The 72,089-nt window shown below is 43.5% G+C and overlaps 1 protein-coding gene across 1 annotated transcript; it reads left to right on the plus strand.

Annotated features, from left to right (window-relative positions):
- Nucleotides 1-16,943: 16,943 nt before the first annotated feature.
- MKI67 (marker of proliferation Ki-67) lies at nt 16,944-39,485 on the plus strand. The gene is made up of 16 exons (XM_036736144.1): nt 16,944-17,009; nt 18,432-18,544; nt 20,528-20,612; nt 20,697-20,812; nt 21,585-21,654; nt 22,188-22,230; nt 22,956-24,017; nt 24,879-25,069; nt 26,344-26,659; nt 27,378-27,496; nt 27,698-27,869; nt 28,597-28,734; nt 29,740-32,441; nt 33,513-33,567; nt 34,162-37,262; nt 39,173-39,485. Exons 2-16 carry the CDS (start codon nt 18,444-18,446, stop codon nt 39,212-39,214), a joined length of 8,313 nt encoding a protein of 2,770 aa, XP_036592039.1. The 5' UTR covers nt 16,944-17,009; nt 18,432-18,443; the 3' UTR covers nt 39,215-39,485.
- Nucleotides 39,486-72,089: the final 32,604 nt, after the last annotated feature.

Consider the following 72,089-nt stretch of genomic DNA (forward strand, 5'->3'; position numbering starts at 1 on the left):
TACCCACACTTCCTCTGCCAGATCCTGAAGCTTCTACTTTCTCAGCATCTCCCGTGTGTGTCTCCTCTCCATCAAGCAGTTCTCCCCACGTGCTGGCCCAGACCCTTGCAATAGCAACTAACTGGGCTTCCTGATGCAGGTCTCTTCCCTGGGCTGCCAAGGTCCTTGCCCTAAGGCGGAGTTTTGACCACACCCCACACAAACTCCAGTCCCCTTTTGGGCAATAACCTGCGCCTTTCTACCTCTCCAGCTTTCTCGCCTGTCCACCTTCCCCATATCCTGGGCTCTGCCCATACCGACTGTTCCTCAGTTGGCCATGCATGGCTGTGCCTTTGGGCATCGGCTGTCCCCAGGTCCGGAATGCCCTCCCTCCCCCTCTTAACTTCCCCATCTTCCTTCTGCCCTTCAGGCTGCCGCCTTCTCCTTGGAGCTCCCTTCCATCTGCTCCTTGCATGTACCTGGGCATTGTCATATTTTCTCCCCCATTAGAATGTGGACTTCTTGAGGGCAGGGACTGTGTTGGCCTTTGCTTAGCCCAGTGCCTGGCATCGGTAAAAGCTCGTTGACTGACTGACAGAATAGCCCAATAGTACTAGTGATAACAGAAATCCTAGCGAGAGTTTACACAGCCTTTGGGGTTTGCGCGGTGCTTCACTCACCTTAACTTCTTTGATATCCATAAGAACTCCAGGATAAAGACGCTCTTATTGCTGGTCGTTATTAGTTATACAATTGATATCATAAAACATGAACTATTATAAGTTCAACCTGCCTCCTATTTTGTTATTGGGGAAACTGAGGCCCAGAGTGAGAAAGTGCCTTGGTGATAAGTGGAAGAGCCAAGATTTGAAGCCAGGTCCCTGAGGTGTCAAACCGGGTTCATTCCAGTAGCCTGGTCTGCCTTCCATGATTCCTGGGGAGCTCAGCAAGAGAAGTCCCACAGGGCGATATCAGCAGAGAGAAGTACCTTCTCATCAAGGAGAGTCCAGGGTGGTAACTGATATAGCCAGGGCTCTCCAACCCTGCTACTGTCACTGGTTTTCAGGAGAGCAGAATGGGCCACCCACTGAGGCAAGCCCAGAAAGCCCTCAGGTGACAGCTGCCAGGATACAGGGCATCGAGAGAAGGAGAGCAGCATCTTGACCTCCCACGCTCAGATCTGGTGGATATTGAGTGTAAAGCCTTCCCTGGGGGACTGAGGTTGGAGCATGTTAGCCATTTGAAGACTTGATCCAGAAGCTGTGCTTGGGCTGTTTCAGTATTTATCATGTAGGAGGCTCATCTAAGGAGTAACTGAATCAACTCCATGAGTTTAGAGGGTCTGGAGCCTTTGGAGGGGGACTCTGATGGCATCTCCCTATGGAGGGAATGAGTGGCCTCTTGGAAGACAGGCTTCACTGGTGACAACTGCACCCATGAGAATGAGTTGGTAGGTTTGGACAGTTGTCATCGAGGCCATTGAGGGAAGAGCCACCCCCTTTGTACAGGCCAATAAAAGCAAGCCCATGGACCTTTCTGCCTTTCAATGGAGCTAGGATCAGGCAGGATCCTCTAGGGAAGGAATCCCACCCACTGAAACCAAAGTGGAAAGCCACATGCCCTCAACTACAGAGAGTGAAACCATGTGACCAAGCATCCCAGAGAGGGTAGCAGTCAGGGCAGTGGCCAAGTCTGGGGAGGGACGATGACAGGCCGGTATAGTGGATAGGGCACTGGCATCAGGAAGTCCTGGGTTCAGATCTCACCTCCTTTTGTTGGCCAATGCAAAGGACCTGTGTGATCATGAGCAAATCACTTAATTTCTCTATGCCTCAGTTTCCTCATCTCTAAAATGAGACAGTTGGACTCAATGGCCTATAGGGTCCCTTCCAGATTTAAATTGATAAACCTATGAATCATGTAGCAGACATGGAGAAAGGAAGCATGTAGTCCAAGAATGAGACTACCTGAAACCCGACTTCTGAAGATGAGTCAAGGGAGTTCCATCCAGATAATTATCTGCCTAGCAACTCTGAGCTTACAGTCCAGTCTTCTATAACATAAGCAGAAATTCCTGAGAGCTTCTGGATAACATCTGATCCCAGAATCTAGCTTTTATCAAGAGAAGAGGATTTCCTAGGCAGGACTCACCTTGGCATTGCCTCTCTTAGCAATACCAAGTTCAATAGGCCCAGAATCCTTCAACTGTGATAAAGGGAGCTTCTAAGTGGAACTAGCCTCTTAGAGGAAAAAGGGGTTCAGGGGAGTACCTTGTGTTACTTAGACTGTGTGGGTCCTATGGAAAGGAGTATCTAGCAGCCCAAGTATGCTTCCCTTCTGGCAAAGTCCAGGAAGGCTAGAGTTCTGTATGACAGGACCCTACCTACCTAACAAACCCCACTTAGTTTCCCTATGTTGAGAAGACCAGACCCCAGGGTGGCACTATGAGCTGTCTTGTTATTTTTTTTAATGAGACTCACCAGAGTGTTAAGTGGTTTCCATTCCAACGATACCCACTTGGCCTTTTTTCCCTAAGGGACTTCAAACTACAGGGTAGTTCCGTGAGTTTGGGCCAATAAATAAAGTCATGGAGGAAACAGGACTTATCAGAGGGGGAAGAGACTGTGCCAGTGATTTACAGGCTCTTCTGAGCCCTTTGTGTGTTTTGGCAGTTTCTAGGGTAGAATGAAGGTTGTTCTACAGCAAATAAGCGATTACTTTCTGTGCTTGTACATGGTCTTAGACCCTTTGAACTGAATATTTAAGAGACCTGGATTTTAGGTATGTTCAAGTTATATTCTAAATTTTCCCAGAGAAAACTCTAGGTGGGGGTATATCAAGACAAGGGGACATGATTATTTGGGGAAGCCCCCAAGACTGAGCTCCTTTCATCCCAGAGCTAGGGGTATAGGGCTGTGGATTGCATTAATAAAGGAATACTTGTACTAAATTCATTTATATTAAGAAAGCAGCCTTTACCATCATTTGGTGCTTAATTCACCTGCTGGTTTGTTTGTTGTTTTTTTGCAGGAGGAGTGGGGTGGGGGGATTTCTGTCAGGTTTTTTTTTTCCTATATATTTATGTCTTCTCTATCCAATTAGACTGGTAGCTTCTTGAGAGGAAGGACAGCATACCCTTTGTAACCCCCATGGCAAGTATTACTACATCGTGCACATAGTAGGGACTAAATAAATCCATTTTCCCCACATTGTTCAGTCCCTGGAGTGTCGTGCCCCCTCCCCAGGCCCTGCAGTGGGAAATCTCAGACAGTCCAGGGGCAGCTTGCTGCTCTCAGATCCATCACAGAACAAACAGGTAAAGCATCAGAAGACAGCAGAGCACAAATCCTGCGTGAATTCTCTTCCTGCCTTTGCTGCAAGTGCCCCCCACCATACCTTCCTAATCCCATCTCTAACACCGGCTTCCTCTGAGCTACAGTCAATGGGACAGCCACTCCTACTGATTCCACATCAAGTTAGGAGAGACCACGGGGTCTCCTCAGGAAAAGAAACTGCCAGAGGATGAGCATAATTACCACCAGGTCCACCAAACAAATCCTCCCCAGGTTCACCCAATTCTGATTGGAACTTACCCAGCACCCAGCACTCCATCTGGAGAGAGCCAAACACTGTGGCCAGAGCTCTTGTTTCTCAAATTACTATTAAACTATTTATAGAGTCATTATGATCTGTAGAATTCAGCCAATATTTATGAAGCATCTAGGATGTGGGAGGCACTTGGAGCTAAGAGCTAAAAAGACTTATTCACTTTGAAGAAGGTGTGATTTCAGGGGCACAGGGGTGGGCAATTCTCCTACCTCCTGGGCACTTCCTGTCCATGTTCTCTCATTAGCCCATTACTGAGGGCAGGAGCTCCCAGCACCCCCAGAGTTCTCATCTTCCTCTGTTGGTTTCTTTGGGGTGTGGCTATATCACAACCTCCTTCTGCCATTCCCTTTCATTCTGACTACATGCCACCCTTTTGAGGGGTCACACATACCCTCAATAACATCTTTTATCTGACTTACTGCACCTGAGCAGGTGATGGTAATGTGCTCACCACATGCCTTCTTTTTCCCATAGCCCTTTGGGTCATTAGTCATTTAAATTGTCAAGTTTGTGGGCACATGGTATCAGTCTTGACGAAGGTTAGGAAGGGCAAAGGTCTAATTAATTTACTTCCTATAAGAAGCCTCCCCGGAGACAAATTCTCATTGGCTTCAGCATGAGTGATGATCCTTTATAGATTGGCCTATGGAGCCCCTTTGGTGGCACTCAGAAGGAACAGAAATGTGGCAGGAGCATCATCACAGCCTGCAGAAGCGTCCCCTTCAGTGCATGGGACATGTAGAGAAACACCCAACCTCCCAAATCCACACAGCACTAGGCCGGGTCTGCTTCCTGCCTCTTACCTGTTACAGAACATCCATCCTGACAGGTGCATTTTAGAGTCCATAGAGTTGTGGGACTTTAGATCTTGAAGAAACCTTAGTGACCATACAGTTCAACCTCCTCATTTTACTGAAGAGTAAAACTGAGACCCAAATTGGTTCAGGAACCCACCCAGAACTGAAGACATCTCTTCTATCTGTGGTCACACAACTAAGACATTACTGACCTGGAGTTTGGGCTTAAGCTGTCTGACATCCAATTCAGTGTGTGTGTGCGTGTGCGTGTGCGTGTGCATATGTGTGTGTGTGTGTGTGTGTGTGATGGTTAACAAAAGGAAGTTTACTTAGACACAGCAGGGGCAGCCCATTCAGAGCAGGTAAAGGCTATTCAGGGTGTGGCCCTGAGTCAGCTGACCATGGCTTCTCCAGGTTGCCCTTGTTCAGGAATGTCTGCCAGGCAGAAGCCTGAAGGCTGAAACAAGTGATTTCTTCTCCAAGGCTTTTCTGCCTGGGCCGCCAGGAAGCTCAATCAAGGGCCCAGTCTTTTAATCCCCTGAGCCTGTTGAGTTTCCAGGGTGGTTTTAATCATGTTAAGGAATAACTAGACTCACCTATGTTGGGGTAGGACTTGGGCAATTGTTCCTTTGTCGCCCACCCCTAGGTGGTGTAAAGGCAATCAGTAAATGAGAAGATCTTTCCCACTCATTTGAATAGGCTTCAGGGGGCCTCTCAGGGTCCTAAGGGGAGTGGCTAAGACTGGAGCCAATGGTAGGCACCTGAGTTCTGCTCACTCAGATGACGTTCTAGTCAATGGGGTGATGACTGGCAACTATATAAAAGGAGAGAACACAGCTTGGAGATTGAGACATAGTGGAGGCAGGAGAAGGAGAAGAGGTGGCAGCAGCAGGCGCTACTGAAACAGGACTGACCCTCGTGCAGACTGAAGAGTGCTGAAAAAGTACTTGAGGCCAGTGGGTAATCTTCTTACTGGAGGGTCCTAGCATTGGGGGGAAGCACCAGTATGGCTTGGCTTGCTGCCATAATATTTTTCTGTAACCTCCTAGTCACTATTGTGAGGTGGGCATATTGGTTTTGGAAAGTTCTTGCCAGGATATCGAATTGGGGACACTGGTCCATGGATCTACTACTGTGGAGTTTGAATAAATGCTTTAACTCCTCTGCCTTCTACTTAGAGAATTCCTTATATCCTGTGATTCTGGACCATTCAGGCACGTTCACGATTTTCTTTGAAATCATGAATTCTGCCTTAATGATGTATCTGGCAATGAGGATGGGATCGCTTCGTATAGGATTTCTATTTAGAAGCCAAAGAACTTCAGAGGAAGAGATGAATATCCCAGGGTGGGAGGATCCATTTTATTCCTCCCTAGCAAAGGAATGGGCTAAAAGAGCTGGACTCTGTGAAAACTGGGAACAAAGGCTACAGAGAGGAGATTCCAGGGATTTGGAAAGATGTTTACAAGAGGTTAGGATTCAGTCAGGGGCATCACTACCTAGGCAAAGCTGGATAGTATTATCAGCCTACTGGCTAGTATGTGAAAGATTGAGATTAAGTGAAAGAAATGGGAGCACTCCTATGCCACGGCAAGATGGGGAATCTCAGGCAGCAGGAGAACAAATTGTTGCTCGAGAGTCTACTGACTCAAATGAGAATTTTTCTGTTAATGTGGGTAGGAGCAACAGGAGGCCAAATAGGCCAAGAGTGCATTTCAACTCAGCCCAGGTTGAGCCTGACTGCCTGCTTTGTCCTTGCCATGGTGGCAGGGGAAGGAAGTGGAGAGAAAATGAGACAATGTCAGGGGCTGAGACACAAAACACTACTAGAGTTCAGGATGTCCCTTGCATAGAGAATGAGAGATGTTCAAATACTCAGACAGACGTTCGTCCCATACAAAGGAGGAGGACAGAAACCCAAGGTGACAATTCAGTTACGAGAGAAATTCAGAAGATTTTTCACAGCAAGAGATCACAGACATTTTGAGTAGATTCACCCAAAGAATGGGAGAACTGTTAATATCTTGGATGGTAAGACTCAGTGATCAAGGGGCCAGTGGAATATCAGTAGATAGGGTGGATTGTATGAGATTCGTAGGTATCAGCCACGATCCTCTAGTTCAGCAAGCATTTAGGGAACATCATTAGCAAAGATATGGTGACACCAAGACTAATCTGTTGGTGTTAGCCGCTGAGGGACATAATAAGAGATATGCTACTGATTCTATGTGGCCCACTGAGAATAAACCTTGGTTTTCACTTAGAGATTGTATCATAAAACTAAAGGAGGAGGTAATGAAGACTGCTATGAGGAGGAGGAACTGCAGACAGATATTATGATGATCCCTTGGGAGTCCCTCATAGGAATTTAATAGTCAGGACAGCTCCTCCTGCTTATAAACACCTAATTTTGACTCTGTTACTTGGGGAAATAGGGAGCCATCTTTCAGTGGTGATAGATAAGATTTCTTAGTTAAGTGACTTAGGAGACTAGGGAAGGGATAGATCTCCCTGAGAGAGGAGAGTGAATAGCCAGCAAATTTGGCGCCAAAATAGAGTAACCAGAAAAGAAATGTTCACTGCTCTATTGAGAGCAGGGGTAGACTTTGAAATGATAGATGGCATTCCAACCAACGAATTGTACAGAATGTACTGAGATAAAGGACTCAATAACAGATGAAATAGGGAAATAAGAACTGCTCCTGTAGATGCTACAGACCCTGAACCCTTACACCCAAGTGAGTCACACGTTTGGGGATACTAGGAAACAGACCAAGCCCCAGTCCAAATTAAGGAAATACACAGGATGGATTGCAGTCCCCACATTAACTTGACCACATATTGGAAAAATGGGTCAAGTACGGTAACTAGGGCATTAATAGATACTGGGGCAGAGGCTACCCTTATCTATGGGAATCCAGACAAGTTCAGGCATGGAACTCCTATTACCATCACAGGATTAGGAGGGGCTGAAATATCAGCCACACATGTTAAATTGATGATGAAAACTGAACAGTTCCCCAAGAGAGAATATACTGTGGTTATTGTGCCGATTCCTGAATACATCATTGAAATAGACATATTGAAGGGTATGACCTTGAATTTACCTGAAGGGAAATACCAATTTGCTGTCAGAAAAACAGGCGTTAATGCAGCTTTAGTGGGGAAAATAAAGATAGATCCAATCACTTTGCCTGAATCTTCTGAAGTAATTACTTTGGGGCAATATCGTGTGCCGGGTGGGCAAGATGAAATTGCCAGTACTATAAAAGAATATGTTGAAGCGGGAGTATTAGTCCCTACAACCACTCAATGGAACAATCCTGTCTAGCCAGTTTGAAAGTCAGATGGAAGGAAGGTGGAGGATGACAGTAGATTATAGACAGCTGAACAAAGGGACTCCTCCCCTGTATGCTGCTGTTCCGGACACTGTTACCTTAATAGAGATAATACAGAAACATGAAGAGACTCGGTACACAGTTATTGATTTGGCCAATGCCTTCTTTACAATCCCAATAGATCCCCAGCAATGGGACCAGTTTGCTTTTACTTGGCAAGGCCGACAGTATACATTTACATGCCTGCCACAAGGATATCTTCATAGTCCAACTATTTGCCACAGGAGTGTAGCTGAGCATTTAGATGAATTAAAGTTACCTGGTGTACAGCTTACCCACTACATAGATGACATCATGATACAGGGAGAAAATATAAAAGAAGTGGAGAAGAGTTTGACACTATTAATTGAATATGTGAAAAGCAAAGGATGGGAAATTAATCCTGCAAAGGTTCAAGGGCCAGCTCAAACTGTAAAATTTTGGAGGATACAGTGGAACAAAGGACTGCGAGAAATTTTTCCACAAGCTCGACAAAAAATCCAGGATTTTCCCACCCCCTACTAATAAGAAAGAGGCCCAAAAGTTCATAGGGCTATTTGGTTATTGGAGACACCACATCCCACACTTGGGACAGATTTTGAAACCCTTGTATAAAGTCACCAGGAAGAAATAAAAATTTGATTGGAGACTTGAACAAAGTAGAGCTTTTGAGGAAGCAAAGGCTGCTATATAATTAGCCCTGGATTTATGGCCTATGAAAAATGTGGAATTACAAGTGACTATGCAAGATGACTATGGGAATTGGAGTTTATGGCAAAAACAACGAAGTCAAAGTGTACCTTTAGGATTTCGGTCAAGAAAACCACCTTCATCTAGAATGCAATATACACCTTTTTAGAAGCAGCTGTTGGCTGCATATTGGGCTTTGGTAGAAACTGAGCAACTGACTCTGGGTCATGAAGTGTTATTAAGGCCTGGAATTCCGATTATGACTTGGGTAATGAGTACCCCAGCTTCCCACAGAATTGGACATGCACAAGAGGCAAGCATAATCAAATGGAAGTGGTATATTTAGAATAGGTCAAGAGCAGGCAAAAGTGGAGTTTCTGTTCTACATGAATCTGTGGTGAACATTGACAATGAGGGTAATGAAAAACCCCTTGAACCTAAGCAACAGTTGGTACCATCCTTAGTGAAATGGAATAATGGATATGATGGACTAACCAAGGAACAGAAGACACATGCTTGGTTTACTGATGGGACAGCAAAATATTTGTGACACAAGAGACATTGGAAAGCAGTAGCCTATAACCCCTGTACTAGGCGAACTCTGGAAAGTTCTGGGATAGGTGGAAGTAGCCAATATGCTGAACTGATGGCAGTATATCAAGACATCAAGACCAAGAAAGGAGGACAGTGTCATATATTTACTGACTCATGGGTGGTAACTAATGGGTTAGCTACATGGATGCCTATATGGAGGAATCAGAATTGGGAGATTCATGGCAAACAAGTTTGGGGTAAAGAGTTATGGGAAGATATATGGGACATGTCTTTGGTTACAGATTTGTCAGTTTTTCATGTTGATGCTCATGCGACCCTGACCACACCAGAACGTGAGTACAATGCGCACGTGGATCGACTAGCAAAGATTGCTACTGAATGTATTGTCCCTACTCCAACTCCAACTGATGACCCAGCCTTAGCAAGATGGGTCCACCAGACCACCAGCCATTTAGGGGTCCAGGCCACCCACCGATGGGCACAGGATCGAGGTATCAGTATCTCTCATGCGTTGTTAAATAACAGAGGGGTGTTGTATATGTCAATTAGAAAAAGAACGAACTCTTCCTAGGACAGTAACTGGAGAAATAGCAAGGGGAAAAGTTCCAGCCCAAATTTGGCAGATAGATTATATTGGCCCACTACCCCAGGATAAAGGCTGTAAATATGTATGTACGTGTGTTGACACCTATACAGGTGTACTAGTGGCTTGTCCTTATAAGGACACAACTCAGAAAAACACCTGTAAAACCCTAGATATTGTAAGTTTATATTATGGAACCCCAATGCAGATTCAAAGTGACAATGGGTCACATTTCAAGGGCAATGAAATGAAAAGATATTGTGTATTGAATAATATAGAGTGGATATATCATATTCCATATTACCTGCAAGCATCTGGGCTAATTGAAAGAATGAATGGATTGTTGAAAGAACAGCTAAGAAAATTAAGCTCTACTAATTCGTATCAACATTGGAAGGATAATTTGTCTATTGCCTTACGTAATTTGAATAACAGGCCCTTAGGAGGGAGTACACCTCTAGCTAGAATGATACCCCAGATCTGCAGATTAGAAAACAGCAAACATGTGAGATCCAAAACATTGAATTTTTGACTGTGAGGGAAGATGTCCCACCACCGTGCCCAGGAACACCTGGTTCAGCAAGATATGATTTACACTGTATAGAGAATTTTAGGTTGAATAGGAAAGAGATAAGAAAAACCTCTACTGGGGTATGCAAGAGAATCCTCAGGAATCATTTTGGATGGATATTACCTAAACCAGGATTAGCAGCTCAAGGAGTACATGTATTGGCTGGAATGATAGATTCTAGTAATCAAAGAGAAATTGTTGTGACAGTCCAAAATTTGGGTAAAAAAACCTGTACAATTTTGTAGAAATGATAGGATAGTTCAAGTGATTATTATCCCCTGTGAAAAAATACCCTTTGTGAAAACTGACCCTCCTCCCAAAATAACTCTCAGAGGAAAGGAAGACTTTGGTTCTACTGATGGAATAAAATTGGGAGCTAAAGTATGGGTAAAATGGAAGCCAGATGATGTTCCAAAGGCTACAGAAGTCATAGCCCATGGGAAGGACAATACTGTAACAGTTGTCTATTCAGGGGAAGATAATTACTGGCATTTAATCACTTAACATCAATTCGGTTTACAAAGGAATATTTTCTACAAAGATATATCAAGAACAGAAGTCACAAGGCATTTCCTCCCTCTAGCAAATTGGTCTCCAACTTAAAACACCGTGAAGACTAGAAGCATCAATCAAAAAGTCCATGAGATCCCAACTCCTGCTTCCCTTGGGCCTGTGATTCAGTTGCTACCTTCAGAGATCAAATCCTTTTCTTTTCCTGAAGTTGCTTTTCCTCTACTTCTAATCTCTTTGATGTGCACAGTGATTGTTACATGTTTTTCCCAATAGAATAGGAACTCCTTGAAGACACAGTGTGTAACACATAGTGCCTGTTGACTGGCTGAGTGCTATTTCTTCTGCCCTTCTCTATTGATCCAAGACATACCTCTCCTCAATCCATTGTCCTCTGAAACGCCTGTTCCCTTGTTCACAAAGTCCTCTTCATCCTAAGTGTCTCCATCACCCATGACTGTTCTGCTTCCATGATCTTGAATTTTAATATTTCTCTCTCTCACCATAACCTATCCTTCCACATCTCTCTCTGCCTCCTTTCCACTAAACTTAATATGTCCTCTCAGTATCACCTCAAGTCCTAGTGGCTTCCTCCAAGACCATCACTTCTAATCTGAACTTTCTTCCATTGTCTTGACCTCATGGCTGACCATTTGAGCTGTACACTGTTGTCTTCCTTTGAATTCTTCATTCCTTCATTCTATCACCTCTCATACTTTGCCAAATTCCAACCCAAGATTATCCCACCACCCACTTTCCATGTGTTGGATAGTGATAAATTAAGTCCCACAATTGTTCTGATTGGCTCTACCACAGAGCTCTTTCCCCATTATCCTCAATAGGACTATGCCCCTCCCTCCTTCTCCAGGAGCTACATCCTTTGACTGTCCCCTCATTCTCTCATTTTTAACCTCATCTACTAACTCTGATCCTGTTTCCTACAAACCTGCCGAGATCTCCCCTACATCAGTGCCTTCATTAGTCCTTGCCTTCTCCTCAAGCTATCAACCTATATCACCCCTCCCTTTTTAAGCTAAAATCCTGGTGCATTTTATTCAGATGCCACCATTCTCTCAGCTCCCACTTGATTCTTCAATCCTGCCTCTCATCTATTACATAACATACATCCTGAGAGGCAGACTTTGGAGTCCATAGAATTGTGGGACTTAAGGTCTTGAAGAAACCTTAGCGAACATACAGCTCAAACTCAGCCTCAGTTACCAGCTGTCACTTCATTTCTGTCTGCCTCCATTTCCTCAAACTTAAACTGGCGAGAACAATAGCACCATGCTGCCACTTCATCATTCAAGTGAAACTGCTCTTTGCAGAGTCACCAATGATCTAACTGTTAAATCAGATGGCCTTTTCTCAGTCTTCATCTTCCACAACCCTTCAGTAGATTCTGGCACTGTTAGACACCCCATCCCATATACTCTCTTCCTTGACCTCTGTGATGCTGACTGCCTCCTACCTGTGGGATTAATCCTTCACTGGCTCATCATCCCTTTGCCAACCACTAGATAACGCCATCTCCCAAGATTCTGTCTCAGGCTGGCCCTTGTCTCTTCCCTCTCTTGGTAACTTCATCAACTCCCATGGTTTTAATCTTAGTTGCTTCGATTGAGTGAATGAATGAGAAAACATTTATGCAGTGCTTAGCATGAGCCCAAATGTATGCTGTCTGTCTCGCCCTAATCTGACTCCTCAACCCCAGCAAATATCTCCAACTTTGTGCTGACTCTCTCGACGGAGGTGTCTCAAGAGCGTCTCAAACTCAACATGTCCAGACCAGAATTCATCTTTCCCACTAAGCCCGCCTCTCTTCTAAAGTATCACGTTGCTTTTTTGGCACACCACCATGAATGTAAAGCCCTCTGCAGATCTTGAACTGAGATCTCTATCATTATCATGACTGTGATTATCATAATTATGTTATTATCCTACCCGTTCCCCAAGTTCAAAACCTTCGAGTCACTCCCCACCTCCAAGCAGCTGCCACATCTGGACAATCTTTCCTGCACAACACCCATCCCATCTATCTTTTTCTCTCGCTTCACATGGCAGTCCCCAAATTCAGGCGCTCCTCCCTCCTTACCTGCATCACACCCACCTAATTGTTTTCCCTCTTTCTAGTCTTTACCCTGGTCAGTCCATTGTGCACATAACTGTGAAATTCCTAAAGCACAGCTTCGACCATGCCAGTTGTTTGATCAAAATCCTTAAGCCTGATATCTCCGTGAAAGTGGATCAGCCTCCATCCACAAAAGCTGCTGTCCCCCACTTTGGTCGCCAGAGGGTACTGCACAGCTAGCTGTCTGCTTTTCTCCTTTGCACATTTGAGAAAAGTGAGGTCTTTTCCATTTCCCAGCCAGAAGGAGACCTTGCTTTGGCTCCTCTCAGCCTCCTTCAGGGAGGTGGGATGCATTCGGGCACCCTCTCTTTGCAGTCATAAGGGCAAGGGAGACCTGTTAGCCCTGTGATAAGGGGTAGGGATGTTACAAAGAAAGCAGACATTACCTCACCATCAGAAGTCACTGTGTCTTACAGACATCTGCCTCATCATCACTCCTTAATATGATTATATTTTTATTAAAGTTCCATTTAAACACACTTGTCTTGATTCTGTCCATTAATATCCACCTAAGGGTCTTTGTCCTATGGTCCATATGAGCCCAGGTTATCCCAGGCTGAGCTGGAGACTCACCAAGCTGATATTTTCGGGACAGGCTAGGTCTGAATTTATTGGGAGGCTTTTAGGGGTAGGGCTAGTCTGTGCCTCTGCCTTTTCCCAGATGTTTTTAGAATAGCTTAGCTAAGCTCAGGGAGGTTAACCTTGAGGTTAGGCACAGTCTACATGGATGTCCAGGCCACTTCAGACACCACCTAATGAAAGGCAGTTTGTTGTGTACTGAGAGGCATGATGAACTTGTGGTGGGAAGAGACAGAATTTTGAATCTCCCTTATGACACTTGCTGGCTGGCTGACCCTGTGCAAATCCCATCCCCTCTCTGGGGCTATCTCCTCATCTCTCCATTGGGATTAATAATATTGGCAGCACTGCCCTCCTAGGGTTGTTAGGAAGCCTAAATTCAACCCTGTATGTAAAGAGCTTTGCAAACTTCAAAACTCTGTTTAGAGATTCTCAGCCCGGGAACTGTCATGGACTTGTATGTTTTATGTTTTGATAACTGTATTTCAGTGTGATCGGTTTCCGTTGTAGTATAATGGCTTTTTACTTTATGTATTTAATAGCTATATTCTGATAGGGTACATAGGAATCACAGAGATGGCCAGAGGAAAGTCAAATATGAAAAAGGGAAGAAAACCTTTGCTGGACAGAAATGCCAGCTGTTATTCCTCTCTAATAAGGCATGAAGGGGCTACCATCTGCAAAAGGAGTCTCACACACATGAAAACAGGGATGGTCCAAGCACTGAAATAATAGGGTTTCCTCTCAGATGCCTTTCCTAGCACTAAGAGTCAGGGGCAAGGCCATTGTGAAGGGATGGGGTGAATGGGGGAGCCTCTTGCTAAAGCCCCAGGGGCAGGATTGTACAGGTTGTATCTGGGAAGGAATGATAAAACCAGTCTGACAAGAGTGAATTCAGACCTGTTGCGGGTGGAGAAAGAAATGTGCATTTCTTGAAGGTCTGGGAAGCATATCATCTCAGGTGATCCTTTCTTAATTCTGGGAAGTAGGCAATGCCAATATTACTATCCCAATTTTACAGATGAGGAAACTGGGGCCCAGAGAACTTAAGTGACTTGCCCATAGCTAAGCATCTATAGTAAGTATCTCAAGGCTAGATGTGAACTCTGCTTAGCCTAACTCCTGGTCAGTGCTCTGTCGGGCAGGCTGAGATCAATCTGCCTCTTGGCCCCACAACTTCCAGAAATGACCTCACCTCACCTCACATTCAGGGAAAGAGGAAGACAGAAAGGCATCAGACGCCTTGCACAGATAAGCCCCCTTGGGACATAGAAGTAGCCAAGGTGCCCACTCTCAATAGACGCTGTGCCCATCTTTTTTCTGTCATGGCTGCTCTGGACATTGACTTCAATCTACTTTTACAAAGATCTCATCTCAATTTCACTTACGTAAAAATCTTTTGGGGAAGAAGACAGCCATGCTGTGCTGACATAGCCAAAGGCTTTGAGGTTCTAGGTACTACCTTGAATTCTGGTATGGATGCTTATTAACTAGATGCCGTTGCTATCTGCCTCCTGACAGAGAGTCGAGGGACTCGTTCAGGTCCCTTCTCCCATTGGTGAGTTCTTCCTGAAACCTCCTTTTTGAAAAAGGACCCAAGCCAGTTATCCCTCGTTTTTCTGACCTAAGTCAGAGGCTTCCATACTAGGTACCTCCTCCTCCTCCACTGTGCCCCTTTCTTTTCAGGGTCCATTATCTTGTTCCATTAGAATATAAGCTCCTAGAGGGTAGGGGTTATCTTTCTACCTCTGGTTTTCTCAGTTTCTCCACTGGAGGCAAGGGGTGATCACGGGTAATTAGGCCAGCTCCACCTCCCCCCCCCACGCCTCAGTTTCCCCTCCGGAGGCTCAGCAGTCACACATAAGGCATCACCCTCCCCCACCTCAGTCCTCGAAGGGCTCTGGAGGCCAAGGGGCTCAGGAAGGTGCCTGAATGTTTTTCCCTGGAAGAGGATTGAGGGGTCAGAGCTTCACGCAGTTTCTCCTCTGGAGTCTAACGGTTCTGCGAGGCCACTTAAAGCTCAAGGCAGGGGCCACGTGTAAGGCCCTCCAGCTGTGCCTCAGTTTACTTTCTGTGGTGGGGGCAGTTCAGAGCAGTCACATGGACAGCCCGCCCCATTAGGGTTCAGTCTCCTCTCTGCAGGGGAATGTTTAAAAGAATATTGGGTCAACACCCTTCCTCCAGTCTGCTTCGATTGGTGGGGGGGGGGGGGCAAAAGACCACGTGTAAGGGCTGCCAAGCCTTGCCTCAGTTTACCTCCTCGGTAGGATGCTCCAGGAAATAATCTGCAAGTCCCCCCTTACAGGCTTCAGTTTGGGGGAGGGGCTCAGAGCTAGGCTGCCTGTTTGCCCCCTGGGGTCGGGGTAGGGTTTACAGTAGCCATTCATGCGAGCCCTACCCCCTCTAGCATGCAGGGAAGGTAGTTAGACCAGTCCAGTGGAAAGCCCTCCAGCTGTGCCTCAGTTTACCCCCTCCATCAGGAGATCGGTGGAAGCAGGGACTGGTCAGTTACCAGCTCCACTCACCACTCTGAGTTTCCACCCTGGGTGAGTCGGGCTCAGGAGCGCATGGACCAGCTTGCTTCCATTTGGGGGGGGGGGTGACTGATAGACTCTTAGGCCCCACAGTTGACACTGACTGAGGCATCAATTTACCCCTGGGGTGGGAGAGCTCAGAGCAAGGGATCAGCAAATCCTTCTTCCCAGGCAGGCCTCAGTTTCCCCCTGTGACACTCCCCAAGCTGCCTCAGTATTGAGGAGGGGACTCTGAGAGCCACGTGTCAGGGTCTTCGGCCGTGCCTCAGTTTCCCCTTTGGGGCACGGGATGGGCTCAGCGCCGTCACGGACAGCTGCCCCTGCAGCCGAGCCTCAGTTTCTCCTCCAGCCCAGCGCCCGGCTCGGGCCCCCGAGGCTGGGTCCGCATTGTCTCCTGAGGTGGGAGGGTGTGGCCCAGACCGGGCGCGGGCCCTAAAGTCAGAGTTGACAGACTCCAGCCTCTGAGACACAGCCGCGGGCCCCCCGGCACTTTGCTCCAGGGTTGCTGCGGAGGGCGCAAGGACCCAGGGAACACTAGAAGGACTAGGGGGAGGGAAGGAGGCTCGCTCGCTCTGGGGCGTGGCCATGCGTCTTGTCAATCTCCGGGTCTAGCCCCTCGCCTCTCCCCCTTCAAGGTATAGCCCCGAGGCCCCGCCTCCGCCTCTGTTCATTGGTCCCTAGAGGGAGGGGTTCCGCCCCCTCACCAATCACAGGCTTTGGCGCCACATTTCGAACTGATGTTTTGACTTGAATTTCGGCGCCGTGTCTGGGATTACTTTTCGTCCGCCCCGAGCTTTGGGGTCGGGGGCGCCCTGCGGGAAATCTGGTCCACAACCCCGACCCCAATGCTCGGGAGCTGAGGAGGCCCTGACCGCGGCACATCGCCGGGATGCTGGGGGGCTGGTAGACGTTCCTGGAGAAGACGCGGAAGGATCCGGCGCTGCGCGCGGCGAGGGAAGGCGGAGGGATACACCGGGAACCGCAGTGTGGCAGCGGCGGGCAGACGAGCAGAACCCCGGGGCCTGAGCGGGGCCGCGGACGGAAGGACGGGCGGAGGGAGCGGCCGCCGGACCACGAGGTCGGAGGTGAGGAAGGTAAGAGAGGCTGCGGCCGGACGGACTGCCGCCCCCATGGGACCGGTCGGCGGACCCCTGCCCCTCACCCCCACCCCGTCCGGGGGTCCAGTCGGGGTCTGTCCGGCCGCGCCCCCCCTCCCCCACCCTCCGCATTGGGATCGAGGAGTCGGGGCCCCCTCTGTGACGTCACGAGCCCCCGGGGTCCCCCGTGGTTATCTCAGGCCAGACGCGCCCCCTGAGCGCTTTGGTCTTTGGGGCCACAATTGGGGGTCAGCGGGTGGGAGCCCGGCACCGTAGTCGTCGGGGGTCGGCGCGTGGCGGCCCCGGCCCACGGTCGGCTTGACTCCAAGTGAGAAGCGGGGTGGGAGGGAGGTGGACAGGCTGTGCTGTCCATTAGCGGAGGGTCTGGGTCAGAATCCCAGCCTGGCCCCCGCCCCGAACTGGTCTGACCAGGGCTCCGGCCCCCCCCCCCCCCATTCTGATAACTGATGACCCGCCGCCGGGGTCTGGAGCGGGGGGCTGCCCTTCCGGGTGTGGCTGGGCCGTGTGCCCCCCTTCCTGGCCGCTGCCTTCTCAGCTCAGAGGAAACTGAGGCAAAGAGGGTGAAGTGGGTTCCCAGGGTCCCGGCTTTGGTGTCTGAGGCTGAATGTGAACTTAGGGAGAAGGGTCTTCCTGACCCCAGACCTGGGCTCTGGCCACTGGACACCGAGCCGGCCGCCCTGCCCCTCCCCCTCATCTGTGCTATTGTGACATCTAACCTGGGGTGGGGGTAGAGACCCCTCATGTGTCCTACTGTGACATCCAACCGGAGGTAGGGGACCCTCTCTGTCCTATCCTGACATCTAGCCTGGGTGGGGGTAGAACATCTCCCGTGTACTATTGTGACATCTAACAAGAGGTAGGGACCCTCTCATCTGTCCCATTGTCACATCTAACCTAGGATGGAGGTAGGGACCCCTCATGTATCCTATTGTGAGATTTAACCAGAGGTGGAGACCCCCTGGTCTGTCCTGTTGTGACATCTACCCCGGGGTGGGGTTGGGGATCCCCTCATGTGTACTATTGTGACATCTAACCTGGGGTAGGGACCCCTCATCTGTCCGATCCTGACATCTAACCTGGGGTAGGGACCCCTCATCTGTCCGATCCTGACATCTAACCTGGGGTGGGGACCCTCTCATCTGTCCCATTGTGATATCTAACCTGGGGTAGGGACCCCTCATCTGTCCGATCATGACATCTAACTTGGGGTGGGGGTCCCAGGACAGTCTGCTCCCCATCGTCACTCAAAGTGGCTTGGTGACCTCTACGGCTCTAAAAAGGCAATTTGAGGAGGGGTGTTATTTTCCTGTGTGAATCATTCTTTTTCACAAGGAAGAACAGAACTTTTGTAAATTGTTTCTTGGGAAGCAGTGGTAAAATTAAAATTCTTTTTTTCAGGGTTTTGTTGTAATGTGGAAAATGAATCCTTTTGGATATGTTATTATTATTAAAAGGACAGGGACTGATGGTTACCGGTATCCATTAAATCAAACAACTTGTTTGTTTGGAAGGTGAGAACTCAAAATCTTATTCTTTCTTTGGTGAATAATGGGGTGTCACAGCAAAATGGAAACGTCTGCTGCTGGTGGCTAGCACCTGGCTTGGTCGCTTGTTTGGAACTTCCTCCTTTACTTCTGCCTCATTCTTTTCTTTCCTTTTATTCTCTGCCCCACCCCTCCCTGTTCTTGCATCCGCTCTCACATGGCAAAGAGATTTTGACAAAAGATTTGACCAAACTGTATAATTAAAAAAATATACCACAAAATTAACTGAGCCTAAACTGCCCTCCTTTGTTGGAAAGATGCCAAACAAACTGGTATTGGCAAAGACTGAAACATTTGGATGCATTTTCAAAACCTTAGTATTAAGCCATAAAGGTGATTAAAAGTGTGTGCATGTGTTTATTAAAATCCTGGGTATGTGCAACTGGCCAGCCTAAGCACCCTGCCCCTTTAGTCAAGTTCAAGGCCCCCAGAGATGTCTGGCCAGAGGAGATCCAGAGCACCTTGTTTTGTTGTCGGAAATCCCCTTGCCTTGTTGGGGAGAGGAGGCTTCACTGTTTGTAGGGGAATGGTCCAATTGCACTTAAGGTGATAGGAGCACTTCCCTCAGTCTGCATGCAGCCCCCTGACCTTAGAAAAGACAGCCTAGGCGCCCCCATGAAGGGACGTGAGTGTGTGCTCTCTAGGTGGCTGCATAATTTCAAGTCATCATAAGTGATCATTCTTGTGTGCTTAACTCGTCATTAATTCACATACCACCGTGTGGTTACTTTACTCTATAAGAGAGATCAAATGAAGACCATTTCCTGATCCAAGGCAGAAGTTGCCTTACTCAGGATGTCCTTTCTTTCCCTCTGTTTTTACAGTGTGACAACAGGTGGTGACACTAGCAGGCTATGATTTTGTTTTCCATTTTACTCCTTACACAAACCCATGTTGGTTGACAGACAGAACTTTAATGAGAGCTAGCATTTTTCTATTACCTACTACGCCCAGGCATCATGCAAGATATGCTGTACGGATGTATCATGTATGCCCCTTTTACAGTTGAGGAAATTCTGAGGCAGGCAGAAGGGCTAAGGGTTTTGAGTCCCTCCTAAACTTGAAGGGTTTTCCTGACTCCAGGCTAACACTTAGGTATCACAGTTGCATCTAGTGAATCGCATTTATGAGATAATTTTAACAATACTAGGGAAAGAATTGAGTCAGTTTCTTGGCATGGATAGTGATGAAAGCAGCTTTGTATAGCATGCTATTCACTAAAAGAGGGTAGGGACTCTTTCTCTCTCTCTCCCCTTCCCCCTCTCCCCCCCCATCCCTCCCTCCCTCCCTAGCTTGATTACTTCATCAGGGCTCACTGTTAACCTGCACCTCCAAAAATCAGCAGGAAAAAAAGGGCTCCCTGTAGGCTTAACTTTTCCTAGGTAGGTTGGGGAGAGACTGCCCTTTAGTTGTGTTTGCAGAGTGTGCCAGTAATGTCTTTGACTTCAGTGTAGGGTCCCTTGTTTGCTTAGATGTTAGCAATTTGTTAGCCAACATTTTTATAGTTTTATTTTAAAAAGAAAATTCTAGTCCCACTTAAAACCAGCCCAGTCTCAAGGAGACCAACAGGCAGTGTTTAGGAGGCTGAATTCTAATTTCCTGAAGTGAAATGGAAAATGAAGATTGTTTCTCTACCAACTTTTAACTGCTTCTGCTTTGAAAGCTTGCTTTGTGGTGCCCCGTATAGTAGCATTCAGCACAGACCTTGGCACACAGTAGGCATTAGGCATTTAATAAAGACATGTCTGTTGATGGTTTAAATACTACTCACATGAAAGAATGAACAGCTTTTCATTTTTAAAAGATATATTCATTCCACCATTTAGTGTGAAGGGGTAGCAGCAACAGGAATATCAAAACTTCTGTATCATAAAATTAGCTTTTTTCTGAAATTCTTATAAGTAAAACATAAAATAAAAACACTCTTTTAAAACTCATTCTTGAATGAAGGGATACTGAGTGTGACATCCGGCTCCAGCTTCCAGTAGTATCCAAGCAGCAATGCAAGATTGAATTTAATGAACCACATGATGAGGCAAGTATGGGTTTGTGATTTGACTTTCATTTTGCTTCTTAGGTATTATTTCAGTTTTATTTACTAAAATTGTCTCATTTTTAGGCTGTATTGATTAATTTAAATTCTGCAAATCCAACTCAGCTAAATGGAGCTACCTTTTCTCATCCTGTAAAGCTGCAGCATGGAGATTTAATTACCATATTTGACCGTTCTTTCAGGTAGGTGAAAATTGGCAAAGTCACACACACACACACAGCCTCTATTGTAAGAGTTATGGTGTTATTTCATAATTAGCTGTTTCCAACATTTTTATTAACTTTATTACTAAGATTTGGAGAATTATCAGCCATGTTTGCATGCTGTTTCCCAGCAACCTAGACAGGCATGTATTTCAATATTAAATGACTTTTAAAGAGGGAAAGAAGAAGTGGGGGTATTGGGAGGGCAAACCCTCACTGATAAGGAGAAACTCCTCTTGAATATCTCAAAGAGAAGGATGTATTCAGATTTGGATCAGAACCTTTTGAAGGTGGCAGGTGCTCATAATGGGGTCAGTGAAATGGGCCTGTGGTTAAAAGTTCTATTTCATTTGGCTTTAGTGTTGGTTTCTGTAGTTTGGTCCAGACTTAGGATTTAGCATCATATTAGAAACTTTCCTCTTCCAATGCTGGGTCTGCCACTGTGCCACCTGGTTACAATTACAATCTGAAGATATATTGGGGAGCACTGAGAAGGGAAGGATACTCCCATCTTAGAACCAGCTTCTCCTCTCTCATATCTTAGCTAGAATAACCAGTATCTAGAAGGAAGGAAAAAGCTGAGTATAATTAATTGTCCTTTTAGTACGAAAAAACTGAAACTTGGATGCCAATTTTTAAGCTTAATAACTTTATTTGCACGTGCAAGTGTGTATTGTATTTTGTTGTATATGTGAGACTTTTTAGTATAACATTTTAAAATCCATCATTAAAGTCATCTTACCCTCTTCAGATTTGAATATGAAAATGGCTTTCAAAATGAAGGAAAGCCAAGAAGGCCTTCAGAACCAAGAAACAAAGAGGTGAGAGTTATGGAAGTGTGTTTTTCTGTTTTGCCATTGTAGGTCTTCCAATACTTCTGGGCTTTCACTTCTAGAATTTTGATCAGTCAATGGCGGGTGGCAGTTTTAATTCTGTTGCTAACACTTACAATTAATTTGTGATTTTAACACTAACATTTGTAAAAGATTCAGACATTAATCAGATATTTTCTTGTCCATCATGTTAAAGTCTGGATTTTTTTTCTTATAACGTGGATCCTAATTGATTACGTTTGATACAAAAATAAGCTGAATAAAAACTCATGTGTAATATGTTGCATGTTGTAAGCAATTATAGACAGACTCTATATGTGTCATGTACCCTTGACAGTCAAAGAATTTTATAACAAAGTTTATTTATTCACTAAGATAATGGTTGTTTAGCTTTATCATAGGAATTGAATTAGCTTGATAAGGGGTCATTGAGGGCATAGTATCTTTATAACATAGTATTTTATTCTCCTTAGTCACAAATTACAGGTAAATATTAATTATCACCTGTTACCAATTCATAGGTGACACCAACTCGATCCCGAAGCTCCTCAGTTCTGGGCTCTGGTCAGTAACTGTTTCCTTGTTTATGTTTTGACAAGGGTGGAGGGGTGGGGAGGGACAACAGTAGAACCTTGCTCAACAATAGGTTAGAACTAAAACTAAATGAAGGAAAAAAAATAAATCGAAATCTAGTAGTACTTAACATTTTGGCATTGACCCAGATAATGGGGTAGAATTTGAGGGTCCTTGTTAGGACCATTTTTATACAAGTATATGAGCTGAATTAACCTACTTTATGGCATATAATATATATCTTACCCTATGTGGGGGTAAGACAAGACTTGTTTGGGAGAGAGGCAATAATTGGGATTTTAATTGAATTCGTTGTTGGGTTTTTGTAAGTGAAGCGGCATCATTTTGGTTGTTTAAGTCTAGTTGTGAAACTACAGAGTCCTCAACAGTGTTTTTACATGATTTTTTTTCCTCTTGGAAAGTAGATAACAAAATATTTAATGAGCATTCATAATATTTAACAACTATATAGAAGGACCTCAGTATAAACGGCTATTATTAGGCTATTGTTAGTTATACATGAAACTCGTTTGGGGAAACATTTTCAGTAGTTAGGTTGGGGGGTTGTGTTTGTTTTAAAGAATTCATATAAAGACAAACTTAAAAAGTAATTTGAGGAATGTTTTTCATTTTACTTTCAAGTATTGAATTACTAGTAATAATTAATATTCTAAGAAAATATTTTCAGGTCTTGTGGTTTTTTTTTTTAAATACAGAGCAGTATCAAAAGAGAGACAAGTCTTTCAGAGATATCCCTATGAAATACACTGAAGAAAATAGTACAAAACAATTCCCACTAATACATTCTTTAGAAGAAAAAGAAAATGCGAGTAAATCTAAGAATGATGATGATGCTTCAGATAATGTGGAAGAACATCTTACAGGAAAGGTTCCAACTTTAAAAAACAAAGAAGAGAAGGAAAGCACCAACAATGTCACTGAAACAGCTGTGTCCATCAGTAGTGGAGGCAGTGACAGTTGTGGAGGAGATGAGAGCCTTTTTTCAACCCTTGAACACCCAGGGAAGAGTGAGAAACACCATTTCTCTCCTTTTAGGAAACTCTTTGGCCTAATGAAAGAAGAATTAAGCTGTAAGTGCCAACAAATAGGTGATTGTGTGCACCGTAGCAGCAGAAAATCAGGGCCCACAAGCCTAGTCAGTACAGATGGCAGAGAGTGGGGAACAGAACTCCCTCATTTCAGCTCCAAACCCTCCTTGCACGGGAGCAAGACCCTAACGCGCCTCTCCATCTCTGGCGCCAAAGAGGGTGAACAGCAGCTTGAGGACTCCTTCAAAAACTATTCTTTAGAAGAGTGGAACGATAAAAAAGCCATAAGGGAGGCACAAGACCAAGAACTCCAGCAGCTGGGTGCTCCCCGAAAGCGGAGGAAGAGTGAAGAACTAGAGAATTCAAGGAAAAGAAAGAGCAAAAATGGGAAAGATAAAAGGAGGTCGGCCCCTGTAGGGCCCCTCTTGGAGCCCCAGAGTCAGCATTCTTTGTACAGGCTGCGGTCCCAAACCAAGAGTCCCGAGATGGGGAGTGGTCGACTCCCCAAACTGGGGAGAGAGCCTTTAGAGCCCCAGGAAAGCAAGGCCATGCCTGCCGAGAAGCCCATCCTCAAAGAGAGTGACTCTAACGGGGCAGGCGAGACTGTCGATTTGGGCAAAAATAAAGGAAGCTTCAAGGGAAGGAAGAGTGGGAACCAACTTACTCCAAAGAAAGCTTCAAATTCAGAGCAAATAGTAAAGAAAATTCAAGATGAACTCGATTTCGAAGGTTTGTCAGAATTGAAAACTTCCAAAGTATATCTTTTCCTAGAATCTAGTAACCCACTCTATACGTTTCAAAAAGAAAAGCAATGTTACTGAACAATTTGCCATACTACAAAATTGTTTAGATGTTTCAAATCAGTACCAAAAGCCCCATCAATATTTCTTCCTAAGTTAGCCCATGAGGAAGCTAAAAATGAGCAGTATGTTTTTGTCCACCTGTGACAAGTCGTTAGGTGGTGATGAAGCACCTAGGGTGGCTGGTCTGTCACCTGATAGCAGTCAGTTTTATTTATAGCAGTGATTTGGAAGACTCCACTTCATGTGTCGATTACCAAACTTCTCAGAAGCTAAGTGAATCTAATTTCTGAAGAGATTTTATATTTAGTTCCTGCCATTTGTGTAGTAGTCTATATGTAAACATAAAGACATGTTTAGTTGGGTTCTTATTTTGTAGCCAGTGGAAGTTTTTTGATGGCTTGATGGGATCACTTCTTTCTCTCCCAAAATTGTTTCCTGTCTCTTCAATAAATCAAATGATGAATTTTAGGTTCATTACCCACCCTACCATAACCATCCAAAGATGCCATCAAGAGGAGGACATTTTAGGTAACCAATTTTTTGCTCCCAAAGTCCCTACCCCCAGCATCTTTTAATAGTGCTTTCAGGAAGATTAGAAGTTGGATTTATAGGCAACACAAAACATCCTCTTCTGAGGAGAGTGTCTTTGATTCTTGCACAATCCCAATGTTTTTTTTTTAAAGCTTGTAAGTATGTGTATTCATATCTTTTTGGTTTTGTTCAAGGTGTTGGAGCTAAGTATATTAAGCATACATATAATGTGTATACAAATATGTCTTTTTTTAAGATGTCAGCGAAAGTGATGGATCATCTGCGAAAAGGAGGAGGGTTTCTTTTGGAGTCCATCTAAAACCTGAATTATTTGATGAAAACTTACCTCCCAATACACCTCTTAAAAAAGGAGAAAGCCCAGGGATAAGAAGAACATCATTTGGAAACTGTCCTCCTCGAACTGTCCTGAAAAAACCAATAATTAAGGTACGATATTTTAGACAAGAATCTGTCCATATTTTAAATTTGCGTTTATCTAATGATCCATTCTAACTACATTTTTAACAAGGATAGTGGTATATTATCCTATCTTCAAAAATGGTTTCTTGTGAATATCTTTAAATGAGAGCTCTCAGTTATTTATGGTTATGTTGGCCTTCATACACTAATGATTCAGGGTATCCTAGCATAAAGGGGAGCATCAGGTCTTGATAGGAGACATGTGAACACACTCGAATGCCCAGAATTTCTATAAGTCTGCTATGAAATTTTGGCTGTTAGGTTACTGCAGTGTTTAAAAAAGGCTGAGATACAGAACTTCACTTAATATTTGCCATCATGCATAGTATGAAAAGATGCACAAAATAAAACCTTTTTTGCCCATTACACACATTCTGACTTAATCAGACCCTCAGACTCTAACCATGTTTAGGTTGTCTAGAATCCACAAGCATTGAACTCAGAGTTTGTGGGACTCTGCTCGGTGACGCTGTTGTTATTAGTTTTATACTTAGGGGTGAGTAATATAGTCCCTACTTCCTAGGGTCATCGTGAAAAGAGAAAGCTGAGAGTGCTGCTAGGTAAACCAATGAATCATTTTGCTAAGCAACGTAATAACTTTATCATTTTCTTTTCCTAAAATATGACCTACCCCTGTAGTTATGGTTGCTTGCCACTGGGGTGGTGGTAGACAGTTCATCTGAATCACAGAGCTCTAGTAATTTTGGTGACTTGAATAATGATGGGAAAGCTCTTCTGTGCTTTTCAAGCTGATGTCAGTGGTCCGGTGTAACTTTAAAGCCATCTAAAGCAACTGCTACCTGAACTTGCCAGCATACCTTAACAAATGGCTGGCCATATAGGCTTTGTTTGAAGACCTGGGCTACCTCCAGTTGCCTTGGAGGGAAGCAATCCTTTCCACCTTTGGGTAGCTCTCATTGCTAGGAAGGCAAGGCCTAAACTAAACTAATCATGTCTTCAGGATGATGGCTGGCATTGTTAGGAGAGACGTGTGGCTGTATCCTGTCCTCAGTGCTGACTGGCAGCTGTTGGGGACTTTTATCCCCAAAGATTGTTGAGTCTCAGGGTGCCACTGCAGAAAATGGCCTCCGTAGTAGGGATTATTGTTGTGTTGTCAGACTCCAAGGAGATGTCTGTCGCTGGCTTTTGATGCACCTTGGCCATATTCAGTTATTTATTAGGGAAACCCATAGCAGATCTCGTAATTTACGTAAACTAAAAAATAATGTCCATTTCAGCAGGAGCGTTCTAAACTCCCAGAAGAAAAGCCTTCCTCCGACAGTCTAGTGGAAGGGACGCTGCATGTACAAGACCTGTCACTAGAATTGCCGACTAGTCCTAGGAAAAAAACATCTGTGGCCTCTAGTGATGACAGTTCTCAATCTTATCTCATGGATGAGAGTGCAGACTGTGTTCCTATTGAAATCCAACCCCGGAAGATTGTGAACACACCATCATGCTCTAGGAGACTCTCCTCTGGAAGAAGAAGTCAATTTGATACCCTGCAAACAATTTATGCCAAGAGGAGAAGTGGTGCATCTGAAGCCAATCTCATGGGTATTTGAGCAGGGAATCATTTTAAAATGGTTTTTACAGGAGGTGGGGGAGGAGGGGGTTTTGAAAATGTTTCTTACAATAAAAAGAGGGATCATGTGCTCCCAAGCATTGTGGGGGAGCAGGCAGTCCCTGGCTTCAGAGAGCTTTTATAGTCTTGTCAACACAGAGACCAAGAGATAGGAGGAACAGTGAGGAAGGCCAGATGTGGCTGGATCAGAGAGTGGTTGGTAATCTTATGGGAGTGATAGGATAGAAAGAGAAAATTGCTTATAGTTTAGCAAAAATAACAGGAGGAGTGAGAACATGGTCAGTCTACGCGCTGGGTTTAGGAAAAATCACTTTGGCAACTTTACTGTAAGAAAGAAATTAAAAGGGAAAACAGGAGTTAGGCACCTGTTAGAATGTGTTTGCTGTGAGAGTGGAAGGGGGAGGGCTTGTTAGATACATACCTGCTGCTATATGGTATTTGTGAAATCAAGAGAAAGAGGAGTTGGGTGTGATAGATATGGAGAGAGAAATAAAGGGCAATATTTGGCAAGTGGCTGGATGTGCCCAGCAAGAAATTGGAGGAGAGGATGACCTTGAAGTTAGTTGGATGACTTAGAAAGAGGGGGAGAATACCAGTATTAGGAAGATTTTGTTTTTCTCTGAAACAAAATGTTAATTTATCTTCTGTTTGAATAACTTTCTTTTTATTGTTTGTTACTTTTCTTAACAGTTGTACACTCTTGGGCAGATGTGGTGAGATTAGGTACTATAAAACCACAAGCAGGTGTTGTAAAACATGGTCTTGAGAGACGAATAATAAAAAAGCAGAAGAGGTTAATAACCCCCAAGGTACATTACAGAAATGTGGAGAGCATTTTTACATGTGTGTGCATGTTATACATATATATAATATGTGTTTATATATGTGTGTGCATATACATATGTATTACATATGTATTACAAACTACACTTGTGTACTTATGAGTATCATCTGAGCAACCTTAAGAAATACTGAATTTATTTTTGGAAATGTTTCTTTTTACTTTACAGAAGCCAGTAAATCAAGCTCAGAATCACTTTAGCACAGGCCATGCAAACTCGCCACGCACCATAGTGATCGGGAGGGCTCATACTGAAAAAGTGACTGTGCCTATACGGCCCTGTAGGATGCTAAACAACTTTGTTTTAAACCCTAAAATGGATATGAATGAGGATTTAACAGGTGAGAAAGTGCAGAAGGTCTCATGAGAATGTGTCATGTATGCAGGCAGATCATCTACCAAAATGTGCATGTGGAAGCACAATTTCAAAAGAGTTGATACAATGCTCCTTGACTTGGCAAAAAGGGTAGCATGCATTCTCTTGAAGTCCTGGCCAGTTGTAATTGGATCCTGAGTGTTACTGTTGTGGGATGGCCTCTCTTTTCAGCTACAAACAAACCTGGTCCATTATAATTCTCAGTGGCATTAGCCCCCTTTACACAGCCCTCTGGGTTGGGGGTAAGCTGTCTCTTGTTGTATATGTGCTCAGGGGAAGAAGAAAGGTGATTGTGACTCAGTAGAACAAAAGAGAAGCAGGCAGACTGTGGCTAAACTTGAGTCAGAAAAAGAACTGAAAACCAGTGGGAGGGAACAGGAAAGGAGAATGGAGTTCACAGCCTAGGTTTGGGTGCCCTGGACTTGGAGAAAAAATCTTTAATGAGTGGAGGGTATTCTGTTGCATTGTTTAAGGTTTGCAGCCTAGTTTGACTGAGGTGCCTTGGGTTGGGGGGCACGCTGTCTCACTGTCTTCTTTTTGGAAGTGGGGTAGAATATGACTTGTTTACATTTTTTAAAAAATACATATATGTAATGTATGTGTAATTGTACACATTATATGCATATATTATAGCTTATAGCTATAATAACTCTTATAGCTACATTAATGTCACTTCTTTTCTTCATTAATAGGATTAGCAGACATGTTTGAAACCCCTACAAAACCTCAGTCTCCTGAGACTGGTACAACTTTACAACCTTTGTCTGAAGGACAGTCTTCATCTTCTGCAGGATATGATGAGTCCTCAGGACCTACTTCAGATGACTTTGGTTAGTTTTCTTTTTTTTCTTCTTTTATGAAATTTTGGAATGGTGCAAGTTACTATTTGTAATGGTAGCCCCACATACATTCTCTTCCCATGTCAAACATAGCCCCTTCCATGCCTGTAGAGGTTTTATGAGTGGCATAGCTAACCTTCAACCCCGAAGATCCTGGGCCCTCGCTGAATCAAAACTGCATTATACATCTGTACGGCAGGATTTTTATTTTACGATGAATAGGAAGAACTAACATCTAAATGTAGATTCAGATGTTAATGTAATGTAAATTTACATTAATGCCTAAATGTGATTAATGTAAATATAAATTACTGTCTAAATGTTAATTTAGACATTCTTGTGATATATCTATATATATTGTAAGTTTAAATATTTTCTTGTAAGTTGTATTCAACAACTGTACAAACAATCTTTGATTTCACTCTTACCCCATGGGGGTCTATGGAATCAGTTGCCAGGTCTTGTCAGTTCTCCCTCCAAGGACAAACAGTTCCTTTTTTCCCTCACTCACATGGCCACTAGCCTTGACTGTGAAAATACCTTTCTAATGGACTCCCTTTCCACTCACACAGTTTTCAGTTGTTTTCCTAAAGTGCGGGTCTAACCCACAGTATGGCTAGTATGCCAAGAATCTTAAGTTGGCTTCCTTGGTCCTTTTGGATTAAATTCAAACTCCTGAAACGCAGTTTGTTTCACATTGCCCTTCTTCGTGTACTCTGTATTCCAGCCAAACTAGCCATAACTTATTATGTATGTTCTCTACATTATATTTATATGTAATGTAACACGTGTCTACATATGCTTTACCTGGCTAGGCACAGATTTGCAACTCTTTACTAAATATCAAATAGGCCAGGAAAACATGAGACTACAAAACAATTGGGGTGTGTAGACCTTGAATTCTACATTATTTTACAAAGAATTGGTCTCCATATTGGTGAGGGGAGTATATTCTTTGTTTCATAATTATCTTTATTCTGCCATTTATTACAACAGAGAGAGTGATGATACCCAATATTGTAGACACAGGAAGACAGATATCTGGCCAGAGCATTACATGCCGCCGTTCCCCAAGAAACCGACAGTCAAGGGGAGGAGATGATGAGATCATTAAAACCCAACAGGAGATCTCTGAAAATGGAAGTGATGAAATAATGAAGATTTCACTTCCAGATGTCGATGCAGATCATGAAATATTAACACCGAGTTCAAAAAAGATGAAGACTTATACACCAAAGGAAAATGTACCAACACCATGTCTTAACAGAACTGAAACACCAGAAGATCAAATTGAAGATAGCACTACACAAAAAATAACACCAAGGAGAGGTATGGAGCAAAGTATAGCCCTGGGAGGAGACAAACATCATTTGGAAACAACAGCAATACCAAATTCAAAGGCAAGCATTGTAGAAGACATCTCTGTCATCAAGGGAGCTACTGAAATACCATCAATAATACCATCAAACAAAGGGGAACAACCAAAAGAAAATTCTGTAGACATTCACATAGACCTAAGAAATCAAAAACCAAAAATGTCAGGTCAGTTAGGAGTCACAACTTCCTTAGAAATTGGATCAAATAAAGAGCAACCTGTCACCTACCATCCATCAGGGCTTCAAAAACATAGGAGAAATTCATTGCAAAAGGAAGAGTACTCTCCAACAGGAGCCAATAAAATGATACGGTTAAAGCCAGATATTGTATCTCTAGATGTGTTGGCTTCTCCACCAGCTGTAATAGTAGTCAAGCATAAGCTAGGAGGCACAAAGAAAGTAATTAGAACCCCAAAGGAAAAAATAGAGCCAACTGGCATCAGAGAGATGGCAACTACAATATCAGTGGCGGCAAAACAAAAAGAAGATAGAGAAAACAAAGTGGCAGATTCTGTCGGGGATGATGCGAACGTTCAGAAAAATCTCAGGACGACCCCAAAGCAAGTAGTCTGCTCTGCAGGAGATGCCGAAGTCCCAAAAAAACTGGTGAGGACAGTGAAGCAAAACACTGAAGTGGAAAATCTCCCCAACATGGAGCAACTTATGAACACTCCCAAACGAAAATGGGAGCCTGAGCATCTTACAGTGGTCAAGAGACTGATGAGAACCCCTAAGGACAAGGCAGAACCAAGAGAGGATGTGGCAGGCAGTGAAAGACTGATGAGGACTCCTAAGGAAAAAGAAAAAGAAAAAGAGCCAGTAGAAAGTCACAAAAGCAACGGAAATGTAAATGTGAGGCACACTCCAAAGCACAAAGGTCAATCCATTGAAGATCTGGTAGGTCTCAGTAGATGTATGCATACTCCTAAGGAAAAGAGAGAACCACAAGAAGACCTCACAAGTCTCAAGGAGCTTAGGACTACTCCAAAGCAAATGGAAGAACCAGTCAAAGATGAGAAAGTCAACAAGGCCATCATGAAGTCAGACCAGAAAAATGAATCAGTAGATCTGACTGGGATTAGCAGCCTGATAAGAACTCCTAAGGAAAGGGAAGAACTTATAGAAGATATGGAAGTGGTCAAGAAGTCTGCTAAAACATCGAAGCAGAAATGTGATCCAGTAGAATACCTGGCAAGTATTAAGAAGCTTAACAAAACTCCTAAGATGGAGCCAATAGAAGATATGACAGGCCTAGGGAAACTCAAAACAACACCAAAAGAAAAGATAAAACCAGTAGACAACAAAAAACCAACAGAAAACCTTATAGGTTCTAAGAGATTTATGAGGACTCCTAAAGAAAAAATAAAGCCTACAGTAGTCGATAGTAGCATAACAGGTTTCACAAGACTTTTTAAAACTCCCAAGGTCAAAGGAAAACCAGTAGAAGATCTATCTGGCATCAAGGGACTGATGAGAACGCCTAAAGTAAAGGGACAGCCCATAGAAGACCTGACTGTTATCAAGAGACTGATGAGAACCCCTAAAGTAAAGGGACAGCCAGTAGAAGACCTGACTGGCATCAAGAGACTGATGAGAACCCCTAAAGTAAAGGGACAGCCAGTAGAAGACCTGACTGGCATCAAGGGACTGATGAGAACCCCTAAAGTAAAGGGACAGCCAGTAGAAGACCTGACTGGCATCAAGGGACTGATGAGAACCCCTAAAGTAAAGGGACAGCCAGTAGAAGACCTGACTGGCATCAAGGGACTGATGAGAACCCCTAAAGTAAAGGGACAGCCCGTAGAAGACTTGACTGGCATCAAGGGACTGATGAGAACGCCTAAAGTAAAGGGACAGCCCGTAGAAGATCTGACTGGCATCAAGGGACTGATGAGAACCCCTAAAGTGAAGGTACAGCCAGTAGAAGACCTGACTGGTATCAAGAGACTGATGAGAACCCCTAAAGTAAAGGGACAGCCAGTAGAAGACCTGACTGGTATCAAGAGACTGATGAGAACCCCTAAAGTAAAGGGACAGCCAGTAGAAGATTTGACAGATGTTACTATGTTTATGGAGACTCCAGATAAAGTGGCAGAAAATATGTCCAGTGGAAACACCATCATGCAGAGTGACCCTCAAGAAATATCTGATATAGATTCAGAATTCTCAGAAAAATTACAAGAAATAGAGATACTCAGAAGACCAGCAATGAAAGATTTCAGAGGTTCAAATCTTGAAGCAGAGCCAAAATCAAAAGAATCCAGTTTTGAAATAGACTATATGGGGTTTAAAGAGATGTTTGAGTCACCAAAAGAAAACAAGGTAATTGAATTCGACAGTTCTTTCAGTTTAAGATAATTTGCATATATGCGACTGTGGGGTGTGTGTGTGTGTGTGTGTGTGTGTGTGTGTGTGTGTGTGTGTATCTGTGTATTTATTGGGGAGGAAGGGTATACACACATAAATATATATAAAATTCAATAAAAATAGCAATGTCCTATGAAGGAAAGGTAAAAAGAATAAGTAGTGTTTTTGGTTTAAGTGTAATAATTTGCACATACATATATGTGTGTGTCTGTAGCTATGTATACACACACATTACACAGATATTTCAATAGAAATAACAATGTTCCTATAGAGGAGAGTTAGAAGTAGGAACTGACCAGCTCTGCTGAGCAACTAAATGATGACTATTTTAATTGTTGTATGATGATGATAGGAGATGAGTTTGAAAAAATGAATTAGAAGATTCAGGGTCAACTTTCAGAATAAATGTCAGGAGTGCCTTCAAGAAGAGAAGACTTGAGGAGATAAATTCTAAATTATCAAATATTTGCTGCAGAAGAAAAAAAGTAAGACTAATAGTTATAAAAAGTTATGTTAAAGCTTTTTTTCTTAAATTACAAGTATTGAAGTGGTTTTTTTTTTCCATTAGAGGTGAAGTCCAGATGATTATTATTATTAGTTTAGGGCTGCAATAGGGAAGAAATTACAGTGGTGGGAAATTGGTTTACTTTTAGATAGGTGCCTGGATTTTTGTTTCTTTCACCATATACATAAGGATTCTGATAATGCTTCTGGGTATCAATCTAGGTGTTCTCCAGTAGTGTAGAAGCTAATTTTTCATCCTGTGGTGTGATCACAAGAGTGTTATCTTGAAATAGAAACTGGTATAATCAGTTTTTACGAGTATGAGAGAAGTCTTTTTGAATAGCAGTGAACATTGTCCAGGTGAGCATAGTATTAGTGTAGCATCTTTAAAAATTCTAAGATATAATATAGTGACACATTTGAAAGTAGGTCAAAATTATATTTTATTAAGTGGGCCAGTTTGTCTTGTGAATTCTCAAATAAATTTTGAAAATATATCTTAACATTTTCTAATCCTTTTAGGACCAAACCGTGGACCAATGCCAACAGAAAATTTGCTCTAATCCTTGTAAAGATGGTAAGCAAAAATATTTATATTTTATATTCAATAGGTTTGAATAAAATTGGTGTAACCTTTTTTGACATAAGACTAAAGAATATTTTCAGAGATGGGCAATTTTATCTTAGCATGTATCTCAGACCTCCCCCATGGTATTGTTTGTTTTTTGTAGGTGGGGAATAAATGGGGTGAGAAAAGTGTAGCTAGAACTTTAAAACTAAATCAGAAGCCCATTTTGATAGAAAGGAATATACATATACATATATGTGTGTGTATGTGTTTTGTGTGTGTGTGTGTGTGCGTGTGTGTGTGTGTGTGTGTGTCTCCTATGGAAATTACAAAAATAAAAAATTGGTAAATAAAACTTGGTCCAAAAGATGAAGTTAATTAAGCTTTTCATGTTAGAGAGAAAAGATATCTTCATTGTAAAAAGGAAATGCACCTAGATAAACCATAGGGTAAATGAAAAATGGAATGAACCCCTATCTGTAGATCTAAGGACTGATCAGGTGTTTGACCTGACAGAGGCTGTTTGTTTTTTAACAGTGGTGACTATATGTTGATAGCTTTCTGTAATTAAATTCTCTTCATACTAATCTGTTTTTATTTCAGAAAATCAATCTAATAACTCTAAAATTGATGGGTTATGCTCATTGAACCTAGAAGACAACATTATGGACCAAGGAATTCTATCTTTATCTACTCAAAAAAATAAAATTAGTCAGGCTGTACAAGAACATGATTTGCCTAGTAAGACAGAAAACATGTTCAGAGAGAAAGAGAAAAAAGAAGCAAAGAAATCTCTGCTGAGTTTTCAGGATGAAATTAAAGCTACAAGTGACAATCAAAGAATAATATCTTTAAGATCCAGAAGCAAAAACAAATCTGATACAGAATCAGTTGGTTCAACAAAGATCCACTTAAATAATGATGAAAAGATTGTGAAGACCTCCTGGGACAGAAGTATGAAGGAGATGGTTGGACGTCGAGCCAGGGTAACCTCACAATCTATAGTTGGATTCTATAAAGCTGATAAAGGGCTCCAGGAAGCCAGTAGTTTGTCACCCTCAGAGAAAGAAGAAAAGGAGGAACATGTGAAGAATGGGCCCATAATGTTTTCGGACCCAGCTGACAATACAGAGAGCATGGTACCTTTGAAACCTAGAAGAAGAAACCAAGCTGGTAAAGAAGTGAAAACTAGTTCATCAGATAGGTCACACTTAGAGAGCTCTGAACAGAAGTCAGTGAAGAACTTGAGGGAAGGGTTCTCAGGGATAGAGGTAATGTTAAGATCTAGAAACAAAGCTAGAGAACTGCCTAGTGAATCAGATGTGTCACACAAAGATGATGAAAAGAAACTTAGTAAGAGACTACCCAGGAAAGTAAATGAAAGGATAACCCCTCTAAGATTTAGTAGGAAGAATAAAATGAATAAGGAATTAGAAGGATCCAGTCCTTTGTTGAGTGAAACGGATATATTAGGCAAAGAAAAGAATGAAAGGAAAGAAATTATAACAGCTTTAAGATCTAGAAATAGAATGAAAACCAGTACAGTATTACAGGAATCTAGTAGTTTGATTATTAATAACTTTTCATCCCACAAAGAGGGATGTGAAAAGAAGCCTGTGAAAATCTTAAAGGAGGAGACATCGAAAAAAAGAATTATAAATAAAGGAATGATGGCTTTGAGATCTAGAAATAAAAATAAGGAAATGTTTCCTAGTGAAACAGATAACTCATACACAGATGATGAAAAGGAATCTGTGAAGAGTTTGCCAGAGAAGTTGAAAGGACAGAAAAAACTATTAGAATCTAGTAATAGAAATAATACTGTTGAGGAACTGAATAGTTTATCAAGAGAAACAGATGAGTCACACATGGAAAATGATGAAAAAAATGTGAAGAGCTACCAGGGAAAGACTGTTGTGAATGAAGTAGGGGTGGCTTTAAGAACTAGAAGTAGAAATAAATCTTCAACAGGTCCATGCATAGAGAATAAGGAAAAGAAACCTACTAAGACTTTACAAGCAAGGTGGAAGACTACAGCTGTTAATGAAAAGGTATCTTTAAGATCTAGAAACAGATCTAAGTGTGCTAAGGAATCACAAGAGCTTAATGCTTTGCCTGCTAAAGTACTTAATGAGCTTCAGACAGGGAATGATGAGAAGAAACCTGTGAAAGCCTTCCAGAAGTTAAAAGATGGCGATCCAAATAAAGAGATGGCAGCTTTAAGAACTAGAAGCAAAAATAAAGTGGATAAGGAATCCCAAGGATCTAATACATTGTCCACAGAAACAGATGGATTGTATAACAACTTTCCAGGGAAGTTTATGTCATTAAGATCTCGAAGTAAAAACAAATTTGATCCAATAACACAAGAGATTGCATATGCAGAGAAGAGTGAAAAGAAGCCTCTGAAAAGTTTCCAGGAGAAGAAAGTGAAAGAGAGCACAGCCAAAAAAACATCTTTGCAATCTGGAAGCAGAAGTCGAGGTGTTAGATTGCTTCCTTCCAGTTTTACACCTGAGGAACTTTACCTAAAAGATGAAAAGAAGCCTGTGAAAGTCCAGAAGAATTTAAATGATATGACAGGAAATGGAGAAATGATGTCTTTAAGGACTAGAAGTAAAAATAAAATGGATATGGGACTGAAAGGATCTAATCCTGTACCAACATCCCAAACTTACACAGAAAAAGATGCAGACAAATCAATGTCTTTCCTGGAGGTCTTTAAAAATTCAGTGGGACTTGAAGGAATTCTACCTTTAACTAGAAACAGAAGAAACAAAGTTAATCAGCTGAAAGAAATTTGTCGTGTACCTAGTGCAACAGAGATAGTTGAAGCAAATGAAAAGAAGTTTTCAAGCCTGGAAAATAAAGCAGAGGATAAAGTGAGCCAACCCTTTAGAACTGGAAGCAGAAATGAAGCTGATGGGGAACTTCACAGTTTTCCTTTGCTTAATGTAACTGAGATAGCTTACACTGAGAAGAATCAGGAAGAAACAGAGAATAAGCTAAAAGATGGAGTTGTGACTGATGACCTGGTATCTTTAATAAGGTCCCTTAGAAACAAAAATAGTACAGAACTGATAAGATCTAATCCTTTGCCAGAAACCATGGACATCTCACCCTTGGGGAAGGATGGAAAAGAAAATATTCAGATTTTTCCAGGAGGTGTAGTAAGTCAAGCATCCCTAATAGGAACCAGACTTAGAAATAGAAGTAATACAAATCTGCAAAGATCTGCTAATCTTAGCAAAGTTGGCCCATCCACTGCTGCCTCCAGGACTACTGTTGTAACAGCAAAAAAATCCAAACACTGGAAGCAAGTTAATACCCCTCTTTTAACAAAGAAAAGGAGAAAACTGAGGACTGCTAGCATCAAACCCTCAGAGCTAACTGATGTTGAAAACTATAGCGTCTCAGAGAATCATCTTCTAAAATCTGCTGAACAGCAACATGGCAACTTCAAAGCTACTATTTTATCAGCAAAAGAAACCCAGGGGTCAGAGCCTTTGCTTAGAGAAGGAAGCACTCCGTTAAATAACACAAACCAGACTGGAGAAAATGATGCTTTATCAGGCAATGAAATTTGGTCCAGGAGATTAAGTAATAGCCAGGAGGAACCTAACTCACAGGAAAGAAGAACTCTTGGCTCTAGAAGAAGATACACCCTAAAAGAGACCAAACCATTGACCAGAAGTTCAAAGCAGGTATGATGTACTATTTTATATTTCTTTTTAATGGGCATATCTCATTTTTTGCTAAGTTTCTCAAAGGTAGAGGTTCAACTCTCAGTCTTGTATAAGATAATCTAAAAATCATTTCTGTGACTTTGGAATGAGGTAGCATGTGTGTTTGCTATTTAGGGCAATTTATTTAAATTAAATATAATACCATTTCTTTTATACCAGTCTTTACTTTATTCTGTGCTGGTAATAGACATGGTCAACTCTTCTAGAAAAATGAAACATCTTGTCTGTCTTGGGGCAGACTAAGTGTTTTTGGAATATGTTGAGCTTTCTCCCTAAGCACAAATTTTAAATGAGCACTGTAGGGCAGTGTAGGTAACCATATTTCTTTTAGTTATTTTCAAAAACAAGTGAAAAGCAAGCATTTGTTAGGAATTGTCTTGTTTATCCAAGTAGTAATATCAGGCTTGGATATGTTTATAAGCTAGTTTTCCAGATAACTGAACCCTCACTCTACCCTTTTAAGTACTAGCTTTACAAAAATTATTATTATTTTTAACCACTTCAGATAGAAACCTTTGTAAACTCTATTACACACTTCTCAGCTTTCTGAAGCTGAGCATTCAAAATGTAATTTAACTTTCCCTTGATGAGTAGTAATCATGAACATCAATTACTATGCTGGGATATAGTATGTTTGCAGACCCACAATTGTCCCAGACCTTATTGTCGCTATTATAGATGTTTCTTACTGTCATTTGCTTTCCTTCTCTCCTTTCCACCCTCCTCCCAGCCTCCTTGGTAGTTCTATAGAACAGTATATACCTAACTTGTCACAAATGTGTGTGAAGTAAGAGCAAACTATATGGTCCCTCTTTCTTTAGAGTTTCACACCTCTTGTGAATAGTTGAAGGGTGCTGATCAATGAGATATTTTTTTTTTGCCATAATGCTCATCAAAACCTTACCTACGTTTTAAAGCACCCATCCTGAAAGCCTTAAGCATCATTTAACTTTAATTTATATTCATAATTCCCCAGATATTCAAAAGGAGCTTCCTTACTTTATTAGGTAAATGCCCCAAGAATTTGTTCTTGTAAGAATAGTTAGGAGTTTTCAGACTATTTCATAATTTTTATGTGTGGGTATTTCTTCCACTCATTATGTTACAGTCACTGTGTAGATTTTATCTACTGGTATGATCCTGGCAATTTGTTTGGCTGGTCTGCAGGCCACCCCTACATACTGTAGGCCTGACTGGATCCAAAGCCTTTGAATTGAGGGAGACTTGACCCCCAGTTTGTGCCACAGAGATGACTTTCCAGACTTTTCTCTGGTTACTGTAGTAGAATTAAGCAGAGGGAAACCAAACCCTTCAATTAACCGTAATATTAGAATATAGGAAATTTGTTAGAATTAAGAATTCAAATGAATGTTGTACTTGAATTTCATGATGAAAAGTCTAACCTAGGCCTCTCATAATATGGATTTTAACATTCTATGTATGTTAATTTGTTTCCATATTTTATCTATTTTCCATTAGCCTGTTTAAAAAATGACATGAAGTTATGTCCATACATCCATAGACTGAAAGGCTTACCCCAGTGTAGCTTGGGATCATGTTAACTAAAAGGTTTAGGTTAACTTGTGATTTGTCTTGCAGACATTTCCTTTTTTTTATTCATTGATTTGAAAAACAAAAATATTAAACCTAAACTGAACATGTTCTCATAGAATTTTTGTGGAAAAGAGGACTAGGATGTGGGATCTAGTAGGAAATTGGGTTTCAGGTACTGTGGTTGGATAATGGGGTCTTGAGCGCCAATGTTTTTAAATGACTTTGTCATTGGAAATGCCATGATCTATCATTGTTAATGCATATACAAGATAAATATTTATACACATATATCTTGTGTTTTTTGTTTTGAATAGAATAACAGCGACCAGACAGCAAAAAGGAACATTAAAGCCTAGAAGAAATCAAGAAAATAGAAGATACTCATTTTGCAAATAGTAAAATATAATTTTAAGGCAATTTTATACCCCACCTATCAAGGAGATAGAATTGTTACAGAAGTGAAAAAAAGCGCATAGAAAAATTTGAAGAAACATTTAGTTAAGTGAAAATATGTTGAAATCATTGAATGGTGTGATTATTCCTCGTCACAGATTTTCAAGCTATTCTGTAAATAAGGCAATGAAGAACATGTATGTTCCAGGCAATGATCTCCTTTTATGTGCTTAATTTTGCCAAACTAATTTTTATGTTTATGGCAAGATCAAAGGTTCATTATTTTTTTTAAGCAAATGTATTTTTTTCAATAAATGTTTTTCTTCATAACCTAAAAACTTTTTGCGTGAATTCTCTGAATTTAACTTACTCATCTTTGTGGTAAATTATACTTAAAAGGTATACACAAATTATACACTTGAAAGCTATGGTATGCACATGTATTTTCATGACAGTCCCAACTTTTCATCCCACTCCCCTGAATGATGAATTTCTGAGGGAATCCATCTCATCTTGTTTGCTTGTTTGCTTTCCAGCAGAGCCAATATCTTTACAACTGCAAACAGTAGTAGTAAGTGACGTACTATATACAGTAAGTGATTTTTGTTTCAAGAATATCCAATTTTGAAAATTCTCCCTTAGGGATTCAGAATGTGGACAGCATATGGGCCTGTCATTTTAAGCTCAGACATTTGAACTTGTTAAAATTCTTCCAAGGCCTTACTTTAAAAAGGTGATAATTTACAGAGCCATTGATTTGGGTTAGCTATCTCAAGGCTAAGTAGCAGTATTCATAAACAAAATCTGCTTTGGAGGAGAAAAGGGGAGGAAGCCAGCTGTGTTGGTAAGCAAAATGGGCTCTTAGCATTTAGTTCAACAAGTGCCCTTGAAGAGTTTGGCTTTATTTCTTTTGAGTAATTCAGTGTATTTCATTGAGTCTTACTAAGGGCTAAGCCCCAGGCTCTAACCTGTTTTAGGTGTTAACCTAACCTATGTGGATGTGAACCTCCCAGGGTCCTAAGGGGAGGGGCTAACTCAAGAGCCAATCATAGCAGCCTAAGTTCTGGTCATTCAGATGACATTTGATGACGTCTGAAGCCCTGTAAGAAGAGAGGACAGGGCCATTTGTGGAGGGCTCTCACTCGTGGTGGTGCTGAGACTGAGGTGGAGACTCCGGGCAGCTGTAGTTAAGGGCCCTCCAGCTTGTAACCCGGATGCTGAGACTTTGTTAAACTCTGGTAACTATGTATTGGGATTTGAATCAGACAAGGTCTGTCTGTTGATGTTTGTAATTTGTATTTGCTCTGAAGTTCAGGCTGCTGGTTTTTTACCCCTGAACTAAGTGAATGATATTTGTATGCTGAATTAAAGTAGGCTTGTCAACCCCTTAAAACATTGCTTTCCTTATTAAAGCAGATCAAAAGAACCTGTGCTTTTGCACCATGTTGGCAGCTTTCTGGGTGCTAGTTGTAGGTGGATCTTATACCCCCACAGAAGCTGCTAGCCGGATTGTTGAAACACCAGCTTCTTGCAAAATTCTAATGGTTATTAGGATATTGTATGGGGTATGAAGTAAAAGGCATAAAAGCATTATTCAAACAAAAGGTGTTAGATTATTGGGACCTTGAGCCACCCCAAACAACTGTACAGGGTTCTTGTGCATGTTGACTGGCCAGTAAAAATGGCATTTTACCCAGGAATCAATACATGAAGGTGTAATCTTCCATCATGCCTCTTGGAGCCACAGAGTAACAGAACCCAGATTGATAATTGAGCATACTTAACCAAAGTCTATAAACGTGCCAGTCATTACTAAGCCCTGGGAATACAAAATTTGAAGGCCAAAGTCTGACCCTGCCCACAAGGAGCTCCCAATCCCTCCCAATCTAAATTAGTGGAATTTAGTTGAAGCTGGGGAGGTCAGAAGTGAGAGAGAAAATTCCAGGCACAAGGGACAGAGGGAGAGAGCACCTAGGGCTGATACAGGGGCATTCAGATAGGAAGGAGGGGTGTCCTCAAAACCCAGATCAAGAGTCAACAGCTGAGAGGCTGAGGAAAATGAGGCTTGTGAAAGGTCCAGTTATTCTCCCATCTCTGCATATAGACTTCAATATCTCCTTTCTAAAATAGGCTGCTTTCCCCTCCTATAACATTCACAGATGCCTCATCCCTCCCCACATAATTTAAGCATTGTTCCCAACATCTGTGTCCTACGGCACTGCCCTGTGGGTGCTTTGGCTACAGATACAAAGAATGACCCCAACATTTGAGCAGCTTACATGCTAATGGGGGATATAAGTATGTAAAATTGCATCGAGTATCAATATAAAAGTGCTAAGCACATGTAAATAAATGCATTCAAGGTCCTTTTAGAGGAGTGGGACCAGCAGCTGGGGAGTATCTATCAGGAAAGGCTTCATGCCAAGATATGAGGGGAAGGAGGATAAGGGAGATCGTGGGCAGTAAGGAACAAGGCACACATGTTTGGCTGAAGTGCCACATGCTGGAAGGTCAGTAATGGTCAATGAGGTGGTGAACCTAAAACCTTAAAGAGAAGCATTTATCTTTCATCCTAGATGTTAATAGGTGACCACTGTAGTTGGGCATGTAAGAGAGTCATATCAGATCTGTGCATGAAGAAAAATGCTTTTGGAGAAATGTATACAATGATAATAGAGAAAAAACACTTGAAAAGTCTTTATAACTGACCAATGATAAACCCAGAGAACAAAGATAAAACTTGACAGATAGGCTTCCAACTGTTGGACACACAGTCACCAGAGACAGAAGCACCAACATCTGGGTTTTTCAAAGCCAGAGGCTCCTTAAATGCTACCCAGAGTCTCATCTGCCTACAAAAAGCAGCACTCTTCCCATGAGTGAACCCAAAGCAAAGTTCTAACCTCAGAGTATATATACACTTCTTCGGGGTCAGAGGGCATAACAACCTTCCACCTCTAACTGCTCTAACTGCTCTTTCTACTCCACCCCCTCCTGTTCCACTCACTCAGCAAGTTCCTTCCTCCACGGGCTTCATCTAACTTAGGCTTCCATGTGACTTAAGCAGGGCACATGGGCTTATTTATTAATGGGTGGGAAAGATCTTCAAATCAAACAAAAATACATTAACAATTGTGGACCTGAAAGTTTGGTTAAAGGAGGCAAACAAGCTAGGTGAGATACATACATATATTTGTTCCCTTAAAGCTACAGCATACATGATCATGGAGTCAGAAGGAAACTTCTGACTGACTGACAAAAGAAGAAGGTTTAAAGAGACTTTAGAACAATCCCAACCCCAGTTTATGGTGTCCATAGCATGAAAAAAAAAGTTTCTTAGTTGAATAAGTTGTAAATACAGTAAGACAAGACAATTGACAAAGTGGTTTCAGTTAGAAATTATGATTCCAAGATGTTTATGTTTTACCTGTACAAGCACATGCCCCTAGCATATCAAGGTAAGAGAAATCCCACTGTTCTGGTTGCAGACATCCTGTCACCAACAGGAAAGATACCCCTTGTCAATCTTATCTGGTCTTTGAAGTTGCTGACACAAGAAAGGGCATTTTCAGAGTAGAGCAAAGCAGTTTGGTTGACTAGTTCAGGCTTTGGATCTTATTGGGGTTCAAATAATCTGAAAGGATTGTCATTTCCTCCTTTTGGTCAAAGGTGAGCTAAAGTGACACCTGTAGACCAAGGAAGGTATAGGATTCTTCTTCAGGGAATGAGAAAGGAAGTTCTGAAAATCCTTCCTTTGTTGATCATGGAGGTGAGTTAATCTCTGTGTCTGGCGTGAGTCCTGTTCATTAAGGGCAAACAACAATTGACATCATTATTTTGTTTAACAAGGTGGTGGAACATTTATGGGTCAAAGTCAGCCCTAGTCAGACCCCTAGTAAGAGGAGAGCAGGTATAGTAAGCACCCCAGCAACAGAAAGCAGGAGGGATCTGAGTAAGCTGCCCACCCCAGGGTAGAGGCTTCAGGTAGGGAGGGAGCTTTGCTTAGCCCAGCCCTGGTCAAGACTCTTGGAAAAGCTGTCTATGCCTGATGTCGATTTGTTTGGGCCCTTTGGAAACCAGAGGGCAAGATCTCCTATGGGATCAGATGTCCACTTGGGAACAAGGGCAATCTTTAGATGTGACAGATGGATCCAAGAGTCCATATCCATAAGCTGGCAGCTGTGGGAGCAGTCAGACAGACCTGACTGGGCTTCCAGAAGACATATGATTTGATAATTGAAAGAATGCAACACAGCTACCATGGATAAAGGAACATAGAAATGGTTCCATTTCCCAGTCATGCAAGACTAGGTTCAAACAGTACAGGAAAGTCTTTTTCACAATTCACAAAATTACATAATTGCATTATCAGGTAAAGATTAAACTACTTAGATGGCTCACAATAGACTAGTTTTGAGAAAGGAGATTTGCATGTCACATGTTTATATTTACACATTAGGTAACCAAGAAAACTTACACATGAACCATACAAAGCAATGTAATTATTGTTAACGATGTTAACATTAAATTCCTTATATCTCAGTTGCCTATTCCCAATGTCCATTTAAGCAGCACTTTTTGAATTCCAGATGCCTGATGTAGTTATCTGGTCCCTAGAGTTCCTTTCTTTGACAATAGACTTTATTCTTAGGACAGTTCAAAAAGGGAGTTCCGCTTCTCTGATTCAGGTCTAGAAATTCCCAGGTAATTGTGACAGTATAGATTAGTACAATCACTTAAATTTGGTTCTCCATTTTTGAAACTTTAGAGAAGTTCAGTGTATATATCATCTGCTGTTTCTATCCTTACTTAAATCTAGTACCTGGTATAAGAATCTTTTAACATGTGATGGTCCAACCATAAAATGAGCTCCCCTGCCTTTTAAAATTATCAGACAGATACTTTAATAAAGGCGAGATAATTTCATCTTTACCACTATCTTATCAAAATCCAAATTTAAGATCTATTTACCAAAGCCTAATAAATTTTGGAAGCCAATGGCATACATCTGTATATAATTCTTAGAGGAAACAATCTAATCGTGTTACTTTTTCTCAAAATTTGTTATCCTTTTGAATTCAACATCTACCACATTACATCTTTGTCTTATACTTTGTCTAATCATTTCTTCCTTTGGAGGATGTTATCTCTCTAGTATATTTTTTTGGCCATGAATATAGGTTACAGTTGTAAGCTATTCATTCTTACATCCCATTACAGTAACTCAGGGATGTTCCAGTATCCATCTATTACCTCACAGACTTAGCATTGTACTTAAAAAATTTCTTGATAATATAAACTTGCTATAGAAGGAGGGACAATGTCATATATCTTACCAGAAGGAAAGAACTTCCTTAGCTTGGTTTGATTCCAGGAATGAGTCATATCTCACAGCCAATCAAATAGTCACTAGATGCTCAAAGCAGGGCTTAGGAATAATCAGGTGGGGAATTTTTCTTTTTCAGAAAGGAAATAGCACAATTGGGCAATAGAGTTAGGAAAAGCCTACCAAGGCCATGTCCAAGGTCCTCCTCAAAACCTTTCCCAAGGCACAGGCATCTACTTTTAGCAGATCCGAGCCTGCAGTCCATGCCATTTTACTATTGACTTCATGACACCTATCCCTGTAATCAGAGCTTAAAACAATTGTAAACTGCAGTCCCATAAAGTCTTAAATAGCAAATAAATATGGACTGGTATCCTTCATTTAGGACCATCTCAAATTTGATTAAGCTATTAATTACCAAATCAAGTTACATAAATTTTCTGTCTTCTAAAGTACTTCCTCACACTCTCTCAACATACTTGAACAACTATCTAGGCACAGGAGGGAAGTGGATAACCTGCATTTGTCCCCAAACCTTCTTATCTGCCTTAAACAAAAGAGGTTCCTGACTTTGATCTCACAACTGAATAGATACACATCTTTGTTTCTCAAGCTTATTTGCCCTTCTCCAATTATACTCAGTCTGGGAGAAAGAGATACTTTGGGAATTCAGTCTTTTACATAGGATAAGTTCAAACACTAATTTTTACTCTTGCTTAAGCCATAGAATAGTTACAAATTCAGATCAAGAGAGCAAGATCTCTTCTGCTTTATAGCTTATTACATTAATTCAGCAATAAATTAGAAAATGTAGGCCTTCTAAAAATCACAAAAGACATTTTTCAAACTATTTCTCCTAAAGATATTTCCACTTCTTAAAGAAAAGTTTCAAATTTATCCTGATATTTAGAAGAATAGTCACTAAACTTTCATGAAGAAAATCAGTTGGACAGCTCGAAAATGATATGTGACTCTCTCCTTCTTAAAGCAAAAAAACACCTTAACATTGGGATTCATTCACAAATTCCCCAAGTGCCATCACAAATTAGTCCATAAACCCCCATATTAACATATATAAATATATCCTTAGATGATATAGGCTTGAAAATCACACCCCTATATTTTTTCAAGGGTTCTCGTTTGCTCAGTAGGAATTCTACAACACAGAAACCTTTTGCACAGAGTTTATAAGAACTTAAAATATAGACAAAGCATAGAAGTTTATCCTAATTCTTTCATTCTTCATTACAAATATTTTTGCACAATTCTTAAGCTAACATCTAGATTATAAGAGACATTGCTTTTTCATAAATTCCCAAAGTATTGTAACAAATAAATTCCTTAGATATCACAAAGTGCCTTAGTGAAAAAGCAGAGAGGAGACTTAGTTTCTTTAAGTGAAGAAGCACATACACAATTAAATTATCCTAATCACAATTAACAATGTTTACCAGGCCTTTAAAAATTTACAATGCCCCAGACATTATTATGTATTTTGAATCTTGAAGCAACGTATTATCAAATGGGCTGAATGCATTTCTCAATCTCCTTGCACAGAGAATCATTCATCTCATCATTAATAGACAGAAGCTGTAACTTTAAACCACCATAGATATTCTCATAAGAGACAAGATTTCAAATGGAAAATCTGCTATCATAGTAAATATTGGCAGTATTATTAGTACTTGTTTATGACCAAATAGAACAGTTTGAAATGATCACATTTTGATCACATCTCTTTAAAAACTCAATTCATATGCAACAAAAATCAGATTAAAAATAGTTTAGCACCATTTATACCACACGATGGTCTCTCAAATTTTACAATCTAAGAGAATTTAGAAATGCATCAAATTTAGAAATACAGAAACAAGTAACTTTAGATGACGTCAACTGCATGTCCAGATTATCACATATAGAAATGATTCGACTTATTATTTTCAGTACTTAAAAACCACTTCAAGGATAACAATTGCATTACATTAGAGAGAGATAATAATAATATTGTGTCTGACATATACCAGTCATTGTTAAGCATTTTACAATTATTGTATTATTTTGACCCCATGATAACAACCATTATTATTTTCCCTTTCCTAATCAGGAAAAGGGTCAGAGATAAAATAGCTTGGATGCATTTTTCAGCTGGAACAGAGCAGTGTGAAGTTTAGCAAGAGCAGAAGCTGGCATCCCAGTGGTGATAATTCTTGGAGGCAGGCTTAGGGGATGCTCAATACAGGTCCAATCCATCTACCTATCCCTTCTTCCACAACTGCCCAATTTACTGAGCCTGGGGTGGTTTGCAGCCACCGGGGCAGGGTAGACATAATGTATAGGAGGGCCTGGGTGGTATTTTCTTCTCTTAATCTGCTCTGGAATGAGAGGAGTTAACAAGAACTCTTATGGATGCTAAAACCCCCACACTGAGATACCCTCTTAACTCTGGGGAGGGAGTGGGGCATCAGTGATCAGGATTGGGGAGAGGTGTTTTAGCATGAGTGAGTTCCTGGAGTTACCTACAGTCTCAGGAGTTTTTTCCTATAATTCCAACTAATCAATTTCCAAATCCTTTAACGATTAATCCCAGAATTTGCTAAAATGGTTTTAGCTGTATCTGTTTTCACTGTAATTCCAAGTTGGTCAGACCAGGAATCACAAGGAAAAGAATCTTACGGTTTTCTTTGTTTGCTTTTCTAGCTACATACCTTTGAAATCTCTGGCTGCCTGCATTTTAAATCTTAGGAGGTAATAGACTCATTTCACAGCACACAAGATAGACACAGAGACACACACTGACAGACAAATTGACAAGTAACGATAGGACAAATACAAGCAGAGCTCACAATTAACGACACAGAGGGGGAACTAGAGGCTTGTTAGAAATCCCCATTATGAATTGACTAGTATTATGATTCCGAGGAAAGGGGGTTGGGGAATTTTCAAGTTTTTAAGACCTGACAGAGACAGATCCTTTTCTCTGAGCACCTCTATGGTCTTGGAGGTGGATCCTTGGTGCCCCAATGTTTCTGACTTTCCATAACCTTGAGCCGGGTCCTACTTTCAGATTTCCAATGCCATGGTCTCTTGCAATACTGACAAATACCAGGTTTGCAATCCATTACCACATTAGAGGTGGGGTGTGGGTTTGGGATGGGAGTTGTTTGAAGCTCCCTTTTGACTTTCAGGTCCTCCTCAGCCTGTGTTGCTAACATCTGGCCAAGCTGGGAGGCAAGCTCAGCTATAAACTGTGGGAAATCCTTAAGGGGAAGGGGGGAGGGAGGAGGCAAAGCACAGGGTAGAAGAAGAGCAAAGGTTGGAGGAGGAAGGCTGGCTGGGGTTGTTGTGAAGAGGAGAGAGTGGGGTGGAGAGAATTAGCCAGTACTGGGGGTGATGCTGAAGCAGCTTTGTGAGCCTTAAGGGAAAAGGCTTCTGCCTTTTGTTCCCTCTCTGCCCTCTCAGCAAACCAATGATAGAAATATTCTCATTCCTGGCTAGATGTTTTGTTGGCCTCTAAACTTAATTTGGTTTTAAGATAAAGTAACTTTGGCTGGTCCAAAAGAGCCCTATTGTGGCCAACATAATTTGGATCTATCTTTAGTTAACTGACACTAGCACTGGCAATACTTGTTCTAGTTTTCCTGAGATCAGTCAGTACTTCCAGGGTATCTATACAGAGTGTTTGACCACAGACTTGATCCCCTCCCCTAGAGCTAGCTTTAAAGGGAAATTTCAGACTTCGATCAAACTTATGGGAGTCCTTTGGAAACTAGGAATAGGGGGAACTTACTCAACCCCATTAACGTTAAGACTCCAGGGAAAAAAATGAATCCTAAGGCTCCTGAGTAAATAGCATTGGTGAGGTTGGGAGTTTCTCCTTAGTTCTTCAGTTCCAATCCAATGTCTACAGCACCGTAACTGTCCATCTGAAAGTCTGGTTAAAGGAGGCAAACAGGCTACATGATATATAAGTCTATATTGTTTATTCCCTTAGAGCTAGCAGTTACATGATCATGCTTCTGACTGACTGACAAAGGAAGAAGAAGGTTTAAATACTCTTTAGAACAATCCCAACTCTAGTTTACAGTCTCTGTATCATTCTTAGTCGAATAAGTCGTAAATACAGTAAGACAAGACAATTGACAACGTGGTGTCAGTTAGAAATTATGATCCCAAGACGTCTGTGTTTCCCCTGAATAATAAGCACATGCCCCTAGGATATGAAGATAAGAGAAATCCCACTATTCTGGTTGTAGGCATCCTGTCACCAACAGGAAAGATATTCCTTGTCTGGTCTTTGAAGTTGCTGGCATAAGAAAGGACATTTTTTAGAGTAGAGCAAAGCAGTTTGTTTGATTAGTTCTTATTTGGATCTTATTGGGATTCAAATAATCTGAAGGAACGTCACAATACATTGGGCCCCAAGATCCTTCATGTCTATTACATAGGCTTTAACATTTCTTAAGTACAAGAAAATCCTCACAAACACATCACATTTGCAACATACATAACAAGTCATTACCAGAGTGGCCGCATGACCATAAACACAAAATACATAACACTATAATCTCCTCAGTCCAAAACAAAAAGTTCAAATAAAGCTCTTCTTGGGGATGTGTCATTCTCTCCGTACTGTTCCAGCCCCCACTTCCAAGTCCTGAGGGGCAGCTGAGCAACAAACCCGACAGGGTGGGGTCTGTGGGGGCACACAGCACTTCCCCCCACCTAACACAGACAACTCCACCCTCCTGCCGGGTCCCGAACCATTCCAGGGGGACACAACGTAGAGCAAAACCAGGGCCTTGCTGCAAGGTTTTCATCCTACCCTTGGGCCTAACTCCGAGCTCTGGGGTTCCCCTTATTACAGGGGCAGACTGCTCCTGGCTCTTTGTAATAGCAATTTAGATTTGAAGATCTTTCCCACCAATTAATAGGCCATATAATCTGCTTACATCACAAGAAGCCTAAGTCACGTGCGGTGGGAGGAGCTTGCTGAGAGGAAAAGGAAGCTGTGTCACAGGAAATGCAGAGAGAGCAGTTATAGCAGTTAGGGCTGAGGGAAAGAGAGCAGACGTGTGATAGCTGTGCTGTAAGTTTGCTCGTTGGTGGCAAGGCCCCAGCAGGGGGCCGAAGGCTGTGGGATGGACTGGTTCTCTGCTGTGATGTTGCGGACTTACTGGTTTCAGGATCTAGTTATTTGGTGTCCGAATAAATGGTTTACTTCTTGTACCTTCTATGTGGAGAGTCTCGAATATTTTGCAATTCAGAACCGCGTAGGCATTTTGACGATTATTATCTATATTGTGATGATTGCCTTGCTGATATACTCTTGCCTAGGTCTGTACACAGGCAGTTCTCTGTTCCTGCTCCATGGCTCCACAGAATCATAGCCGTCACTCAGAAACGAACAAGTATCCCAGCCTACATACTTTCCTTTTAGTTTGCAGATCCTGCCCAATCGTGCCATTTTGTAACCCCAGTGTTACTAGCAGCTACTGTAGGGGTGCAAGACCTCCAGCACACAGGAGGGCTGCTAGAACAAGTTGTTTGACCTGCATTTTCAAAGGAAGGCAACTTAAAGGGGTTTACAATCTAATTAAACACACGTATCATTCACGTAGTTCAGGAGTAAAAGTCAGCATCGTGAACTTCACATACACAGTTACCATTACAGGTAGGAATGACAAGTTGAAATTAACAGACAGACTTTCAACTGTGGGACCAAAAGTGATATACATAGTCACCAGAGGAAGAAGCACCAACATCTGGGTTTTTCAAAGCGGGGTGGGGGGGAGCCTTTAACATCTACCCAGAGTCTCATCTGGCTGCATCACATAAACAGTCTTCCCATCAGTGAGCCCCAAAGCAAAATTCTAACCTCGGAGTGTATATGGCTAATGTGAGGTTTTGGGGTGCGAGAGGGTACCATAGTACACATAGTGGAGAGCCTAGAGTCAGGAAGATTCCCTTCCTGAGGTCCAAATCTGGTCTCAGACATTAGCTGTGTGACCCTGGGCAAGTCCCTTAACCCTGTTTGCCTCAGTTTCCTCATCTGTAAAATGTGCTGTAGAAAGAAATGGCAAACCACTAAAAATGGGGTCATGAAGAGTCAGACAGGACAATATAATGGGGGGAATTTGTTTTGCAAAACTATGTAGCTATGTGATGAGTTTAATTGGAAGGGGTGGAGAGAGGGACAGATAAGTTTTTAAAACACCTGTTGCTTGAAAAATTAAAAAGAAAATTACCTTGGCAGCTGTTTGTAGAAGAAGCTGTAGTGGAAAGAGATGAGGCAGGGACAGCAAATAGGCTGTAATTATGTAGGAGAATCTAAATGAGAAGAATTGCTCGTGTGAGTGTGTATAGAGGCTGGGCAGGGAGAGGGAGGGAAGGAAGGTGTAGAGAGAGGAAGAGGCAGACAGGAGAGAAAGAAGAGAGAGAAAAGAAAGGGGGAATTAGAAGAGAGATGTGGAGGGATGAGAGATAAGAGAGGGAGGGGGGAGATGGGAGAGAGAAGAAAGAGAGAGGAAGAGGGAGGGAGAAGGGTGAGAGAGAGGTGAAGGAAGAAACAGCAAGATTTGGCAACTGGGCGTGTGGGTCTGGGAAGAAAGGCCAGGGTAGTGCTGAGGTTACACACCTGGAATATTGGAAGCATGGGGTGCCTCTGGCAGAAAAAAGGACATTGGGAAATGGAGAAGGCTTAGAGAGAAGGGTAATTCAGTTTTAGATATGTTCCATTTAAGCGTATCTGTTTGAAATGTTATGTCCAATAGTCAATTGGTGATGTGGGACCAAAGCCCAGAGGTAGAAAGGGAGATGATAGTTAAACACGTGGGAGATGTTGAAGACATGAAGAGAGAGTGAAGAGGGAGGGCCCAGGAAAGGGCCTTATGGCATGTTCATCATGCTAGGGCATGAGGTGAATAATGAGCCAGAAAAGGAAAGCAGAGTGGTCAATCAGACCACCCAGCAGAGTGCAGTGTGACAAAAAGCCAGAATGGAGGGTGTCTCCAGACACATGGTCATCAGTGTCAAATGCAGCAAATGGGAGAAGGATGAGATCTGAGAAAAGAGCATCAGATTAACAATTAAATCATTAGTTGCTTCAAGAAAGCAGTTTGACTCAATAGAGTGATGAGGTCAGAAGACAGTGCTAAGATTTGAGCAGTGAATGAGACTCAGAAATAGAGGCAGTGAACATCAAGGGAAACATATAGGACCAAAGTTTGAGGAGACGGTGGAATCTAATGAAGATTTGGGGTTTTGTTTGTTTTCCAAACAGAGATGTGGGCATGTTTGGAGGTTGTAGGGAAGAAACCGATTGATATGGACATTGATCTGGGAATTAGTGAAGATCCAATCTGCTGGAGAAGACAGGGGGGCTGGGAGTAAAGAGCAGCGGATGTCAAGGGGTTCACCTCCAATAGCCTCAATTTTTCAATAAAGTAAGGCAAGGTCTTAGGGCTGGAGAAGCCAGGTGGAGTTGTGGGAGACTTCAGAAGGGAAGAGAAGGGTTGGAATAACTCCTTTGGGGATGGAGACAGGGGAACAATTAAGGAGGAATAGAAGGATTGCCTTGCATTATACCTAGGACTGGAAAGGAGCCTCTTACACCATCTGGCCAACATAATTTTGTAGTTGAGGTAATTGGCCTAGGGAGGTGAAGTGACTTGTACATAGCCCACCTGAATCTTGTCCTGGCAGCCATACAATTTTATCTATATGTCAATACTGTGTTTTGCATTCCTAGCTAATTCTGATTTGGGATTATGCTAATGGCATATATGCCTGTGATCCTTCTGCAACTTGTTCCATTAATGTTCTCCTTGCTGGGGTCTAGTATAACTCCAACTAATTCATACCATTTGTGCATCCTTAAAATGGTCTCTGAGTTCTGGTTTGGACATACTGTGTTTTAGATGTCTACAGGACATCCAGTTGCAGATGTCCAAAAGGCAGTTGGAGATGTGAGACTGTATTCAGGAGAGAGGGGAAGCCTGGACAAGTATATCTGAGAGCCCTCTGTATAGAGATGGTCACTGAATCCATAGGAGCTGATGAGATCACCAAATGAAACAGTAAAGAGGGAGAAGAGAAAAGAGCCAAAGACAGATCTATGGGGAACACCCAGGGTTAGCATGTATGACATAGATGAAGATCCAGCAAAGGAGACAAAGGACATGTCAGAAAAGTAGGAAGAAAACCAAAAACCTAAAGAGAAGAGAGGATTCAGAGGGCAATCAAGAGTGCCAAAGACGGTGCAGAGTTCAAGAAGGCCGAGGACTGAATGAATAGATTTGACAATTATGAGATCATTAGTTATCAGAAAGAGCAGTTTCCATTGAGTAATGAGGCTGGAAGCAAGACTGACTGCAAAGAGTTAAGGCAAGATCAGGAGGAACCTCTTTTAGATGACCTTTTCAATGAATTTAGCCCCAAAAGGTATATGAGATGCAGGATGAAGGCGAGGAGGGATGGACAGCTCAGGGGAGGCTTTTTTAAGGATGTGGGAGAGATGGGAAAGCAGGAGACGGAGACTAGCTGAAGACTAGTAAGAGAGGAGGGACACCATAGGGGGCAATCTGTTGGAGAAGGTGGGATGGAATGGGATCACTTGGCCACCTAGAAGAGTTTGTGTGGAAAAGGAGATAAGTGCCCTCTTCTGATGAAACAGGGTTGAAGGAGAAGATGGTAGCATAATGCATCTGGGCAGTGTCAGCTGAGAAACAGGGGAGAAGAGAGCTGTCTAATGACTCTGGGTTGCCATTGTCTCATCATATGATTATCTTCGTGTGTAGACCAGTAGCTCATTGGAAATGAGTAAGCTGATGAATTGGAAGATGGAGGGGTTTGTGAGCATTCATAGTGTGTTGACATCTCCTTGATAGAGGCTAGCAGTGGAGGAGGAGAAAGAGACTGTGGGTTAGGTAGTGTACTCACCGAGCAAGGAAGAAGAGGGTCCTAGAGGTCTGTAGATAAAGCAACCCAAATCTTTATTGGGTGGTAAACATGGATTGAGTGAACCTCAGAGGACAAGAAGGGACAAGAAGTTAGGGAGCAACAACAGTAGAGGGAGAGTGTGGAAGGTACAATGCAGACAGAGTGGGAGGATAGGAGTCAAAGTGCAGCCAGTGCTGGAAAGGATGGACTAGGAGGCTGCATCTTCAGAGGGAGCCAGGATTTGGTGAGAGGCAGAAGGTAGAGAGAGTCAAAAAGAAAAAGACTGAAGACAGAAGCCAGTTTGTTTTCTATGGATTAGACATTCCAGAGAACACAAAGGAAGGGGTGGGAAGTTTGGGGGCTGCCTTGGTCAGTGGGGGATGGAGACCCCGTTTTTGAACAATAGCAACAGGAGGTTCAGAATCATTGAGCTGGGGAGGTATGACAGGGTGGAAGTACAAAAACTATGGAGGAATAAGTTCAATCTCATTCATGTTGTCCACAGGGGTTCAGCTTCCCGTGGAGTGGTCCCAGGGCATTAGGTTGCTATCTATGTCTAGAATGCAGGGGTAGGGGCTGTGCAGAAAAGGCATATTAAGGCAAGTTCTGCGGAGCAGTCAGTGACCAGAGACAGGAATCGGCTCCCTCCTGAAGACACAGCCTCCTTGCCCGCCCCTTCCAGGACTGATTGCATTTTCATTCATACTCCCTGATTTCGGAGTTCTGGTGCAAAAGTTAGTTTAGTCCAAGCTGTTCTGATTCTACTAACATGACTCTGCATCACTCCAAAGTGAGTCTCAGATGACACCTGCTCCCCCCATCCTTTCCGCTTCTCCATTTGTACTTGCTCCCCTGTAATAGCAATTTAGATTTGAAGATATTTCCCACCCATTGACAGGGAAGCTTGAGTCACATGTGATAGGAGTTTGCTGAGAGGAAAGGGAAGTTGTGTCACAGGAAGTGCTGAGAGAGCAGTTATAACAGAGCTGAGGAAAAGAGAGCTGACCTGTGATAGCTGTGCTGTAAGTTTTGCTTGTTGATGGCAAAGCAGGGGGCAGATGGTTTGGGATGGTGAGGCTCCTGTGCTGTGATATTGTGTATCAAATTCTTTGCTGCTGTGATGGATTGGTCAGGTGGCTTATGGAATATGGTTCTCTGGTGTCTGAATAAGTGGTTTACTTCTTCTACCTTCTATGTGGAGAGGCTTATGTATTTTGTGATACAGAACCACATAGGCATTTTGACAATTATCATCTATATTGTGATTACTGCCTTGCTGATACATCCCCTTCTCCCATTCCGCCTTCCAGACAGCTCTTGTCATAAAGGTCCAGGAGTGGGAATGTGGATTTGTTAAATGCCTTCTATGGGCTAAGCACTTTACAAGTATTGTCTTCTTTGATCTTCACACCAACCCTGGGAGGAAGGTGCTGTTATTATCCCCATTTTACAATTGAAGAAACTGAGGCAGACAGAGTTAATTGACTTGTCCAGGGTCACACAGCCAGTAAGTGCCTGAGGTTGGATATGAACTCAGAGGTCTTCCTGCCTCCAAGTTCAGAACTCTTTTTAATGAGCCCCCAGCTGCCTCTGTAGGAAGAGTTTCCATTTCTCTGGACAAGTTCTGCTTGGCTGTAAGCCTCAATCCTTTTCCTTTTGGAATATTGTATCCTAAGCTCTCCACCTCTTTAGCTCTGACTCTCTCTCCTTAGTAGTTACACGAATTCTTTCTTTCTGTTCACTTGCAGCATTTTTTTCCCCTTTGAACTGGAAGCTCTGGGTTTTCACTATTCTATTTTGGACAGTTTTTATTTGGGAATTTCTGTCAAATTCTCTCTCTCCTCACTTTTACCACTGCTTCGAAGAAATCTGAGGAGTTTTCTTTCATGTTTTTGAACAAATTCAATTTTATTTGATTCTCAGTTCTAAATGTTCTCCCTCCCATCCCCCACACATTGAGAAGGCAAGAAAAACAAAACTTTTAATACCAATATGGTCCTGCAAAACAAATTACCGCATTAGTCATGTTCAAAAAAATCTGCCTCAGTTGTCACTGAGTCCATGAGCTCTCTATCTGGAGATGAACAGCATGTTTCATCATGAGTCCTCTGGAATTGCCTGCTATTGGTCACTGTGTTCATCAGACTTCCAAAGTCTTTCAAAGTTCGTTACCTTTATAGAAGCTGCTATTATATAAATTCTTTTTCTGGTTCTGCTCACTTCACTCAACATTAGTTCATGTAAGTCTTCCCAGGCTTTTCTGAAACAATCGCCTTCATTATTTCTCACAGGACAATATTATTCCATCCATTCATAACTATAATTTGTTGAGCCATTCCCTAATTAATGAGCATTCCCTCCATTTTCAATTCTTTTCTGCCACAAAGAGCTGCTATAAATATTTTTGAACTATGTGGGTCCTTCTTTCTTTAATCTCTTTGTTGTACAGACCTAGTAGTGGTATTGCTGGGTAAAAGTGTATGTGCAATTTTATGGCTTTGGGGGCATAGTTCCACATTTCTCTCCGGAGTGGCTGGTTCAGTTCACAACTCCACCAGCAGTGAATTAGGGTATTCCCCGGGCAGAGAGCCAAAGATGCTGGCCAGAGGTCTTAGTATTTTTGAAATTACTATTACACTATTTTCAGAGTCATTAGCATCTAGGATGCGGGAGGCACTTGGGGCTAAGAGCCAAAAAAACTTATTTACTTTGAAGAAAGTGTGATTTCAGGGGCATGGGGGTGGGGCGTTTCTCCTACCTCCTGGGCACTTCCTGTTCATGTTCTCTCATTAGTCCATTACTGAGGGGAGGAGCTCCCAGCACCCCCAGAGTTCTCCTCTTCCTCTGTTGGTTTCTTTGGGGTGTGGCTATATCACAACCTCCTTCTGCCATTTCTTTTCGTTATGACTACATGCTACCCTTTTGAGGGGTCACACATCCCTCAATAACATGTTTTATCTGACTTACTGCACCTGAGCAGGTGATGGTAATGTGCTCACCACATGCCTTCTTTTTCCCATAGCCCTTTGGGTCATTAGTCATTTAAGTCGTCAAGTTTGTGGGCACATGGTATCAGTCTTGACGAAGGTTAGGAAGGGCAAAGGTCTAATTAATTTACTTCCTATAAGAAGCCTCCCCGGAGACAAATTCTCATTGGCTTCAGCATGAGTGATGATCCTTTATAGATTGGCCTATGGAGCCCCTTTGGTGGCACTCAGAAGGAACAGAAATGTGGCAGGAGCATCATCACAGCCTGTAGAAGCGTCCCCTTCAGTGCATGGGACATGTAGAGAAACACCCAACCTCCCAAATCCACACAGCACTAGGCCGGGTCTGCTTCCTGCCTCTTACCTGTTACATAACACCCATCCTGACAGGTGCATTTTAGAGTCCATAGAGTTGTGGGACTTTAGATCTTGAAGAAACCTTAGTGACCATACAGTTCAACCTCCTCATTTTACTGAAGAGTAAAACTGAGACCCAAATTGGTTCAGGAACCCACCCAGAACTGAAGACATCTCTTCTATCTGTGGTCACACAACTAAGACATTACTGACCTGGAGTTTGGGCTTAAGCTGTTGACATCCAATTCAGTGTGCGTGTGCATGTGCGTGTGTGTGTGTGTGTGTGTGTGTGTGTGTGTGTGTGTGTGTGTGTGTGTGATGGTTAACAAAAGGAAGTTTACTTAGACACAGCAGGGGCAGCCCATTCAGAGCAGGTAAAGGCTATTCAGGGTGTGGCCCTGAGTCAGCTGACCATGGCTTCTCCAGGTTGCCCTTGTTCAGGAATGTCTGCCAGGCAGAAGCCTGAAGGCTGAAACAAGTGATTTCTTCTCCAAGGCTTTTCTGCCTGGGCCACCAGGAACCTCAATCCAGAGTTTCTAGGGTAGTTTTAATCATGTTAAAGAATAACTAGGCCTCACCTTTGTTGAGGTAGGACCCTGGGCAATTGTTCCTTTGTCACCCAGCCCCCGGGGGCAGGGAGCTAATGCTCTTCTATAGGCCCTTCTACCACTTAAAGTACTTTGGGGCTATTGTTGGGTAACCCAGACTTTGGGAGCCCGTGAAGCCTGGCATAGGAAGCAGTGGAAGAGGAAAGGGGAGCATGAAAACACAAAGTTAGCAAACTCCCAAACTAAAGAAAAGGCAAGGAGAAATGTCAGAAGTCCTTGAAAGAGGGACCAAATATGGAAGAAAACCAAGGTCAGGCATCCAGGTTCCTCCTTTTTCCTTAGGAAAGACTAGGCCCCAGAGCCCAGTGATGTGGTCCATGCAAGTGTATACTTCATAGTGGATATCCTGATGTACAGAGATGATGGTGGGAGAGAAGGGAAATGCAAGGGCTATGCAGCCTCTGATTGTCATCACAGATCAGGTAGCTAAGAGAACTTTACCTTCTTGCACACAGCCCGTCCCGGTGTGAAGGGCGATACCAAGAATTCAACTGGACCATCACCCCTTCCGCTCATTCAGGATTCCTTCCCTCCCTGGGAGCCTCAGGCTTTGAGTGGAGAGGACTAACGAATCTTTGCCCCTTTGATATTTTATGCTGAGGAACTGGCCTGTCTCCATTCTTCCATAGAAGCTGGACAGACAAGGTCACCACCTTCCCGTGTCCACAAGAAAACCACCTCCCAACAATACCAACCTTGATCCAATAAGAATAAGCTGTCCATGGACTACGCTGTACGACACTGGCATCGATATGGAGATACAGAGCTGCCACTTACGCTGCAGATTACAGTAAGTGAGAGGCTACTCCAGGCCTGACTTTGACCCTCCTCCTGAAACCTACTTCACTGCCCCCTCTGCTGCACTAAGGGCTGCTCCCCGTGATGGCTGCAGGGACTGAGCTCTGCCCATCCCCTGAGGCCCAGGCCTGAGCACTGCTGCCAGTAGATCTAGGCACCAGCGTTTGTAATACAAAGTTGAACTTCTCATATTAGCCTCAACATCAATCCTGGTACAGACTTCGGTGACATAGCAAGGATCTGTACTTAAAGATTCAACAAATCAACACAAACATATGGAAAGAACATCTCCGAAGGAGCTGAGCTGACTTGTGAGGAAACACAGCTGTATAATTACGGCCTAAAACAAAAGGCAGAAAAGGGAATTGCCGATTTATCTCTAATGGATCCCTGGAGGCCAGGGTCTATCTTGTCCCTAGCACTTTGCCCAGTACCCAGCAAATTTTAGGGGCTTAATAAATGCTTGTTGACTTGATTGACTGAAAGCTAGGGTAGGTAATAATGAAAGTCCTGGATGGAGAATCCCTCCAAGAGACCCCCAGAGATGCAAAGGGCCCAGTTTTATTCCAAGCAAGAGTCCACATACAGTGAGACTCTGAACTTACTCTCCCAGAACGAAGCTGGTCTCTCTCTAAAGCCACCTAATGTCATTTAATGCCCACTTCCCAGCGTGTTCTCCCTAATGTTAACCACTATCAAGGCCCAAATGGCATTTAATCAGTTAACATTAATTAGGTTTACAAAGGAATATTTTCTACAAAGATATATCAAGAACAGAAGTCACAAGGCATTTCCTCCCTCTAGCAAACTGGTCTCCAACTTAAAACACCGTGAAGACTAGAAGCATCAATCAAAAAGTCCATGAGATCCCAACTCCTGCTTCCCTTGGGCCTGTGATTCAGTTGCTACCTTCAGAGATCAAATACTTTTCTTTTCCTGAAGTTGCTTTTCCTCTACTCCTAATCTCTTTGATGTGCACAGTGATTGTTACATGTTTTTCCCAATAGAATAGGAACTCCTTGAAGACATAGTGTGTAACATATAGTGCCTGTTGACTGGCTGAGTGCTATTTCTTCTGCCCTTCTCTATTGATCCAAGACATACCTCTCCTCAATCCATTGTCCTCTGAAACACCTGTTCCCTTGTTCACAAAGTCCTCTTCATCCTAAGTGTCTCCATCACCCATGAATATGCTGCTTCCATGATCTTGAATTTTAATATTTCTCTCTCTCATCATAACCTATCCTTCCACATCTCTCTCTGCCTCCTTTCCACTAAACTTAATATGTCCTCTCAGTATCACCTCAAGTCCTAGTGGCTTCCTCCAAGACCATCACTCCTAATCTGAACTTTCTTCCATTGTCTTGACCTCGTGGCTGACCATTTGAGCTGTACACTGTTGTCTTCCTTTGAATTCTTCATTCCTTCATTCTATCACCTCTCATACTTTGCCAAATTCCAACCCAAGATTATCCCACCACCCACTTTCCATGTGTTGGATAGTGATAAATTAAGTCCCACAATTGTTCTGATTGGCTCTACCACAGAGCTCTTTCCCCATTATCCTCAATAGGACTATGCCCCTCCCTCCTTCTCCAGGAGCTACATCCTTTGACTGTCCCCTCATTCTCTCATTTTTAACCTCATCTACTAACTCTGATCCTGTTTCCTACAAACCTGCCGAGATCTCCCCTACATGCATCATAGCCTTCATTAGTCCTTGCCTTCTCCTCAAGCTATCAACCTATATCACCCCTCCCTTTTTAAGCTAAAATCCTGGGGCATTTTATTCAGATGCCACCATTCTCTCAGCTCCCACTTGATTCTTCAATCCTGCCTCTCATCTATTACATAACATACATCCTGAGAGGCAGACTTTGGAGTCCATAGAATTGTGGGACTTAAGGTCTTGAAGAAACCTTGGTGAACATACAGCTCAAACTCAGCCTCAGTTACCAGCTGTCACTTCATTTCTGTCTGCCTCCATTTCCTCAAACTTAAACTGGCGAGAACAATAGCACCATGCTGCCACTTCATCATTCAAGTGAAACTGCTCTTTGCAGAGTCACCAATGATCTAACTGTTAAATCAGATGGCCTTTTCTCAGTCTTCATCTTCCACAACCCTTCAGTAGATTCTGGCACTGTTAGACACCCCATCCCATATACTCTCTTCCTTGACCTCTGTGATGCTGACTGCCTCCTACCTGTGGGATTAATCCTTCACTGGCTCATCATCCCTTTGCCAACCACTAGATAACGCCGTCTCCCAAGATTCTGTCTCAGGCTGGCCCTTGTCTCTTCCCTCTCTTGGTAACTCCCATGGTTTTAATCTTAGTTGCTTCGATTGAGTGAATGAATGAGAAAACATTTATGCAGTGCTTAGCATGAGCCCAAATGTATGCTGTCTGTCTCGCCCTAATCTGACTCCTCAACCCCAGCAAATATCTCCAACTTTGTGCTGACTCTCTCGACGGAGGTGTCTCAAGAGCGTCTCAAACTCAACATGTCCAGACCAGAATTCATCTTTCCCACTAAGCCCGCCTCTCTTCTAAAGTATCACGTTGCTTTTTTGGCACACCACCAGTGAATGTAAAGCCCTCTGCAGATCTTGAACTGAGATCTCTATCATTATCATGATTGTGATTATCATAATTATGTTATTATCCTACCTGTTCCCCAAGTTCAAAACCTTCGAGTCACTCCCCACCTCCAAGCAGCTGCCACATCTGGACAATCTTTCCTGCACAACACCCATCCCATCTATCTTTTTCTCTCGCCTTCACATGGCAGTCCCCAAATTCAGGCGCTCCTCCCTCCTTACCTGCATCACACCCACCTAATTGTTTTCCCTCTTTCTAGTCTTTACCCTGGTCAGTCCATTGTGCACATAACTGTGAAATTCCTAAAGCACAGCTTCGACTATGCCAGTTGTTTGATCAAAATCCTTAAGCCTGATATCTCCGTGAAAGTGGATCAGCCTCCATCCACAAAAGCTGCTGTCCCCCACTTTGGTCGCCAGAGGGTACTGCACAGCTAGCTGTCTGCTTTTCTCCTTTGCACATTTGAGAAAAGTGAGGTCTTTTCCATTTCCCAGCCAGAAGGAGACCTTGCTTTGGCTCCTCTCAGCCTCCTTCAGGGAGGTGGGATGCATTCGGGAACCCTCTCTTTGCAGTCATAAGGGCAAGGGAGACCTGTTAGCCCTGTGATAAGGGGTAGGGATGTTACAAAGAAAGCAGACATTACCTCACCATCAGAAGTCACTGTGTCTTACAGACATCTGCCCCATCATCACTCCTTAATATGATTATATTTTTATTAAAGTTCCATTTAAACACACTTGTATTGATTCTGTCCATTAATATCCACCTAAGGGTCTTTGTCCTATGGTCCATATGAGCCCAGGTTATCCCAGACTGAGCTGGAGACTCACCAAGCTGATATTTTCGGGACAGGCTAGGTCTGAATTTATTGGGAGGCTTTTAGGGGTAGGGCTAGTCTGTGCCTCTGCCTTTTCCCAGATGTTTTTAGAATAGCTTAGCTAAGCTCAGGGAGGTTAACCTTGAGGTTAGGCACAGTCTACATGGATGTCCAGGCCACTTCAGACACCACCTAATGAAAGGCAGTTTGTTGTGTACTGAGAGGCATGATGAACTTGTGGTGGGAAGAGACAGAATTTTGAATCTCCCTTATGACACTTGCTGGCTGGCTGACCCTGTGCAAATCCCATCCCCTCTCTGGGGCTATCTCCTCATCTCTCCATTGGGATTAATAATATTGGCAGCACTGCCCTCCTAGGGTTGTTAGGAAGCCTAAATTCAACCCTGTATGTAAAGAGCTTTGCAAACTTCAAAACTCTATTTAGAGATTCTCAGCCCAGGAACTGTCACGGACTTGTACGTTTTATGTTTTGATAACTGTATTTCAGTGTGATCGGTTTCCGTTGCAGTATAATGGCTTTTTACTTTATGTATTTAATAGCTATATTCTGATAGGGTACATAGGAATCACAGAGATGGCCAGAGGAAAGTCAAATATGAAAAAGGGAAGAAAACCTTTGCTGGACAGAAATGCCAGCTGTTATTCCTCTCTAATAAGGCATGAAGGGGCTACCATCTGCAAAAGGAGTCTCACACACATGAAAACAGGGATGGTCCAAGCACTGAAATAATAGGGTTTCCTCTCAGATGCCTTTCCTAGCACTAAGAGTCAGGGGCAAGGCCATTGTGAAGGGATGGGGTGAATGGGGGAGCCTCTTGCTAAAGCCCCAGGGGCAGGATTGTACAGGTTGTATCTGGGAAGGAATGATAAAACCAGTCTGACAAGAGTGAATTCAGACCTGTTGCGGGTGGAGAAAGAAATGTGCATTTCTTGAAGGTCTGGGAAGCATATCATCTCAGGTGATCCTTTCTTAATTCTGGGAAGTAGGCAATGCCAATATTACTATCCCAATTTTACAGATGAGGAAACTGGGGCCCAGAGAACTTAAGTGACTTGCCCATAGCTAAGCATCTATAGTAAGTATCTCAAGGCTAGATGTGAACTCTGCTTAGCCTAACTCCTGGTCAGTGCTCTGTCGGGCAGGCTGAGATCAATCTGCCTCTTGGCCCCACAACTTCCAGAAATGACCTCACCTCACCTCACATTCAGGGAAAGAGGAAGACAGAAAGGCATCAGACGCCTTGCACAGATAAGCCCCCTTGGGACATAGAAGTAGCCTCGAGGAAACACAGACCCTACCCCACTGCATGCCAAGGTGCCCACTCTCAATAGACGCTGTGCCCATCTTTTTTCTATCATGGCTGCTCTGGACATTGACTTCAATCTACTTTTACAAAGATCTCATCTCAATTTCACTTATGTAAAAATCTTTCGGGGAAGAAGACAGCCATGCTGTGCTGACATAGCCAAAGGCTTTGAGGTTCTAGGTACTACCTTGAATTCTGGTATGGATGCTTATTAACTAGATGCCGTTGCTATCTGCCTCCTGACAGAGAGTCGAGGGACTCGTTCAGGTCCCTTCTCCCATTGGTGAGTTCTTCCTGAAACCTCCTTTTTGAAAATGAATCCAAACCAGACATCCCTCGTTCTCTAGACCTAAGTCATGAGGTCTCCACACTGGGTACCTCCTCCTCCTCCTCCTCCTCCACCGTGCCCCCTTCTTTTCAGGGTCCTTTATCTTCTCCCATTAGAATATAATCTCTGCTTATATCTGGAAACTCTGTGCTTAGCCCAGTACAAGCTACTAGTAAACACTTCAGAAATGCTTCGTGACTGCCTGACTGAAGGTCCAGAATCAGTCATAACTTTTTGGACACAGCCAATGTGAAAATTGGTTTTGACTATATATTTGGTTACAAGGTCTATGCTTTTTTTCTTCTTTCTAATGGATGTTGGGGGATAGTGAGAGAGAAAATCGAGTTTTGTGCATTGACAAAAAATTAAATTTACAAATATCTCTATGACTGAGAGTATCCCTTCATCTGTCTGAGTTTGTTTCTTCATTTGAAAGTGAGAGGTTTGGACTTGATGACCTCTCAGATCCCTCCCACCTATTGTGATTGGTCTTGGCTGCCTTGGGATGGTCCTGAGCCATCCATGTCCCTAGGGATATCCATGTTGCTAATATATTCCATCAGTTAATGCTTCAGGTAATGTCATCGTCAGGTCATTGTCAGTTGCTGTTTTCTAGTGCCTCGCAGAACCATCTTCATTTGATGATAGGTGGAAGATTGTTATATTAAAATTGTTTATTCATACCTTGAGTTACATTCCTAAATGTGAAAAGTTGAGGAAAATTTCCAGCTCGACTTATAGTAAAGTTTTTACTCAAATATGGTCTTACTGGCATTTCTGAATACCAGAAAGCAATCCACACTTAAAATTCTATTATCTTACCAGTTAATACCTACCTACATTTAGTCATTGTTTTGGAGGTGGCAGTTAGGTGACCAGCTGAAAGCTCACTTTTTGGTTCAAATTTATCCATAAATATGTCCAATGATTTCTGGCAAAGCCACTGTAATCAACCTTTCAGCTCTCTAGCCCAAGTCACTAACAGGAAAAGATGCCGAGTCCCACAGGTGGAGGGACTTTGATCTTGATGGAGGCGTTTCCCCCTGGTCCAAAGAAATTCCCTTTGGTCGGGTCCTTAACCCTTATTCTCCTTTAGATTGGAATATCTACCTTCCTTCTGTGTAGCCGCCGCCGGCGCTTAGCATAGTGCCTTGCATACAGTAGGCGCTAAATAAATGCTGCTGAATTTGATCCTATTCCCTAGCAAATTTTACGCTCCTCTGCGGACATCTCTCTTCCAACAAGGGTGGCTGCCCCAGCCTTATCCAGTCCTTGGCTGCATGGAAGTGGTGGCCCACCTCCGGCTCCAGCTCCTGCCTGAGACTAGTCCATCCCCAGACAGTCGGCAGCTGGAATAGCTCCCTGCCCCGCCTCGCCAGCCACACCCCCGCCCTACCCCTCCGTGCTGACATCACCTCACCCGCCCCGTGTTCTCTGGATTGTCCTCAAATAATGGAATTCTTCCCTCCTTTCCAGGGGAGCGGCCACGAGGGCTGACCCTAGGGGGTCAGCCGCTAAGTAGCACCTATGAACTCTTTCTCTCGGTTCAGTTTCTCCTCCCGAGGCTTGGAAGGGACTCACAGCGGGGCCGCTGAATCAAGCGGATGTGCCTCAGTTTCCCTTATGGAAGGGAGGAACTTAGAGTGCTCACATGTAAGGTCCCTGCAGTCATGCCTGTTTCCCATGCGGAAGGTGGGGACTCAGGGGTCCTGTGTAAAGGGATCCCCCTCCCGTAGCTCAGCTTCTCGCGCTGGACTCCCCGGGGGCTCGGAGCTATCTGGTTTGTAGAGACACCTTCGCTTTGCTCAGTTTCTCCACCGGAAGCAAGGAGTGATCACGGGTAATTAGGCCAGCTCCGCCCCCGCCATTCCTCTGGGCCTCAGTTTCCCCTCCGGAGGCTCGGCAGTCACACGTAAGGCACCCCCGCTCCCCCGCCTCAGTCCTCGAAGGGCTCTGGAGGCCAAGGGGCTCAGAAAGGTGCCTGAATGTTTTTCCTTGGAAGAGGATTGAGGGGTCAGAGCTTCACGCAGTTTCTCCTCTGGAGTCTAACGGTTCTGCGAGGCCACTTAAAGCTCAAGGCAGGGGCCACGTGTAAGGCCCTCCAGCTGTGCCTCAGTTTACTTTCTGTGGTGGGGGCAGTTCAGAGCAGTCACATGGACGGCCCGCCCCGTTAGGGTTCAGTCTCCTCTCGGCAAGGGAATGCTTAGGACAGTATTGGGTCAGCTCCCTTCCTCCACTCTGCTTCAATTTGGCGGGGCGGGGTGGGGGAAGGGGGGATCCAAAAGACCACGTGTAAGGCCTGCCAAGCCTTGCCTCAGTTTACCTCCTCGGTAGGATGCTCCAGGAAATAATCTGCAAGTCCCCCCTTACAGGCTTCAGTTTGGGGGAGGGGCTCAGAGCTAGGCTGCCTGGGGTGGGGGTAGGGTTTGCAGTAGCCATAAATGCGAGTCTCATCCCCTCTAGCATGCAGGAAAGGTAGTTAGACCAGTCCAGTGGAAAGACCTCCAGCCGTGCCTCGGTTTCCCCTCCAGCCCAGCGTCCGGGTCGGGCTGGCTCTCCGTTGTCTCCTGGGGTGGGAGGCTGTGGCCCAGCTTGGGCGTCAGCGGTTACGGACTCCAGCCTCTGTGACAAGGCCGGCCCCTGGGTCTCTACAAGTAGCTCCCTGCGGCGGCGCCCCTCCCCCCCCCCAACCTCCCCAGCCCCCACCCCGCCCTCGACTCGCGGTCCGGTTGTGCGGGAGCAAGGACCCAGGGGAGGCTGGAAGGAGGAGAGGGGAGGGAGGCTGGCTGGCTCGGGGGCGTGGCCATGGGTCTTGTCAATTTCCCAATCTAGGCCCATTCTCCTAGCTCCTCGCTTCTCCCTCTTCAAAGGCCTCCAGGCCCCGCCTCCACCGCTGTCCATTGGTCCCTAGCCGGAGGGGCTCCGCCCCCTCAGCATTCACAGCTTTGACTTGAATTCCAGCCTCGAGTCTGGGATAACTTTTGGTGAACACGGAGTTTCGGGGTCCAGGGCGCCCTGCGGGAAACCTGATCCTCAACCTCCGTGGGTCCGGCCCCGTGGGTCGGGTCGGTGGACCCCTGCTCCCCACCCCAACCGCGTCCGTGGGTCCGGTGGTGGTCCGCCCCGTCCATGGGTCTGTCCAGCCGCACCCGCCATCCCCCATCCTCCGCATTGTGGTCACGGAGTCGGCGCCCCCTTCTGTGACGTCACGGGCCCCCTCCCGGAGCCGGGGTCCCCCGTGGAGCGCTTTGGTCTCTGGCGGTAAAGGAAGTTAGGGGGCTACAATTGGGGGTCAGCAGGTGGGGACCGACAAGGTGGTCGTTGGGGGTCGGCGCCGGCCCCTGCCCAAGGTCGGCTTGACTCTAAGTGGGAAGGGGTCGTTTCCTGCCCCCACGCCAGGGCGGGGCCCAGGTTGTGCAGTCCATTAGCGGAGGGTCTGGGTCAGAATCCCAGCCTGTCCCCGCCCGGAACTGACTAGTGCTCCAGACCGCCCCCCCATCTGATAACTGATGACCCGCCCCCAGGGTCGGGATCGAGGGGCAGCGGCAGGGGGGGGGGGGCTGCCCTTCCGGGTGTGATTGGGTCGTATGCCCCCCTTCCTGGCCGCTGCCTTCTCAGCTCATTTTACAGACGAGGAAACTGAGGCAAAGAGAATGAAGTGGCTTTCCCAGGGTCCCGGCTTTAGTGTCTGAGGCTGAATTTGAACTTAGGGAGAAGAGTCTTCCTGAACCCAGGCCTGGGCTCTGGCCACTGGACACCGAACCGGGCTGCCCTGCCCCTCCCCCTCATCTTGCTATCGTGACATTTAACGGGGGTGGGGACCCCCTTGTCTGTCCTGTTGTGACATCTAACCTGGGGTGGGGACCCGTCGTCTGTTCTATCGTGACATCTTGGGTGGGGATAGAAACCCCTCATCTGTCCTATCCTGACATCTAACCTGGAATGGAGGTAGACCACTTCCTGTGTACTATTGTGACATCTAATAAGAGGTAGGGACCCTCTCATCTGTCCCATTGTGACATCTAACCTAGGATGGAGGTAGGGACTCCCTTCTGTGTCCTATTGTGATATCTAACCTGGGGTGGGGAACCCCATTTGTTTGTCCTATCCTGACATCTAACCTGGGTGTGGGTAGGGACCCCTTCCTGTGTCCTATCTTGACATCTAACCTGGGGTAGGGACCCCTTCCTGTGTCCTATCTTGACATCTAACCTGGGGTGGGGACCCCTTGTGTGTCCTATCATGATGTCTAACCGGGGGTGGGGACCCTCTCATCTGTCCCATTGTGATATCTAACCTGGGGCAGGGACCCCTCATCTGTCCGATCATGACATCTAACCTGGGGTGGGGGTGGGGACCCCTCATCTGTCCGATCCTGACATCTAACCGGGGGTGGGGACCCTCTCATCTGTCCCATTGTGATATCTAACCTGGGGTAGGGACCCCTCATCTGTCCGATCATGACATCTAACCTGGGATGGGGGTGGGGACCCCTCATCTGTCCGATCCTGACATCTAACTTGGGGTGGGGGTCCCAGGACAGTCTGCTCCCCATCGTCACTCAAAGTGGCTTGGTGACCTCTACGGCTCTAAAAAGGCAATTTGAGGAGGGGTGTTATTTTCCTGTGTGAATCATTCTTTTTCACAAGGAAGAACAGAACTTTTGTAAATTGTTTCTTGGGAAGCAGTGGTAAAATTAAAATTCTTTTTTTCAGGGTTTTGTTGTAATGTGGAAAATGAATCCTTTTGGATATGTTATTATTATTAAAAGGACAGGGACTGATGGTTACCGGTATCCATTAAATCAAACAACTTGTTTGTTTGGAAGGTGAGAACTCAAAATCTTATTCTTTCTTTGGTGAATAATGGGGTGTCACAGCAAAATGGAAACGTTTGCTGCTGCTGGCTAGCACCTGGCTTGGTCGCTTGTTTGGAACTTCCTCCTTTACTTCTGCCTCATTCTTTTCTTTCCTTTTATTCTCTGCCCCCCTCCTCCCTGTTCTTGCATCCACTCTCACATGGCAAAGAGATTTTGACAAAAGATTTAACCAAACTGTATAATTAAAAAAATATACCACAAAATTAACTGAGCCTAAACTGCCCTCCTTTGTTGGAAAGATGCCAAACAAACTGGTATTGGCAAAGACTGAAACATTTGGATGCATTTTCAAAACCTTAGTATTAAGCCATAAAGGTGATTAAAAGTGTGTGCATGTGTTTATTAAAATCCTGGGTATGTGCAACTGGCCAGCCTAAGCACCCTGCCCCTTTAGTCAAGTTCAAGGCCCCCAGAGATGTCTGGCCAGAGGAGATCCAGAGCACCTTGTTTTGTTGTCGGAAATCCCCTTGCCTTGTTGGGGAGAGGAGGCTTCACTGTTTGTAGGGGAATGGTCCAATTGCACTTAAGGTGATAGGAGCAAATTGAACTTCCCTCAGTCTGCATGCAGCCCCCTGACCTTAGAAAAGACAGCCTAGGCGCCCCCATGAAGGGACGTGAGTGTGTGCTCTCTAGGTGGCTGCATAATTTCAAGTCATCATAAGTGATCATTCTTGTGTGCTTAACTCGTCATTAATTCACATACCACCGTGTGGTTACTTTACTCTATAAGAGAGATCAAATGAAGACCATTTCCTGATCCAAGGCAGAAGTTGCCTTACTCAGGATGTCCTTTCTTTCCCTCTGTTTTTACAGTGTGACAACAGGTGGTGACACTAGCAGGCTATGATTTTGTTTTCCATTTTACTCCTTACACAAACCCATGTTGGTTGACAGACAGAACTTTAATGAGAGCTAGCATTTTTCTATTACCTACTACGCCCAGGCACCATGCAAGATATGCTGTACGGATGTATCATGTATGCCCCTTTTACAGTTGAGGAAATTCTGAGGCAGGCAGAAGGGCTAAGGGTTTTGAGTCCCTCCTAAACTTGAAGGGTTTTCCTGACTCCAGGCTAACACTTAGGTATCACAGTTGCACCTAGTGAATCGCATTTATGAGATAATTTTACCAATACTAGGGAAAGAATTGAGTCAGTTTCTTGGCATGGATAGTGATGAAAGCAGCTTTGTATAGCATGCTATTCACTAAAAGAGGGTAGGGACTCTTTCTCTCTCTCTCCCCTTCCCCCTCTCCCCCCCATCCCTCCCTCCCTCCCTAGCTTGATTACTTCATCAGGGCTCACTGTTAACCTGCACCTCCAAAAATCAGCAGGAAAAAAAGGGCTCCCTGTAAGCTTAACTTTTCCTAGGTAGGTTGGGGAGAGACTGCCCTTTAGTTGTGTTTGCAGAGTGTGCCAGTAATGTCTTTGACTTCAGTGTAGGGTCCCTTGTTTGCTTAGATGTTAGCAATTTGTTAGCCAACATTTTTATAGTTTTATTTTAAAAAGAAAATTCTAGTCCCACTTAAAACCAGCCCAGTCTCAAGGAGACCAACAGGCAGTGTTTAGGAGGCTGAATTCTAATTTCCTGAAGTGAAATGGAAAATGAAGATTGTTTCTCTACCAACTTTTAACTGCTTCTGCTTTGAAAGCTTGCTTTGTGGTGCCCCGTATAGTAGCATTCAGCACAGACCTTGGCACACAGTAGGCATTAGGCATTTAATAAAGACATGTCTGTTGATGGTTTAAATACTACTCACATGAAAGAATGAACAGCTTTTCATTTTTAAAAGATGTATTCATTCCACCATTTAGTGTGAAGGGGTAGCAGCAACAGGAATATCAAAACTTCTGTATCATAAAATTAGCTTTTTTCTGAAATTCTTATAAGTAAAACATAAAATAAAAACACTCTTTTAAAACTCATTCTTGAATGAAGGGATACTGAGTGTGACATCCGGCTCCAGCTTCCAGTAGTATCCAAGCAGCAATGCAAGATTGAATTTAATGAACCACATGATGAGGCAAGTATGGGTTTGTGATTTGACTTTCATTTTGCTTCTTAGGTATTATTTCAGTTTTATTTACTAAAATTGTCTCATTTTTAGGCTGTATTGATTAATTTAAATTCTGCAAATCCAACTCAGCTAAATGGAGCTACCTTTTCTCATCCTGTAAAGCTGCAGCATGGAGATTTAATTACCATATTTGACCGTTCTTTCAGGTAGGTGAAAATTGGCAAAGTCACACACACACACACACACAGCCTCTATTGTAAGAGTTATGGTGTTATTTCATAATTAGCTGTTTCCAACATTTTTATTAACTTTATTACTAAGATTTGGAGAATTATCAGCCATGTTTGCATGCTGTTTCCCAGCAACCTAGACAGGCAGGTATTTCAATATTAAATGACTTTTAAAGAGGGAAAGAAGAAGTGGGGGTATTGGGAGGGCAAACCCTCACTGATAAGGAGAAACTCCTCTTGAATATCTCAAAGAGAAGGATGTATTCAGATTTGGATCAGAACCTTTTGAAGGTGGCAGGTGCTCATAATGGGGTCAGTGAAATGGGCCTGTGGTTAAAAGTTCTATTTCATTTGGCTTTAGTGTTGGTTTCTGTAGTTTGGTCCAGACTTAGGATTTAGCATCATATTAGAAACTTTCCTCTTCCAATGCTGGGTCTGTGAAATAGCAGTCGCCATTTGAAGATCTTTCCCACTCATTAACAGGCCAGGTGACCTGCTTGTGTTACAGGAAGCCTAAGGCACCCATGGAGGGGAGGAGGGGGCTGAGAGGGAAATGACATTGTGCCACAGGAAATGCTGAGAGAGCGGCCACAGTGGTTAGAACAGGCATGTGCTGTGCTGTAGGTTTGTGAGTTTCTGGGAAGGCCCCAATATGGGGGCAGATGCTTGTGGGAGGGGGAGGCTCCATGCTGGGATATCACGTATCCAAAGCTCTGCTGCGGTGAGGGATTGGGCGGGTGCCCCATGGGATCGGGTTGTCTGATATCTGAATAAATCTGCCTCCTACGTGGGGACTCAGAACCACATTATCATCTATATTGTGATTATTGTCTTACTCTGATACACTTGGTGTCATGAGCAGGATTCCAAGGTCTAAGATCTCTATTTGGAGGAGAAAGGCTTTGGAAGAAGAAGTGGTTATCCCAGGATGGGAGGAAGTACCTCCTTCCTCCCTAGCGAGGGAAAGTAAAGGCGCAGGGCTGTGTGAGGACTTGGAACAAGCTGCAGTTGGAGACCCTAGAGAGTAAATGTGAATAGGTCTAAGAAAGATGATGATGCTTCAGATAATATGGAAGAACATGTTGCAGAGGAGGTTCCAACTTTAAAAAGAAAGAAGTGAAAGCAAGCACCACCAATGTCACCGAAAACACTGTGTCCGCCAATAGTGGAGGCAGTGACTGTCCTGCGGGAGACAGGAGCCTTTTGTCAATGCTTGAACACCCAGGGAAGAGTGGGAAATGCCATTTCTCTTTTTTAGGAAACTCTTTGGCCTAGTGAAAGAAGAATTTAGCTGTAAGTGCCAACAAATAGGTGATTGTGCGCCCCGTAGCAGCAGAAAATCAGGGCCCACAACCCTGGACAGTACAGATGCCAGAGAGTGGGAAACAGAATTCCCTCATTTCAGCTCTAAACCCTCCTGGAACAGGAGCAAGACCCTAATATGCCTCTCCATCATTGGCACAGAAGAGGGTGAACAATGGCTTGAGGACTCCTTCAAGAGCTATTCTTTAGAGGAGAGGGATAATAAAAAAAGCCATAAGGGAGGCACAAGACTAAGAACTGCAGCAGCTGGGTGCTCCCCAAAAGAGGAAGAACTAGAGGGAAGAGAAAGAGCAAGAAGGAG

This window comes from Trichosurus vulpecula, chromosome 8 (genome assembly GCF_011100635.1).
Source record: "Trichosurus vulpecula isolate mTriVul1 chromosome 8, mTriVul1.pri, whole genome shotgun sequence".
Lineage (NCBI taxonomy): Eukaryota > Metazoa > Chordata > Mammalia > Diprotodontia > Phalangeridae > Trichosurus > Trichosurus vulpecula.

Excerpts from the sequence above, each read along its gene's own strand:
- MKI67 (XM_036736144.1), top strand. The coding sequence starts at position 18,444 with ATGTGGAAAATGAATCCTTTTGGATATGTTATTATTATTAAAAGGACA. Across the intron at positions 21,655-22,187 it reads CAGAACCAAGAAACAAAGAG|GTGACACCAACTCGATCCCG; the intron begins GTGAGAGTTATG and ends ACCAATTCATAG. Across the intron at positions 22,231-22,955 it reads CTCCTCAGTTCTGGGCTCTG|AGCAGTATCAAAAGAGAGAC; the intron begins GTCAGTAACTGT and ends TTTTAAATACAG.